The sequence below is a fragment of the Rhinoderma darwinii genome, chromosome 7 (genome assembly GCF_050947455.1).
Source record: "Rhinoderma darwinii isolate aRhiDar2 chromosome 7, aRhiDar2.hap1, whole genome shotgun sequence".
NCBI classification, from domain to species: Eukaryota; Metazoa; Chordata; class Amphibia; order Anura; family Rhinodermatidae; genus Rhinoderma; species Rhinoderma darwinii.
This window is the reverse complement of record NC_134693.1, coordinates 42616016-42688104: the sequence shown is the minus strand read 5'-3', so window position 1 is coordinate 42688104 and position 72089 is coordinate 42616016.

Here is a 72089-nt window from a genome sequence, read left to right as displayed (position 1 = left end):
TTTAGGTTTTGTTCCTAGTTTTGGCTTCAAAAATACATACAAAATCTGCTGCAAATCTGCACTGTGTGAACAAGGCCAAAGGCCTCATGGACACGTCAGAGGTGTTTACACAGTGCCCTCACGGCAGTGCACGAAGGCTGTACGGCCCTTTAGCACGGAGTCACACGGCCTCCCTGTACTGCCCCACAAGCTCCGTTGGGTGCAATATGTATATAGATATACTGCCCTATAATCAATGCTGTATATACAGCATCTAAGCATGCCACAATATTTTTTTTTTAATCGTATGATAACCTCCCAACTGTTCCGGATCCAGCGGGACAGTCCCGGGTTTCAGTCGTTGTCCCGCTGTCCCAGGTAAATCATAAAATTAAATTAGCTCTGTATTACGGACAGAAAGAAACAGATGGAATACTGATAAAATTAGGCTTGTGTGAAAGCAGCCTTAGGGTATGTGCACACACACTAATTACGTCCGTAATTGACGGACGTATTTCGGCCGCAAGTCCCGGACCGAACACAGTGCAGGGAGCCGGGCTCCTAGCATCATACTTATGTACGATGCTAGGAGTCCCTGCCTCGCTGCCGGACAACTGTCCCGTACTGTAATCATGTTTTCAGTACGTGACAGTTGTCCTGCAGCAAAGCAGGGACTCCTAGCATCGTACATAAGTATGATGCTTGGAGCCCGGCTCCCTGCACTGAGTTCGGTCTGGAACTTGCGGCCGAAATACGTCCGTAAATTACGGACGTAATTAGTGTGTGTGCACATACCCTTAGGGTATGTTCACACGCTTAGCAAAAAACATCTGAAAATATGGAGCTGTTTCAATGGAAAACAGCACAAAAAATGGCTCAAAACGTGCCATGCACTTCTTTTTCTCGGGCGTCGGAACAGATCGCCGTATTTCCCATTGAAATCAATGGGCAGATGTTTGGAGGCGTTCTGCTTCCGATTGTTCAGCCGTTTTTCGGCCATTTACGGCCTGAAAAACAGCCAAAATAAGCCGTGTGAACATAGCCTTAGGCTCCAAAAACAGCTCAAGAAGTGACATGCACTTCTTTTTCACAAGCGTTTTTTTACGCGCCCATTTTTAAAAACTGACGAGTAAAAAAACGCCGTCGGAACAGAACGCAATTGTTTCCCATTGTAATCAATGGGCAGATGTTTGGAGATATTCTGCTTTTGATTTTTCGTCCGTTTCTCGTCCGTTTACGGCCCGAAAAACGGCCGAAAATAAGCCATGTGAACATACCCTTAGGTCTCTATCACACTGTAATATTTTGGTCAGTATTTGGAAGCCAAAACCATGACGGTACAAGGGCGACAAGGGGCCATACAAACACTCTCCTATCTAATAAATACACATTGACACAGATAAGTAAAATTGGAAGGTGCTTGCCACAGCTTTATTAAATGTTCTCTTTTTCTTTTAACATAACCTGTAAGATATATAAAAACAAGTATAAATATAGTATAACATATTAACAATAAGTGGCTAAGTCCTTGACAACATCCACTATAAATAAAGCAATACCCTTAAACCACTAGCCGTTACCATATAAGCTACAGTGGCGTCACCACGGGTATGCTAAAACACCCCGCTTCCCAGGGTCCGCCCCTTAGAGAAGCTCAAATCCACCACTGTCATAACTTTTAAAATAATACCAATATATTGTGTCCAAGACAGCAATATATAAACATAACATACCGTTGCCAAGGACCCGCACACACCAATAAAACCAGAATAAAACAAAATAGTCCAAAATCTGCAAAACAAAATGCATGTACAGATGAAATAAAGTCATTCTAATTCTCCTCCACAGAAACCCGCACTTGTGAACCCTAATACAAAATAAGACTAAAGGGAGGGAGGGAGGGCCAAATTTTGTCTAGCCATAAAATGGCTTCCCTACCTACCACCTATATATATCCCCTAACTCCACCCCAATACTACCAACCCCTTAGAAACATTCCTAACTTAAACCCACCCACCAAGCTATAATTCCACTAACCCTCTAGTTGACCCCTTGCAGGCCCAGACCCGTCATGACCACCCTCTGCCCAGCTTTGCTTAGCTCTGGGCTCACAGGAGTGGAGAATAAACAGAGAAATGGTATAATGGAAAGATTTGTACCTCTTCCATGTTTTGGACCCACTCCTGGTTTAGCTTACAAATACAGATGCCAAAAACGGACTAAAATACTGCAGTGTGAATGAGGCCTATTTCTGTTTTTGGACATCAGGCAATGCTAATCAGCACTGCATCAGAAAGGAGGTCAGTGGAGGTAAATGATGTACCTAAATGGTTAAATATGTAAATGACAAAATTCTATTTGAATGTAAAAAGGTTTTTATTGACTAAATGAAAGGTGATCATTTAAAAAATCATCTCTAGCGTCATCCAACCTTTTCTAGATTTCTGCTAGATTTCTTTTAAGTATGTCTGCCCTTTGCAAGGCACAAATTGACACTAGTACACTTCAATTTAATGATTTGATAATATCTTCAAATGATGACTTCAGTCTGATTTGTATATATTTTTTTCAAAACAGGAGTTTATACGTGAATCATGATAATATCTTACCCTAAGGATAACTGGGATTTGCCTCCAAATATGGTATAATAATATCTTCTAGTGCCAAAGAGTAAGATGCATATTATCAGAATCTACTAAGAAAAATTAAATTAAGCGCTGGTACATTGCGTTCATAAACATAATGTAAAGGATCTGCCAGACACAGCTTCTGTGTCGACGCCCGTGGGTAATCAGTCTGCATCTGCTCCTATGTCTGTGAGACTGACTCCATCTTCCACCACTCAGGATGGCAGGCTTAGGAGTGGGAGAGCCTATCACAGCCTGACCAGACGGAGCTAGCTCCCGCCCACTGTCTATTTATACCTGCCTTTCCTGTTCCTCCTTTGCCTGTGACTCTGCTCTGCTTGTTTCCTGGCTCTGCTGCTGCTGCTTGAACTACTGATCCTCTGCTTGTTATTGACCTTGGCTTACTGACCACTCTCCTGCTCAGCGTTTTGTACCTCGTGCACTCCTGGTTTGACTCGACTCGTTCACTACTCTCGTTGCTCACGGTGTCTCCGTGGGCAGCTGCCCCGTTTCCCTAGCTTCTTTGTACCCTTGTCTGTTTGTCTGTCGTGCACTTACTGAGCCTAGGGACCGTCGCCCAGTTGTACCCCGTCGCCTAGGATGGGTTGTTGCAAGTAGGCAGGGACTGAGTGGCGGGTAGATTAGGGCTCATCTGTCTGTCTCCCTACCCCGTCATTACACATAATAATTATTCAGCACTTCATCACAGTGAATGGTGTATATTTTATAGGAAAAGTAGGAATTAAAAATAGTTAAATAATGACACTACTATGAAGTTCTATTATGTTAGACAAATGTAGGTATGAGAGCAGTTGACTGCAATATCCCTTTTCACAGGAGTCCAATCCAATAGAGATCAATCTATCTGTCCAACTGTTTGTTTAAAGGTAGACACCACTTAAATTAGAGTTTTGCTTGTACTCTGTAAGGGTGGATTCACTCATCATGTACTTGTAGTGGAATTTCGGTAGTGGAATTCGCACCAAAATTCCACAACAAAGTACAGTACAATATTAGTGAATGGGTTTGAACAGACCCCACGTAGTTACAGCATAATAGATCTTCCACGAATTCTAGGCATGCTGCAGATTTTAAAATCTGCATCATGTCCTACCTGTTGTGAAAATAATTGCTGATTTTCACCATGGACTTCATTCATTACAATGCAATGAGTGAAATTTGCAGCTACTGTAAATTCCACACCAAAATCAACAACGAAATTTCATTGCAAAGTTTGATATGGATTTTTAGGCCGGATCTATAGTATAATTTTTATGGAATATGCGAATCTAGCTAAAGGAATTAGGCCCCCTTCACATCACGTTAATTTGCCTACGTTTGACGTATACACCATGAAAAGCTCCCCCAGGTACACATTGAACGTCAGGTGTTATGGATGCCCTTCACAGTGGCATCCGTCACCATAGAGTATAATAGTTTATGTTACACTTGCACATCATGACCCTGTTCATGACGTATAAGTTAAACAGATACAATTAAAGTCTAGGGGTGATGGATCACTAATAGGCAACCGTCATAGGCATTCATCAACTTGACTATAGACCAATATGGTATCTATTTAATGTATACGTCATGAAAAGCCCATGACATATGCCTGTTACGTATGCCATACAGTTGCATATATTAAAAAAACTTATACCATGCAGTATACTTTTTTTTACGCGATCCAACGGGATGGAATAACATAGTCTACTACTGTATTCCATCCTAATGACATATACAAACCGGATTGAGGCCAAAAAGACAGTATTTTGACCTCCATCGAGCTAATGGAGCACTATGTACACATTTGGCACACACGTCTATGTACAGTCTAAACATACGGTGATGTGAAATGTCAAATGTGTCAGTCTCATACCTGTCTTTTCCCTGTACAGTGATATTACATGCTGTGGGAAGCTTCAGCTCCTCTATATTTTAGCCTATCTGCTCCACACAGTGTCCGCTATCAAAGTGATACTGATAGCGCAGTGATATAGAGCCAGCAAGCAGAAATGTTGCTGGTTCCACCTCCTCATGCAATGCTGTTGTGAGTAGGGTTTCCAACAGCCCATAAATTAAATTACAGTCCATCAAAAGAGGGGACTTTTAGGCCAGTGTCCAGAATTAAAAATATATGTGTCTGTAATGACGGGGTAGGGAGACAGATAGGTGAGCCCTAATCTACCCGCCCCTCAGTCCCTGCCTACTTGCACGATCCGTCCTATGTGACGGTGTACAACTGGGCGACTGTCCCTACGCTCAGTAGGTGCACGACAGACAAACAGACAAGGGTACATAGAAGCTAAGGGAAATAGGGCAGTTGCCCACGGCAACATCCCGAGCAACAAGAGTAGTAAACGAGCCGAGTCAAACCAGGAGTGTACGAGGTACCAAACGCAGAGCAGGAGCGTAGTCAGTAAAGCCAGGGTCAATATGAAGCAGAGGTCAATAGTAATAGCTGGAACAGCAGAGCCAGGAAACAAGAGAGAATCACAGGCAAAGACAAGAAGCAAATGAAGGTATACATAGACCGAGGGGGCGGGAGCTAGAATCGTCTGGCCAGGCTGTAATAGGTTCTCCCACTCCTCAGCCTACCAGCCTGAGTGGTAGCAGATCGAGTCACTCTATCAGACCTAGGAGCAGATACAGACTGATTAACCACGGGCGTCGACACAGAAGCTGTGTCTGGCAGATCCTTTACAGTGCCCTTGATTTTTTGAAGCTGTAGACTGCAGGCTGCTGGTTATTGTGATTGTAGTTATCATCATTTTGCAATTTACAGTTAATGCTACTCTTGTGTTTATATTGGTTTTATTAGTTAAAGATATATATTACTTTATGATTCATGTTTGGTTTTCATTATTGTCTGTACAATTTTAACTATCTGTGATTTTTGGCTACGTTGTCCCAAAAAATAAAATAGGAAATTGGCAACCATGGTTGTAAGACATCATAAGATCTGTAGCAAACGCTCCCTACAGGGCAGCAGGTAATCTGAAAACTGGTGGCCTCTGATCTGAAGCAGACGGTCTGATTGGTACCGGAGGAGTCAGTAAAATATACCTAAAGGATGTTCAGAGTTTGTTATACAATCAGGTGAGGATGCTATGATGGTGAGGATGAGGATGCTATGATTGTTTTTTAAGGTCCAAATTTCTTAAAGATTATTTACCTCTACTTGGGCGGTGAGCTGTGAAAGAAAAATGGAATTGGGGCCATTCAGTTCAGTATAGCTGCAGGTTTATAAAAGTTGCCTACCTGGCGGCATTATCCAGAGACTCCCCTGCAGAGACACCAGACACCACCCTTATTTGCAGTCCCCTTGAAAAACTTTTAATCCCACTTCTTGATATCACTTTGTGCACTTTGCTGCATTGACAAATCAGCACTGCTTTATCTGTAGATCACGTTTAGATGTTTCTCTCATAAGCCAGCAATACACAAGAGATTTTAGATAGCCTTGAAGGCTGATTTCAACCATTTACTACCAAAGCCCAACTCCATAGTTAAAGTAGTTGAGGTTCAAGAAAAGCAGATGGTGTGGAAGCAATACATAGAAAACAGAGCATCGAAAGGCTAAGGAAGAGAGAAAAATACCAACAGGACAGGGCAATTATAACCTTTCCATTTCTTGAATACACTCACTGTTGATGGTGGTCGTTGTAGAGCGTAGTCGGGCCCACTAACAAACTTATGTCTTATCTATGCTATTTGTTTAGTCCAAGTTTAATGGGTTCAATATTTTCAGCATTTTTTATATTTTGTTGACAAGTAAAGTATTAAAATGTAACATCTATTACAAGTGACATAGGAAGAGGCATGTATAATGTGCCATTTTATGTCCTGGAATGAGTAACTCCCTAGGCTTATCTATTAGCATCTATTTAATGTCAATACTAGTCCCATGAAAGTCAACTTACTCATTCCACTGTTACATTTTGTATTGACCTTAAGCATTTTGGAATATGTACATAACCTATACTTTTTTGCCCTACAGCTCCTCTTGCATTTAGTTTGGGAAATTTTCAAATTAAAAAATGGACTGTGAAAATGCTGTCATATGCCAAAATAATTTTGAGATTCTAGAGAAAACTGTTATCTAATTAAGCAATGCAACCTGACAAAACAGTCACCACTCTCCATTACCTGAGGCACATACAAAATGGCCACTGCAAAGAAGAAGATGCTAAAATGTCAGCTGCACTCAGGATAGAATTAAAATTGTACAAACCACTCAGTGTTTTTGTTTCTGATCAGTCAAACGCTCATTTATTTATTTGCACCATTTTTTCAAAAATGTTCAAGTGTACTTTATCTGTTTTTAATTAATTTGAAAGCATATTTCACTACAGACAGGAGCCAGAAAGAATTCTTAAAGATGTTAAGGCCTTAAGTTGCAATTAAAATTGTCCCTTGCGTCTCTAAGTACGGTAGTTGGAATAATTTTGCTGGATGTTATTAACCCACTATATGAGATATTAGTTAACATTCTAGATGCCAGAGATTTTAAAGTTGTCCACTTTGGACTACTCCCCTTGTGACTAGCTGGCCAAGTGGAGAGAATAATCCATTTTTAACAACATTTTAACTTCCACTGGTCCCTGGTAATCAGAATTGTGAATTTAATGTTGTGACTGAATAGAAAATTAAAGGAAATGTATTATCGGAAAATAACGTATTATTTAAATGAATTATTATTTTATGTAAGTATCCAGATAAAAAAAATCTTTAAATATTTCAGTATTTAGATTGGCCGCTGGAGCAGACATAATAGATTGATACTTCCTGTTTTTTTTTTGACAATCCATTGTCAGCTTTGCTGTGTAGAATGGGACTAGATCAGCAGAGTCATCTCATTATTATTAACTCTATTGTACTGCTGGAGGCCTTGATACGGCAAGATAGTAACACTATACATACAGATAAGGCCCAGTCTGCATCTTCCCATCATTCTCTGGTCTCGAGAGGAGAGACTTTCACCCCATCACTTTCTGTAGACTGTAATATTTGGATTCTGTTAGGGTTTCTGACAGGATTTCCTGTATCTTTGACAGCAAAAGTAGTCTAATTTGTAGCGCTATTCTTGCCATAAAAATATTTAATCAATTCGGACTGTCAGGATCTGCAGAAAAATGGATCAGTCACAGCAGTCATGTCTCTATTATAAATTGAAGCTCTGACGTTAGTGTGAAAAAAACCTTTTAAAAATATTCAACAATTTATGTACATTTAAACTGTGAATTGTTGTAAATATGTTTTCCAAAAGTTGTGCTTGTCTTAAGATATTAAAATAAATGGGTATCCAAGTAATGCATGGACACCAGCAGTTGTCCAGAGCTAAAGCTGCTGTTTGTAGTTACTCCCTTATCTGAGTAAAGGGTCAGTTCACACTTTTTTTGGTGCTGATTTTGACGTGGAAACCGCATTGCAATAAGCGCCAAAACCACAGCCCAAATAAGCGTTTTTTTTGTCTTCCTAAGCAACTTTTGGCTTTATTTTTAAATCAATGAGAGGCAGAAAAAAACCTGCAGAGCTCGTTTTGCCCTCGGTTTTTGCATTAGATTCAATGGCCACAGGCAAAAAATGTGAAAAAAAAAACGTTTAAGAACACGGACAATTAAAATTCTGCCTCAGAATTCTTGAAGGAAATTTGAGGCAGATTTGTTTTCTGCCTGTCCAAAAACTGTGTGTGAGCTAGGCCTAACAGAGGGGGTTACTGGTCAGAGGTACCCTCCTCTATAACCTTTATAAATTTTAAAAAAGCATATGGAAAGAGGTTTTCCATAGTGGACCAACCATTTAATAAAGAAAATAAATAAAAAGGAACTAAGTATATTATTATTATTATTATTCATAATAAACCCAATGCTACCAAGGATATTATTTTGAAACCCAATAGATAATATATTATTTTTTTTCATAAAAGTGTGGTAAATTGGGAGGTGCCATGTGTGGACATTAGTGACCGTTACTTTTGTAGAGTGAATTATGCATGATGGGTTCTCATCTTTCATGTAAATATTTTCAGCCCTCTTACTAATGTAGAATTAGAGGGCTTTCCCAATACATGCTATAAAAAAAAGTACCCTCCATACAATACCCATTGTCCTGAGCGCAGTGGGATCCACCCTGCTCTCACTGTCTGTGTAATGTACAAGATAGACATACATTGCACAGAAAGGGTGTCCACGGTGTGGTCGTATCGCAAACTGACAGTTTGTGACACGGTCACAGTGGGGAAAGACTGTGCAATGTATGGGTGTCTCACAGACAGTGAGAGTGGGTGGGAGGGCATGTATAGACCTGAACGCCGGTGGTCATTGTTAGGAGGGTGGGCAGATTTTTTAAAACATCTATTGGGAAAGAAGTGGGCCAAATAAGAAAAAAGAAAGCCTGGAAAACCCCTTTTAAGTACCATTTGTTTCATTCAACCATTATTGAACATATTTATATTAATTCTTCTCGTATTCTAGTTAAGATGCCTTCTAAAACATGCTAATAAACCTCTGTGATCAGAGAAAAAGATGGTATGAAATGATGGCTATGGGGCTATTACTGGACACTAGCAGTACTAAACTTCTGGGTTTTAATCCAACCAGGGCAACATTGGCACTCAGTTTCACTTAGGTTTTCTTCTGTTACTTTGGCTTTCCTGTAGACTCCAAGATTACTTCACTTCCCATGAAATTGACTCCAGAGAGTGTCTGCGCACTTGAGATAAGTAAATTAGATTGTATGCCCCACTGGGGACAAGGGCAGATGTGAGTAAATCCCTTGAAACTGTGGTACAGCTCTGCTGAGAATCTAATTATATATTATTAATGAATAATAATATTGGGTTCAGCTTACACAATTTTTCACAATTTACTGTATACTTACCAGAAAAGAACACTATTAAACATGAGTATTGCTTCTTAAAGCAAACTTGTTGAATATTATATGTAATTTGTATCTTAAAACTCTGCACCCCACAATCTGAAAATATAATAGCAAATACATAATAATAATAAAAATAATAATAATAAAAATAGTACTGTATGTGTATTCATAGTTGAAACAAATATAAGAAATAAATAAATTGTGATTAAAAAAGTACACATTTGCTTAAATAGTGCATTATATTTAGCATTACTGTAAAAGCCTTTTATATTAAAACCTTCACATCTCCAGGGCAATGTTATTTCCTCTATTCTTAATAAATTGTTGCAGGCAGAAATTTATATAAATACAAACATTAGGAGTAGATTTGAACAGTGACATTGAGGAAACTGTGTGAAAGTAATTGTTTTCCTGTTGCTTGCCCCTATCTCGTACTGTGACTGTAGCATAATTGTATAACACATTGCTGACCTGGCACAGGAGGGCACATCTCAAACCCATTATGTAGGGTGGAACATCAGCCATTTAAGAGTTTAACTGATAAGTGGTACATCAGGCAGGGTTCCTAGTATTTTATAGTCCAGAAACATGAGGGATGGAGGAATATAGCTAGAAATATTTGTGTTACTGGAAATAAAGAATATCAAATACCATTAGTATTACACGCCCAATAATTGTAATTGTATTATATAAAATTAACAACATGAGCTTTGACACTAGGGAACTAGTATGAATAATGGAATATTAATCATAATAAAGAAATATGTCTAGTGAAAATTAATCTTTTGGCCTCATTCACACAGCCATATTATGGAGCTGTGTTGTACGGGTCTGTCATACAGCACCACTAGAAATCTATGGTTCCATAATGTACCTACATATGCCTCTGACTTCATATAGAGGTATACAGTGTTTGTTTGTTTATTTTTTTTATCTGGGATTAATTTGAGAGAAAAAAAGTTTCATGGTCCATTACATACAATATAACAGAAGAATTCTCCCCTAACAGCAATATTTTAATATGATGCCATATGGAGGCACCATAAAGTGGCATACACAATGCCTACTATTAAATAATACAGAAGTGTATGAACTCTGTGCCTCTTTATAGCCTATGTAAAAGGCTGGGATGCCGAATACTGGCACCAGGCCTATAAGTTATTTCTGCAGAAAGCTTATTTTGTAGTAATAACATACAACAAACCCTAGGGGTGTTATAAAATAACCAGTTGAGCAAATCCCAGGGTGGAGTTTATGGAATTGCCAGGCGAGCGATTCCCCAAAGGCTGCTGTAAACTGTCAGGAATAAGCATGCAAATAAATCCGCAACCCCAAATCCAACACAAATCTGATCAATAGAATCTAAGGCTACTATATGGTTTTCGCCAGAGCCCACCGCAAGAGAGATTGGACTTTGCAGCATAGAACCCAGGTTGTTTTAACAGAGCTCGGTGTTGGATAAGAGGTACAATGCAAGCAATACCAGAGCAGATAACAAGACAGCCTGAGGGTAACAGAAAGTCCAAATCACAAAGGTAGCGAATATCAGGGATTCCAGAGGTCAAAACCAGTCGGGAGCAGAAAGTCCAAGTCAGTAAGCAAAGGGTAATCCAAAGAGAAGACGAGGTCCTGTTCCAAAAAGTGCAAATAGTCAAAGGTACAGGGTATAGTCAATAGCTTGATCAAACACATGGAAACAAGGAAAATCACAAGCAAAGAAAACAGAACCAACCCAGATTTAAATATTCCACCCTTAAATATGATAGGAAGAAAGATAGAGAAGTGGAATAGGCTCAACAACTAAAACCAGAACCGCCCAGAAGCTAGACTAGTAGTCCTGGTAATCTTAAAGGCACAGACGTTTCCTAACAAGGGGAAACTTATCAAAACTAGTACACGAATAAAGTGGAAGAGTTGGACAAAGCAACCAATCAGATTGCTGCTTTTTTTTTTTTTTATATTTTTTTTTTTTTTTAAATAGTTAATTTATTGATTAACTTTTATTAACTTTTTTTGGGGGGGAATAGAAAAAAACCTGCAATTTCGCCACACTTTTTTGCATTCTAAATTTACGCCGTTTACTGTGTGGTATGAATAACACAATAACTTTATTCAGTGGGTTGTTGCGATTGTAATGATACCAAATTTGTATAGTTTTTGTATGTTTTACTACTTTTACACAGTGAAAATACTTTCTTTTCAAAATTATTTGTTTTGGTGTCTCCATATTTGAAGAGCCATAACTTTTTTATTTTTTCACCGATGCAATTGTATGAGGTTTGTTTTTTTCGGGACGACTTGTCGTTTTTATTGCTACCATTTTGGAGTAGATGCGACTTTTTGATCACTTTTTATCCCATTCACAGAAAGCAGCAATTTTTGCATGTTTTTTTATTTTATTTTTTTATGACGTTCACCGTGCGGGTTAAATGATGTAATAGGTTTATAGTCGGGGTCGTTACGGACGCGGCAAAACCAAATATGTGTAACTTTTTTACTTTATTTTGTTTTTTAATAATAAAGCATTTTGTAAGGGGGGAAAAGGGGGTTTTTCATTTTTTTTTTTCATTTATAACACACTGCAATACTTCTGTATTATGCCTGTAAAATGGACAGGCATCTGTTAGGTCATGCTAGCAGGCATTTACTACAGGCAGACCTGGACTACAGGCATACCTTTATTAGGCCCCCGGCTGCCATCGGAGACACAGACACTCGGCAATTTTATCGCCGTGTCTCAGTGGGATGAGAGGGAGCTCCCTCACTCTCTCCAAACCAACTCAGATGCGGCGCTCGCTATTAAGCACCGCATCTGAAGGGTTAAACGGGTGAGATCGATACTAATATCGATCTCACCCGGTCGAGCAGGGATGCCCCCAGCCCTCAGCTACCTCTGGCAGCTGAGAGCAGGGAGATTTGGCAGCTCCCTGCTCTGTTTACTTATTCCGATGCAACGCCGTAGAAAATAAATTGAATCGGAATAAAGCCCGTTAGTGACCGACGTAAAAACACTATGGGGCGGTCACTAACGGTTTAAAGGTTTATTTCCAACTCAGACATTTATGGCATACCCAGAGGATAGATGTCATAAATGTCGGATAGATGCGGGTCCCAACTCTGGAACCCGCACTTATATGGAGAGCTCGGCTGTTTTTGTAACTGTCAGCAAAAAGTTCAATTGCTTAATTTTCTCCCCATCAGTAACTATCATAGAACATAGTGGAGAGAGACGCACACATGCGTGACCACCTGCCCAATTAGTCCCCACCTGGAATCGTCAGCCAGTGGCCGCCTCACCATGCAATGCAGGGGTCAGGTGAGCCCCGTTCTCGATATAGGTGCATATATGCTCGCATCCGCATCTTTTAGACATTTATGGCATATCTGTGGATGTACCAGAAATGTCTGAATTGTGAATAACCATTTAAAACTCATGTTTTAGTGATGTCAGTAGTTTCCAGTGACATCCCTTCATGCCAGGATATGGCTGTGTAGGTAGCAGACAATCTTTCATGGGCCTCAGTGCACAGATACTTTTTACTTTTGAACTTTTTCTTGCTTATAGAAAGAGCTTGAATTTGTGTTTCATCTTGTCCTTTAGGTTCATTTGCACATATTAGAGGATGACCCCGGACTTGAGAGTAAGTATATGCCTATCACAGTTAAGCCCTTCAAATGTCCTTAGAGTATCTCTGCCTGCCACAATTACACTAGAGCCATTAATGTGTTTAGCTGGCTTTAATGCACTTTGTAGAGTAGAAACCACTGTCAAGGCGCTCTCCGATGGCTGCCAGATGAACCAGATTAAATGATATTTGGCTTCTCTTGCTTTGGGATATCTATTCTTACTCTTAGCTGAAAGGCTAGATCTCTAACCCCACAAGATTAAATTGTCACTGCATATTGAAATGATTCAAATTTAGGAATCATTTCCAAAGCCTCAAAGTGGTGTTGCTGAATTAAGTACATCAAATGCATTCCTGGCCTATTAAAAATTAATGTTTTAACCAAAATGCAATTTACTTGTACTGATATTGTAGACAGGTCTTTGCCTTAGATGAAAGGGTTGTTTTAAGGGACAAAATGTTGAAGCACAGCTCCAAGCCTGGTGTCATAAGAGAGTTGTACAAATCACATTATGTCAAGCACTGACTATCTAGTGTAGAGGCATAAGTCTATTGTGTGAATTTAAGTGTTATTGCTCAGCAAATACATTTTCTATCACAGCTATATATTTCTACGTGGTATAAATAATGTCACTTTAATAGCACTTTAGAGTGACTTGTTGCACCTACTATGCCACTTAGTAAAGTTTACAATACAATTTTAAAATGTGTTTCAGTATGTGTCTTTTTTTACAGAACTTTACACAGTTATGACCAGATAACGTATCTGTAACGGCTGCGGTCGCGGACCGCTGCCTCTCCTTACCTCCCGACAGCCGCGACCACAGATGTCTATCTTCTTGCCGGCATCTCCCTTTGAGGAGACGCCAGCACTGCTCTCTGCTGACCCTTCGACAAGGAGATACCTCCGTGGGCAAGTATGCAATCCACTTCCGTACCCTGGCAGCAGAACTGGCCTGGAACAACGAGGCCTTGGTGGCTACCTTCTGGCAGGGACTGTCCTCTTGCATTAAAGATAAGCTTGCTGCTCGAGGTCTGCCACCTGCCCTGGATGCTCTCAGTCTTCTGGCCACCCGGGTTGACATGAGGATCCAGAAACTGGCCCAAGAGGCTTGCCGGGACAGAAGATTTTCTAGGCTGACTCCTACATTCCAGCGACCCTTGCTGTCTTCATCAGTTGTTCCACCAGAGGAACCGATGCAGGTGGACTGACACAAGTTGTCAGTCCAGGAGAAACAACGCAGGCGCACTTTGGGACTCTGTCTGTAATCCGACCTCAGGGGCCATTTTGTGCATTTGTGTCCCCAGAAGCCGGGAAAATCCAGCGCCTGGGATTGGTTAAAGAGACAACCCTATGTGGAACCAATAAATCCTCTGCCAAACTGTCCAATCCTGTGACCATAATGTCCGGCGAAAGAACACACTAGGTCTCTGCCTACCTGAACTCCGGGTCCGCGGCAAACTTTATCCAACAGGACCTAGTGGATCGTCTCCAGTTGCCCCTGGTCCACCTGGAGATTCCCCTGGCTGTTGTCTCAGTGAATGGACTTTGTCTGCCTGATCCTATCGCGTCTGAGACTAAGCCACTGAGGTTCCAAGTTGGAGCTCTTTACACTGAACAGATTGCTTTGCTTGTCCTGCCTAAAGCCATCAATCCTGTTTTGCTGGGCCTGCCTTGGTTCCGGCTGCATGCCCCTGTTCTTAACTGGAATTCTGGAGAAGTTCTGCAATGGGGCTCCAGGTGTTTCCACCGCTACCTGTCCCAGATCCGTCCTGTCCAGCCTCCTCTGCCCCAGTCATTAGCAGGACTACCCACTCACTATGCACAGTTTGCAGACATCTTCAGCAAGATGGAGGCTGAGATGCTTCCTCCTGAACGGTCTTAAGACTGTCCGATCGAGCTAGTCCTAGATGCCTCACCTCCCCATGGACGGGTATATCCTCTCTACTTGCCAGAGACCCAGGCTATGTTGGCCTATGTCAAGGAGAATCTTGAGAGGGGGCTTATATGAAAATCCTCCTACCCGGCCAGAGCCAGATTTTTCTTTGTTAAAAAAAAGACGGATCTCATCGACCCTGCATCGACTACTATGGTCTCAACCAGATCATGGTCAAGAAAAAATATCCATTGCCACTGATCCCCTAGTCATTTGACCATATACGAGGAGATTTTCTCTAAGCTGGACTTGCATGGGGCTTACAACTTGATCCAAATACGTCAGGGTGACGAGTGGAAGACGGCATTCAACACTCGAGATTGGCATTACGAATGGTGATGCCTTCGGTCTGTGTAACACTCCCTCGGCCTTCCAGGAATTTGTGAACGATATCTTCCAAGATCTCCTCTATGTCTGCGTGGTGGTCAATTTAGATGATATCTTGATCTTCTCTCCAGACGTGACGACACATTGGAGGCATGTCCGTCAAGTCCTGTTGCGATTAAGGCGGAATCGCATGTATGCCAAGCTGGAGAAATGCATTTTTCAGAGAAGTTCTCTGCCCTTCCTGGGCTATATCATCTCTGATCAAGGCCTCAAGATGGATCCTGAGAAAGTGAAGTCTGTCTTGGAGTAGCCACGTCCTCAGGGCCTGCAGTCCATACAGCTTTTTCTCGGATTCGCTAACTTCTACCGGCAGTTTATCCCAAATTTCTCGTCGCTGATGGCTCCCATCTCTACCCTTACCAAGAAAGGTGTAAACGCCAAGGTGTGGACTCCGGAAGCAGAATCAGCATTTAATAGCCTCAAGAGTACCTTCACTTCAGCCTTCATCCTCCATCATCCAGATGTATCTCAAACAGTTCTCTTTGGAGGTGGACGCTTATTCTGTTGATACAGGTGCACTTCTATTCCAGAGAAGCTTCAAGAGAAAGGCAGTAGTGAGTGGCTTTTACTCAAGACTTTTTTCTTCTGTAGAATTATTAACAATTACTCTATTAGGGATCGGGAGTTACTGGCCATCTAGCTGGCACTGGAGGAGTGGAGACATCTGCTAGAGGGCGCAGTTCATTCCATCCTGATATACACCAACCACAAGAATCTCACCTATCTCCAGTCGGCTCAACGGCTAAACGCCTGTCAAGCCAGGTGGTCACTGTTTTTCACCCGTCTCCAGTTCAGACCTGTCCAGGTCATTTGAAACGGAGGACACCGTGGAGATCCCTCAATGTATCATAGACCCGTCCTGTATTATTGTTGCTAATCCCCTGCAAGTTAGAGACATCTCTCCAGGGAGGTCTTTCGTTCGTCTGGCAGACAGGAAGAGAATTCTTCACTTGGTACACAATTCCAAACTGGCTGGGCACGCTGGTGTCCATAAGAACCGAGACTTGATAGCTCGTCATTTCTGGTGGCCCACGCTGGCCAAAGATATTGTGGACTATGTCTCCTCCTGCACAGTCTGTGCTTCTAATAAAGTTACCCACTCCAGACCTGCTGGCCTGCTTCAACCTCTACCTGTGCCCAACGCTCCCAGGCACTGGACTTTGTCACAGACCTTCCTTCCTCAGCAGGATGCAATACTGTCTGGTTGATGGTGGATCGGTTCTCCAAGATGGCAAATTTTAGTCCGCTAGCCGGTCCACCTTCTGGTGAACCTCTTCATTCAACATATCTTTTGCCTGCGTGGCTTGCCTTCATATAGTTTCTGATCGAGGGGTCCAGTTCACTTCAAAATTCTGGAGAGCCCTCAGTAAACTCCCCGATGTGAGATTGGACTTTTCCCTTGGCCTACCATCTGTAACGTCCGTGACCGCGGTCCGTCGTACCTACTCACCCTTCGACGGCCGCAACCGCAGACTGCCAAGTTTGGGCTGGCATCTCCCTCCTAGGAGACGCCGGCACTATGTTCCGCTACATCCGGCAGTGTTCTCTAGGGTGTGCACTTGAAAAATATTACAAATTAGCCCCTGATCACTCTGGACTATAAAAAGGGCTCTCTGCCTTTTCACTCCTTGCCTGAGCGTTGTTGTGTATGCCCATGTTAGTCTTAGTAAATGGTCCCTTAGTGTTATCCTGTTACCAGTGTTCCTGTACCCTGCTTCCTGTATTCTGTATCCCTTGCTGTGTTTGTTCCTGATCCTTATCTAGTATTGGAGTCGTGTTGTGCCACCTGTCACGCCTGCTGTCATACACCATGTTTGATGTCTTCTGCCATGCCTGATATCATCCGCCACGTGTGGCATCATCTACCTTCAAGTTTAATCTGTGCCTAAGCCTCTGCTACTGTCTGGATTATTACAGGTACTCTTGTGCTAGGACTTTCTATAGACTGTTGTTTGGCCAGCTGCTACTCCGCTATGGCGGTACCGCCTAGTGGGTCCACATACCCATGGATCGTGACACCATCCTTAGTCTAATGGTCAAGTCGAGAGGATTATCCAAATCTTGGAGAGTTATCTTTGTCACTTTATCTCAATGCAGCATGACGACGGTACAGCTTCTTCCATGGGCCGAATTCTCCTATAACAACCACACAAGTGAGTGCACTACTTCCACGCCATTCTACATCGTCTACGGCCAACATTCACAAGTTACTGCTACATCTGAGGTACCCGCAGCTGACTCTGCTTTTACGGACTTTCTACACATTTGGCAGCAGACCAGGTCCCCTATTCTACTGGCAGGTGATCATATGAAGCGAAAGGCTGATACACGAAGAAGAGAGCTGCCTCAGTTTCTTCCTGGAACCAAAGTCTGCCTGTCCTCGAGGAATATTAGTTTGAAGGTGCCCTTGTCCCTCCATCCTTTTGAGATCCTGCGACAGATTAACCCTGTCTCCTATAAGCTTCAGCTGCCTCCTACCCTCAGAATCCCCAACTCCTTTCATGTGTCCCTCCCAAAACCTGTGGTTCTGAACCGCGATAGTACAGCTCCTAGTCCTGCAGTTGTTCCCAGCGGTTCTTCTGATGTGTTCAAGATGAAGGAGATCCTCGACTACAAGAGAGTAGGAGGAAGGACTTTCTATGTAGTGGACTGGAGAGGGTTTGGTCCTGAGGAGAGGTCCTGGGAGTCACAAGAGAACCCTAATGCCCCTACCCTCATAAAAAATTCCTCTTACGCTCTGGACCAAAGAAAAGGGGGCGTAAGGGGGTTTACTGTAAAGGCCACGGTCGTAGATCGCCACCTCTCCTTACTTCCCGACGGCCGCGACTGCAGACCTCTATCTTCTTGCTGGCATCTCCCTCACAGGAGACGCCAGCACATGCGGCCGCACAGCTTTGTTGTTTCCTCTAAGGTCCGCGCACGCTTGTCCCCGCACTTAAAGAGCCAGCGCGCGCACATGCATCTGATTACCCAATTATCCCCAGATCAACCTGGACTATAAAAAGGGCTCTGCCCTTCCACTCCTTGCCTGAGCATTGTTGTTGTATTCCCATGTTAGTCCTTACTGTCTAGACTCTTACAGGTACTCTTGTGCTTAGGACTTTGCATAGACTTTTTAAACTGTTGTTTGGCCAGCTCTACTCTGCTACAGTGGTGGGGCCTAGTGGGTCCACATACCCCCAGATCGTGACAGTATCATTTAAGAACGATACTTATATATAACAACCAGGGGCGTAACTAGGAAAGACTGGGCCCCATAGCAAACTTTTGACTGGGGCCGGGGGGGCCCTGGGTATCACACAACCCCCGCTTGTAGATAGTGCCTCCCTATAGATTCCGCCACTCAGCGCCCCTTATAGATAGCACCATACAGCCACCCTGTAGATAACATCATTCAGCCCCCCTGTTGATAACGTCATACAACCCTCCCCCTGTAGATAACGCCAGACAGCCCCCCCTGTAGATAACACTATACAGCCCTCCCCTGTAGATAACGCCATACAGCCCCCCTGTAGATAACGACATACAGTCCTCCCCCTGTAGATAACGCCATACAGCCCCCCTGTAGATAACGACATACAGTCCCCCTGTAGATAACGCCATACAGTCCCCCTGTAGATAACGTCATACAGCCCCCCTGTAAATAATGCCATACAGCCCTCCTCCTGTAGATAACACCATACAGCCCCAAACCCCCTGTTGATAATGCCATACAGCCCCCCTGTAGATAACGCCTGACAACCCCCGCCTGTAGATAACACCATACAGCCCCAAACCCCCCTGTAGATAACGCCAGACAGCCCCCCCTGTAGATAAAGCCATGCAGCCCCCAACCCCCCCCCCCAAAAAAAACGGCCTATAGTTTGTCCTACAATAGAGATGTATCCCCTCTCCACAGGATAGGGGATTCATGTGTGATCGCTGGCAGTGATAAGGAGAACGGGGGACCAAAAGTCCCCCAAAGTTCTCCATGACAAACCTCGGACTTCTGGGATCTGCGCAGTTCAATAAAAATGAAAGGAGCGCTGGTCACGCATGCGCAAAAGCACGACCGATGCACAATTCATTTCTATGGAGCTGCCGACAGACCCTGGAAGTCCGAGGTTTGTCATGGAGAACTTTGGGAGACTTTCGGTCCCCCGTTCTCCTTATCGCTGTGCATCCCAGCGATCTCACATGTATCCCCTATCCTGTGGATAGGGGATGCATGTCTTTTGTAGGAACAACCCCTTCAGTGGCATCACCCTGTAGCAGCCATAGCGGCTGCTAGCGGAGCCTCCGGCAATGGGGGGGCCGTGCCGACGGGCGGCAGAGGCCCCTCATGCTGCGGGCCCCGTAGCAGCCGCTACGGCTGCTACAGCGGTAGTTATACCACTGATAACAAGGGTTTAAATAAATAATAATCAGTAATATTCTCATGATTAGGTTACGTTATTGAGCTAGAATTAATAAAGGTATAATTTAATTAAACGATCCGTTACAACATTCTTTATGGTTGATTAAAATAATCATTAAAATGTGGACAAGTATCTATAAGTGAAGAAATACACATGAATCATAGAAAGATTCATGCATAAATTAACACATAGTAATACATATCACTAAGTACTTTTTCCTATGGATTAAAAGTTATAGGAAAATTCCAAGGAAAAACTGTGCTTGTTATTAAGGGCTCATGTACACAGCAATATCTATAGGCACTTATTGTACCCCCGTGTGACTACAATAACATACTTCGATTTGTAATCGGATGCTTTCACAAAAGTAAACTTTTGATCATTGATCTGCACCCCTTACACAGTGGTGCACTTTAAAATGTTCTCCTGTTGCTGTGCACGTGTGCTATTGATACCGCAGTTGACTCGACTGTCATGTTGAGTTGTGCCATGTTCTAACATGTTTTTGTTCACGGGTGTTGTACCTTTAAGAAAGCTTGTGATGTTTGCTCCGTTTGCAGGCGGGCACATTGGGCTAGTGAGGTCTCTGGTCAGGTGTGCAACGGTGAAGCCAGAATTTAAAGGAGGTGTATTGGTACGCCTCATGGTCAGAATGTCCAGTGTGATTAATGAGCGTATAGAGAGAGTCGGAGTGGAGTAACATACATGACTGCCAGTGTGGCATTCGCCATACATGACTGACAGTGTGGCAGAGAACCAAATGAGGTCTGCATTCATCACTAAAGAGGAAATCCTTGAATGCCCTGTTGAGTGTGTACCCTAGCCAGACTGTTGTATAACTTGAGTCTACAAGAGAGAGACCCAACCTGCAAGTGGTTTTGGAACACTTCCAGTGTTTATCCTGTAGGGCAGGTGAAAGCCTAGTCTCCTCTGCCTCAAGTGTAACCAAGGACCAGAGACTGTAACCGCCAAGTTCTTCAGAGACTGTAGCCACCAAACTGTGTGCCAACCATATAACCGTTATGCTGTTGTAACCATTACATTTTTGTGCCCTAGCTGGATTGCAAGACTAGTAAACGATTTTCATACTTACCGGCCGTTGTCTTGGTGACGCGTCCCTCTTTCGGCATCCAGCCCGACCTCCCTGGATGACGCGCCAGTCCATGTGACCGCTGCAGCCTGTGCTTGGCCTGTGATTGGCTGCAGCCGTCACTTAGACTGAAACGTCATCCTGGGAAGCCAGACTGGAGACAGAAGCAGGGAGTTCTCGGTAAGTATGAACTTATATTTTTTTGACAGGTTGCTCTATATTGTGATCGGTAGTCACTGTCCCGGGTGCAGAAACAGTTACTGCCGATCGCTTAACTCTTTCAGCACCCTGGACAGTGACTATTTACAGACGTCTCCTAGCAACGCTCCCGTCATTACGGGAGCCCCATTGACTTCCTCAGTCTGGCTGTAGACCTAGAAATACATAGGTCCAGCCAGAATGAAGAAATGTCAAGTTAAAAAAGCAAGACGCATCCGCAGCACACATAACATGTGCATGACAGCTGCGGACTTCATTGCGGAAATTAGAATCTCCATTGAAGTCAATGGAGAAATTCCGCCATGAGTCCGCCACTGCTCCGCAACAGACAGAGCATGCTGCGGACACCAAATTCCGCTCCGCAGCCTATGCTCCGCAGCGGAATTGTACGCATCGTCTAAACGAACACTGCTAAATTAAAGTGAAAGTCAATGGACAAACGGCTCCGCTGCGGATTAACGCTGCGGAGTGTCCGCAGCGGAATTTAAGTGAAATTCCGCCACGTGTGAACCCAGCCTAATGCATAAAGATAGTTTGGTATAATAGTTAAGTGACGAAATTCAAACTTGCAACACAAATTATATATTACATTTATAATCAAAGATAGTGTGTTAATATTAGATTTTTCATTTAATTTGTATACCCATCTATTAATTGACATTAATATCAATTGCCATGGCAGAGATTGTTAGCAATTAAAAATTATCACTTCGGATCATTTACATGTACCGATGGTTGCCAGTTATCAGTGGAAAATACAATGCGTATGCCCAGCCTTACATTCACTTACACTACTACTTTATGTTTATATGTGAACACTGATCTAATATTGTAAGAACAGCCTCACATGCATGATATCTCTTGGCACACAGTAATTAAGTATTTTATGCTGGAAAAACAATTATGACACAGTGATACAGTGTTTCATCATAAGAAGTTTACCAAGGATAAACCAATAAGAATATCCTATTTAAGATGACTAAACCTACCATAGTCAACTGGGATTTCTAATAGTGGTGTTTTCATTCTAACAGTAAGCTCAAACTGACTCAGGGTTTCAATTAAAATGTAATCTCGAAAGAAAACTCCCCAATGGCCAATCTCTATAAAATAAATAAAAGGAAAAAAAATACTTGCATCAGCTATAGAGCAGGTCTTTATCTGCTTGTATAGACCAGAAGATTGTGAGATTTTACTACTACAGATGATCAGATGATTGCCCCCTGGCTAGCATGTTAGCTAATTTTAAAGCTGTACTCAATACCATATTTACATCTCTGCTGCCTATGCAAACAATATGCTGTGTATAATCCCCTCTGATTAATAAACCCACACAAAACAAATGCTTTATATCATCAAACTAAAATTTTCACCAGTATAGTAATAATAATCTACACGTAGAGCTAAATCATGTGCATGTAAGTAAACAGAAGCAACTTCCAATGCATCAACCAGGGCTGCACCGTCCATGAGCCAAGATGAGCTTCCCTGCCTGAGGAGGCGGCGGCGGCAGCGCCACTGAAACCAGCCGCCACCACCCCCTCCTGCACTAATTGTACCTGCGTCTATAGGACGCAGATACAATTATATGCATAGTATACTAGAATACAAATTGGGATGTACTCCTCTATGGTATGGTGTGGTGCTAGTTGGGTTGGGAAGAAATCCCTAAATATGTAGACATGGAACCCCAGTACACACATTGTGTGCTGGGGTTCCATGTCTACAATTACATGCATAAGCGCTGAATGGCCGGGCAAGTTCCATGCCCAACCATTCAGCACCTTACAATGACACTGATTGGCAGGGCAGAATTACTTGCCCCGCCAATCAGCGCCTTTCAACGATGCTACCGTTGTTGAAAGGCGAGTTATTCTGCCCTGCCTGCCAATCAGCGCCTTACAACGACTCTAGCGGCACAATGACGTCATTGCGCCGCTTCCATTGTTGAAAGGCGCTGATTGACGGGGCAAGTCATTCTGCCCTGCCAATCAGCACCTTTCAACGACCCAAGCGGCGCGATAACGTTATCACGCCGCTTGCGTCGTTCAGCCCCTGCAGACCTGCTCAGATGAGAGCAGGCCTGCATTGACACAGGACGGTGCGGGAGTATGTCAAGTTTTTTTTTCCGTTTAAAAGTGTGAGTGGCATTATCTACAGGGGGGGCTATATGTAGGGCACTATATACAGGGGGGCTATATGTGGTGCACAATCTATAGGGGAGGCTGTATGTGGGATACTATCTACAGGGGGGCTATATGTGGGCACTATATACAGGGGGCGCTATATGTGGGGCACAATCTACAGGGGAGGCTGTGTGTGGGACACTATATACAGGGGGCACTTTATGTGGTGCACAATCTATAGGGTAGGCTATATGTGGGACACTACAAGGGTGCTATATATGGTGAGCTGTCTACAGGGGTGGGCTATATGTGGGCACTATCTACAAGGGGGCTATATGTGGGGCACTATATACAGGGGGCTATATGTGGGACACTATATACAGGGGGCGCTATATGTGGGGTAAAATCTATAGGGAAGGCTGTATGTGGGACACTATCTACAGGGGCTATATGTGAGGCACTATACACAGGGGCGCTATATGTGGGGCACAATCTACAGGGGAGGCTGTATGTGGGACACTATCTACAGGGGGCTATATGTGGGGCACTATATACAGGGGGCACTATATGTGGGGCACAATCTATAGAGGAGGCTATATGTGGGACACTACAGGGGGGCTACATATGGTGAGCTATCTACAGGGGTGGGCTATATGTTGGGTACTATCTACAGGGGGTTCTAGATGTGGGGAGCTATCTACAGGGGTGGGCTATATGTATTTTAACCAGGAAAAGAAAAAGCAAGTCCCATAATCAATAACAATGATGATATACCACAAACAGAAAGAATACCAATAAATGTATATCATATACACAAATATAAGTCCAAAGTATTGAATACAATAAATCTTTATTGGATAGAAGAATAAGAAATCGGACAGAAGGCTGTCACCGTAAAAACATTAAAATCACTAAAACCATTGAGGTGGGGGTCAACAATCCTAATATTTGTTTGTCTCAACAGATAATAGATGCAATACATAGATCAATAGGGGAGGCTGCATGTGGGATACTATCTACAGGGGGCTTATATGTGGGGCACTATAAACAAGTGCATGATATACAAGGATTATTATATAATAAATAACAACGATATATATTCATAAAATCTAATACATAATATATGATATTAATAAAGTGCAGATGTGCAAAAATACAAATCATAATATTCATAATCAGTCAATTATTATACTAATTGTGAAAAAAACGAAAAAATTAAAAAAGTTCCCCATAAATACATATGGGTGAGAAGTTTCAAAGTGAAAAAATTGATAATTGAAGAAAATGTGTATATATATATATATATATATATATATATATATATATATATATATATATATATATATATATATATATATATATGAATAAATAGAATAAAAAGTATATATATTAAAATACATATATACTGTGTATATATATTTATATATGTATACATTATATAAATCACCCCAACAAAAAATATATACAAAAAAGAATGAAATGCTGCCGTCAGATGTCAATGTGATGGAAATTCATATTCAAAAGTCCAAACCCATCGCCCAGATTATAATCTGAAGAAAAGAAAACACAGGAGTGAAAACTCGCTATACAGGGTCCACACAGGCTTTAAAATCCCAAACTGTAACATATTAAGGTCCAACCACATTGGGTACAGTAAAGCAAAACCACAACATACAACATTGTGTGTATATGTAAATCATAAAAAAAGAGACACCATCAAGAATACCCAGAGCCACATAATAATAATTATTATAAAAAGGACACGAAAGACACCTTTTCATTGAGGCCAAATAGGTCATGAGTGCGAAGTTTTACAATCCAACGATATTCAATCTGTTCTAAGCGTTTGAACAAATTACCACCATGGGAACCAAGTGAGAACTTGTCAATTCCACGGATTTTTAGATCCTGCCATCTTCCATTATGTTTTTCTCGGAAATGTCTCGGTATTGGCTTAAGTTTCACAAATTTATCTGTGTTCGAAGGATCGAGTCTCATAGCAGCTCTAATATCTTTAGTGTGTTCCTGAATCAGGATTCTTAGATCACGTGTGGTCTTACCCACATAGGTGAGGCCACAAGGTCTGGTGGCATGATAGATAACACCAGTCGTGCTTAATAAAATGAACGATTTTAAATTTCATTTTTACCAGAGGAGTCCAAGAAAGTGTCAGTTCGCACTATCAAATTACAAATGGAACAATGTCCACATGAGGAGGAGCCCCATCTTGGTCCATTTGACCCAAAAGGTCTAGGGAATGGGGGAATATAATGACTTCTAACAAGTAAGTCATTAAGTGTCTTGCTCCTTTTGGCAACCATCAGAGGTCTTTGAGACAAAATTCCTCTTAGGGATCCTGTTGTAGTATAGGCCAGAATTGGGACAGAATACTATTTAATTTGCCCCACTGTGTATTGTGTTCGGTAATAAATCTCACCCTGTTATCCTTGGTTTTTCTTACCTTTTAGGTTAACAAAGTGTCTCTCTTGGTGCTCTTCGCTCGTTGATACCCATTTTTGACGTCAGAGATACTGTAGCCACGTTGATTAAATCTTCCTTTTAGTTCAGAAGCCTGTTTTTCAAAACTGATCTGAGAGTCACACACTCGTTTGACCCTCAAGAATTGGCTTGAAGGGATAGAACGTACTATATGAGGGGGATGAAATGAGGAAGAATGCAATAGTGAATTCACTGCCGTTTTCTTACAAATAATGGACGTTGCTAAACGTCTGTCCTTCATGACCATCATGTTGCTATCAAGGAATTCCGTGGATTGATTACTGATTACATGAGTCAATCTAATGTTTTCTTGATTTTCATTCAGCAAAGTCATAAAACTATCTAGCTCTACACGAGATCCCTGCCATACAAACAAGATAGTGATCTACAGGGGGTGCTATATGTGGGGCACTATATACAGGGGGTGCTATATGTGGGGCACTATATACAGGGGGTGCTATATGTGGGGCACTATCTACAGGGGGGGCTGTATGTGGGCCACTATCTACAGGGGGAGCTATATGTAGAGCGCTATCTACAGGGGGGGCTTTTTGTAGAGCGCTATCTAATGAGGGCTATATGTGGAGTGCTATCTACAGGGGGCTATATATGTGGGGCACTATCTACAGGGGGCTGTATGTGGGCCACTATCTACAGGGGGATCTATGTTGGGCTCTATCTACAGGGGGCTCTATGGTTGGCAATATATACAGGGAGCACTGTGTGTGTGTGGGATACAGTGTATGGTGCTATTATAATCTGGGACACCGTGTATGGTGCTGTTATAATTAAAGATACATTGAACTATTATATTTAGGGGTGTCGTGTGTGGCACCATGAGAATTTTATCTTCGTTTATAGGTGCAGAAATGTTTGAAAAGTGAGAAGCTGAAGACATCTGAGCAGCAAACTGCAGAAATGGGCTGTGGCCCGGAGAAGTCATCATAGAGGTCTGGACCAGATGGAGAAGAAAAGACAAAAAGAACTACTAGAATCTGAGATAGTCACCAGTGAGTCACTAAATGTAAATGTTTATTCTGCCTCTAATCAGTACTGTAGTCAATGCATGATCTGCAGCGAGATGATGGGTGGTATGATTTTTTTTTTTTTTGAAACAACAACTCCCATCCTATCCTTACCATTGTTCGGGCCATGCTGGGAGCTGTAGCTGTAGCTGGGAGCTGTAGTACAAACCTATACGGCAGGGGTTGCACTAAATTGAGCTGTACTTGTGTTGGTGTTGTATTTATGTACAGAGCTTGGTTCTGGTGCTGTATATATGTACTGGGGTTTGTTCTGGTGCTGTATATATGTACTGAACTGAGCCGTATATGTCAGAGCTTGGTTCGGGGAGCTGTATTTATATAGGATCTATTTATAATGACAAAATTGCAGGGCAGATGGAGTTGTTTTCCATTTGTTGTATATTTAATGGGAACCTGTCTGGTAGTTTTAACCCCTTGAACCGCCACCATGCAGTAATACATGATCTCACAATATTTCCAAACATTCCCCTGTATGTTTTTTTTTTCAGATGCAGCTAATTACTCTATAAGGGGTGACAGGGCACTGCTGCTATCCTGAAGAGTCACATTGTCTTGCCTCCAAACCCAACTTTCGATGTTTGATTGACATCCCCCTGGCTGATGTACATCACTACCAGTCTCCTCCAACTTTCTCGGATGTGCCATTGCCTTGCACTGTATGGGCACACACCATGCAGCGAGGTGTACTCGCCCGGCTGCACCGCGCATGCCAGGGGAGTACAAGGCAACTGTGCATCCGCAAGAGCTGGAGGAGGCTGCTAGTGATGTAAAACAGCCATTTGGGATGTCAATCAAAATCATGGGTGCGCCATTTCAATTTTTGCCTCAGGCAGCAGAAAAGCTAGAATCGGCCCTGGAATCAACTATAACCCACATGTAACCCTAAGCAGGAAGTGCCCGTCCTGCGGGGCTGCTGAGAGCCATATGCACCTTGGGCCTAACTGAGAATCCAAGACTAGATTTATTCCTGTCAAATTCTGTCATTTCTAGTTTGCGTGCAGTAAGAAACACAATATCCGGCACACACCAGTAATATTTATTAAAATCCATGAGGACAATATTTTGTCTCCTCTTTTGCCTTGTATTCATATTGGAATTTACTTGTTTCTATGTCAGAAGCAATCCCATAGAGCAAGAAGGTCATTGGTCAACTGCTCACCAGTGTAAGGACCCCCCAGACAACACCATAGCTCTCAGCTTCCTGGACCCTGTGACCTCAGTCACATTTGCATTTTCAGTTTTTTAATTGAATTATCACTAGGCAGTTTCAGTGACAACTTTCTACCTTGTACAGCCCATTGCAAGAGTATTGTACGAGTCAAATTTTTATGCAATTTGAGTCATGTAGCTTTAGTTTGTGGAAATATTGCATGGTACTGTTGAGGCCCTTTTACACAGGCCAATGATCGGGCAAACGAGTGTTCATAGGAACGCTCGTTCCCGATCATTGCCCTGTGCAAATGTTCATTTATCAGATGATTGTATGGTTTATGCAGCACAAAATATTATCATTGTCGGCAGCACATCTCCCTGGGTAAACAGGGAGAAGTGCTGCGACATGATGGAAATGCATGGGGACGAGCGTTCGTAGTAACTATCATCCCATACATTACTGATCATAGCTCCTTGTGAAAGGAGCAAACGAGTGCCGATCAACAAACTATTCGGAAATTTTTGTGACTTTAATTCATCTGAATGGGGCTTGCAGAAATCCATGTGCATGCTGCAGAAAAAAATACTTTGACGTGCACGGAATGGACTTTTTCAGTCACAGAAATTTCTGTAACAAATCTGCCACGTGTGAACATACCCTTATACATTGCTACAGTAGTTCAACAGCCTCGCAGTCGTGCTAATAAATTACCCAGTTTTTAATAGAAGCCATATTGCAGATGCATTATATCACACTTTTTGAAATAATCAATGCTTTGATATGTCTATCCAATGGCTTTTTTCATGTACCAATGCACTGAAAAGGTTATTGTTTAGCTTATGTACATTGGGAATTTTTTTGTTATATAAGACAACTGTATCTTACGCTTACCATACATTACAGATAGATGACGGCTAAAAGCTTGTTTGGCCCACAGCCAGACCCTTCCATCCGCCAACACCTTCCATTGGGATGGGTTAAAGTCTGGAGACCGTCATACACATTAGATGGGCAGTCGGTCCAGCCGAAATCTGCGGGTACGGCTGAAGAACATCTCATGTCTATAGGCACCTTTAAAAGAATAGGTTCAACATATACCAGGTACAAACACTTTGTACCCCCAAGATTACAAACTATATCTAACAGGTAAATACGACCATGTTTTAAAATGTCTTAAAAAGTTAGCATCTGCCGCCATTCTATTAAAGTTGTATACTTTGGACATCCCTTTTTAAAAATGTGGGGCCCTACTTATAAAATCCCTTCTCTTATCTGTAGAAGAACTGCTTTCTAAGTGTTTATTTTCCTGCATCAGATACTAAGCATTAATGGGATGGCTGAATTTAACTAACCAAGCAAAATCTTGAGAAGGCACCCCCTTCTTTAATCTTAACATGTCCTAATAGGACATATATAAAGGTGTTGTCTGATCTAGGGCATTGCTATAATGTTCCCTCTAAAACTAGCTATGCATAAAGGGATTTCATTTTATCAGTCCCTGTAAAATGAATCATTGCAAGTAAACTTTTCGAACAATCCAAAAATCTGTACATTTACTGTAAATGACAACTGACTGACAGATGAGCTTAAACAATACAAGATCTAAAATCTGTCTCCCTGGAAAACCATGTGATAAAGGATTGGATAAGTCAGGAGACATGTGTCTAGTGATGTGAAATCATCTGAATAATAGCCATATAATTGACCTTTCATCATATTGGATGAAGAATAACTGTTGGCATCCCTGTTATATGATGAGCAATCTGAAAAGGTCTGTCTTCTGAGGACTTTATTCTGAATTTCTGAATTCAAAATCTGCTGCATTTTCCTTTTGAATGCAATTGCACTTGCAACTAGACTTCAGTGTTGTACAATCTACAGTAGGTACGGATTGTGCAGTAATGTAGTGGCCAGAACAGCAGTTTCTTAAAGCAGATCTGTTAGGCATCATATAGTACCCTATCAAAAATCAGCATAGGATAGAGGGGGAGATGCTGAGCCATGGGATATACATTTTTTATTTTATTATTTCCATGTAAAAAGACATTGATGGCATATTGCTAGGAGATCAATGTCTGATCAGTGGGAGTCTGATCATTATGACCACTAAGTATCACAAGTTACTGCGGTGCTAGGAACGCATGCACTCTTTGCCTCCCGTTGGCTCCACTCAGCTCTGCTCCGTTATGGCCAATTGCCGACCATATGGTCTTGAAAAAAAGGCTAATGTAGCTGTCAAGAGCCAAGGAGACACACACTTTCCTAGCACCTCTGCCATTGATGGACATTGATCTCCTACTTATATGCCATCAATGTGTTCAGTGGGAAAACCCCTTCGGCTCCTGTTGCCTCTGCTCAGCTTTTTCAGAAGCTGCAATTCACTATAAGGGAGCGGAGATGAAGGGACATAGTGCCATACTTGTTTTAGTGCTACCTTTCTCTATTCATTGGCAGAGCTTATAGAGATATGACCCACTTTGAATGGACACTAAAGGCATATACCTTCCATATGCTATCTCCGCCAATCCCATATACAGTGAATGGAGTGGTGGCCACGCATGCGCACTGTAAAGTCTATGGCCGCGGCCAGTCGTTCTGACTTACCCTCTGACGGCCGCGGCCATGGACATGTGAGTTCTCAGCGGCATCTCCCTCCTGTGAGACGCCGGCACTCACTTCCTGGTTCAGAGACTGACTCCCGCAGGGAGCGCGTGCACGGCCTCAAAGGGACAGTGCGTGCACTATTGCAGGTAATCTGCAATCAGTCCAGAATGCCCTTTTGATCAGTGCCTGAGCGTTGTTGTGTTCCTAAAGTTTGTCTTGCAAATGGTCTCCTAGTGTCTTCCAGTTCCCAGTGTTACCCATTCCTGCTTCCTGTACCCTGTATCCCGTGCTACTGTGCTACCGTGCCTCTGTGCCGTCTAGAGTTGAAGTCCAGTTGTGTCGTCTGCTGCATCTACTGTGTCACACCCCGCCGGGTGTCTGTCTACTACCGGAGCCTCATCTTCAGCCTGAATCACCGCTACTGTCTCTATTGCCTCATGTACGCTTTCTGGACTATAGATTTAGTATTGTACCTGTTTGGCCAGCTGCTATCCCGCTATGCGGTACGTCCCAGTGGGTCCACACCCCGCGCTGTGACATGCACTACTGCTCCATTACCACAGAATATTCAGGAATCCAGCAATCGGACCCTTAGTGATCAGACTTTTATCACCTATCATGTGGATAGGTGATAAATGTTTTTTTTTATGGGAAAACCTTTGTAAATGCCCAGAATTATCGGGAAAGCTCTATTTTCTGTTTGCTCCTGACCGAGGAATTGACAGCTGTCCCAGTTCACAGACTCATACAGGATTTAAGAAACAATAGGGACTCTCACTCTTTTCCTCATAGTAAGAAAATACAACAGAGATCCTTGCTGAGTGGAATGCTAGCCAAGGCTAAGACCAATTTGAATTTGGCAATTTCCTTGTCAAATTAAATCAGGGTCCCAGTTCAGGACTTGATTTCTGATCCCGAAAAATATGAGAACAGCTTTGATGGGCATTTTAATGGGCCCTAATGCTGAAATGTATATGGATGCTGATAGGGTGAAAATGCCTGTGAAATTTCAAACTTAACACTTGTATTCCCAGACTACTCAGCATTCAGAGAATGGCTAGAGAGAATTTGTAATTTGCAGCAAGTCATTAAATAAACTATTGTGTCTCCTACACACACTTCCTGGAATCCTAAAATTACAAGTTTGTTTTAATGCGATAGCGTTCAGTACTTACTAGTTCCCAGTACACTACAATTTACATTATATCCAAATCTTTCATATTCTGTTCTCTTTATCCTATGTCATTATTTTGCAGGTAAAATCTACTTACAATGTCAGAGGCTTTATAATCATCCTGCCTTCCATTTATATAATCATCTGCATTTATACTTTCTGCAAACAGCTGCCGCACATTAGTGTCACTATTATAGATATAGTTGAAAAAACTAACTGTTGAAGCACAGGCCTGATAAATTGCTGAAAATCAAATATTCCACATTCTGTGCACCAAAATATGTCATGTTAAATTGAACCTGCTCGCTTGTACAGTCATATCTGCATGTAGAATATTTTAAAATCTTCTTCCATTGTCAACTGCAACAACTTTCTCCATCTCTTAATTTTTAAACATCAGAGAATCTGGGTTTGTAGGCAGCATTATTTGCCTATTGTGTTATTGTCGCAAAGAACAACAAATGATTCAGATGGAAAAGACATCTTAAAAAGGAATCCTGTATCTGAGTGTTATTCTGACAGGGGGAGCCCAATTTTGCTACTTTGTCTCTACATTATTTAAAACCTGTAGAAATATTTTGCATCACTCTAGATTGTCTACCTTGTTTCCCCAAGATTAAGACAAGCTTCTTTCTTGTGCTGTTTGGAACACAGAGGAGACAGCGTTGGCACTCTGCTCCTAGTGATATAACCTTGTTAGTGCTTCCTATAAGTGCATGTAACCACTCAGCATGACATTCTTTTCCATTTTCCTTTATGAATAATTTTGTTATACCTCATCCATTTTCAAGTGCTCTTTATTACAACATGCTCCTACTACACTTATTAGAGTTCCCATCAGAGAATTTGTATCCTTGTTATCCATAATAGTGCCATGTACTGCCCTCTTTTGACTGTAAACCTGGCACGGATCAAAGAACGTTATTAGTTTATAACCTTTCTATTTTGCCTCGATGCCAAGAACTTTGCTACTTGAAATGCCACCTATGTCATAAACAGATCTCCAAGAAAAGAAATTTGTATGTATGAATTAACGCTCAGCATAATAACATCTCGGTAGTTTTTTTCTTGGCTTGCACGGAGAAATCTTGTTTTTCCTCTTGTTGTTATTATTATTATTGTTGTTCGTTATATGATCATTTCTAGTAATAATTATAATGATAACACTATGAGGATGACCCTGAATACACAATTAAAGGGGTTGTCCCACAATTGAGAAATAAAATAATTAGCTTAATGATATTTTAATGAAATAAATTAAATTAGGACACAACAGATGGCGACGTACACTGCAATACTGCAGCTCTGCTTCTATTCACTTGAATAGGAGCAGAGTTGCAGTACTGCAGTACGGCCGCTATACTGTGACCAGAGCATCTGCTTCCGTCACAAACATCTGGTGCCCAGAGGCAGCCAGAACAACTGATCGGTGCAGGGTTCGGGTGTTGGATCCCGACCACTGAAAAATGCCCCCTGTCCGGACAACCCCTTTAACTATTGAGCTACAGCTGCAGTGCAAATTAATACAGGACTGCAGCTGTCACTCAAGAGTTAAAATCAATCAGTAGCACTACCAAAAGTCTAGGTGTAACCCTGGCCTAACAAGACATTTGCTGAAAATACATGGTGCACTTAGAATGCTTTCTATAAAACCCAATTGTATTTTTGGTTTGGCAAGCACTACTGGGTATTTTTGAACATGTGTGATGAGCATTCATGCTCAGGGGCGTAGCTAAAGGCTCATGGGCCTGGTGCAAAAGTTCTTCTTGGGCCCCTCTGAACTTTTCTTCATGGCTGCACCCCACTCATACCATTCATTTGCATGACTAGGTCACAGCACTGGCAGCCAGGGGCATTGCTAGTGTCTTAAAAGATCAGGGGCATAAACCCCAAGACATATGTTTTGCCCTCCGCCATACGTAATGTTGTGTGCGCTGCCCATACAACGTTCTGACGCTGGACATCATCAGAACCCAGCGCCATGGCTGGCCTTAGGTTGGATTGCGCCCTGTGCAGGATTCCCTATTGCTGCCCTCCACAAACCAAATGTTAACCACAAATATAGGCACGCACATACTGGTACATATATACTGTACATACATAGAGACAGATATTTAGACATTCAACATTGTGAGAAACTAGACATGGACCGCACATCCACAATATATACGTTGATCTGAGCCGCTAGGCATAATTTAGAAACATGAACATGAGGTTCTTTGTAAACATTTTGATCAAACTGTACAAGCCCACTTGCCACTTCACGGCGACCTCTTTAAAGTGGGTCCCTACTCTATCGGCTGCAGCACCACATGGCGGCCCCCCCCCCACCGCAGCACCGCTCCCGCAGAGGGAGCAACCCAGTGGTCCAAAAGCACCCATGCTATCAGACCGTGCCAAGCTTCCTTGACTCTGGGCCACGTCCCCCCACAAGTGCATCACTACAGCAACAGACACCGCCATACAGTACCACAACATGTGAACAGATGGAATGAGCTCACCTTACCATGCGCAGTGGCCAACTGAGAACACAAGCAAGAGCAGGAACACTTATGAGGTCATTCCTGAATTAAAATCAGCTGGGTATTTTTTCAAATGTGTGGAGTGCTGGTGACAAGTAGAACAAAAGAACTGAGGAGGATAGACTATAGAATTTCAACATTGTGAGATATTTAGACATACAGGCAATATATATATACAGTCCAAACACAATTGAACACAGCACTCCACCACAACTAAATATAAGGCCATGTGCACATTACCAGAGGATGAATCACATCCCCAACGAATTTGTAGAGAAAGCCATAGGACAAAGGAACGGCACCAGGCTGGAGACAATGTCCCCCAAAGGATTAAATATAGAATATCCATATGGTCCACATATCTAGAACAGTGGGGGGTAACTTACATTAGTCCTGAAGATTATGGTCTGTATCTGATCGTTGTAGTATAGTTAGTTTATATACATGTAGGCATTTGAGTCTTAAATTGACTTTTTTCCAGGTGTATTTTTATGGTATATCCTTTATGTATTCATCCATCAATTTTGTGGGTTAATCACTTGTCTTTTTTATCTATTTTTTCACAGATATTCGCTTACTGTGAAGCAAATTGGACGTTTGTGGCAAGGGAGCAGAGGCCGTTGATTTCTTTGTATGGTATTGTCCAAAAAGTGTGGCATTAAGTCAATCTCCATTTTTTTCACTTCCCCTTTTCTTAAATTATGAGGACACATGTTTATTTATCACTAGGACATATAATTGCTGTGCATTGAAAGGTTTATTTCCTTGAACATGTATATGTGGCAACAAGAAACAGGAGAAATGATCCAGCGCTTGTAGAAGATTGTAAAAATCTGCTATGAATATGGTGGATCCATCTCTCATCACTCTCTGGAACGGATTCAGAACATACTACTTGTGATGTCATAGTCTACATTTTAGACATGGAGCATCTGTACACACTTCCTGTGTTTACATCATCTAGATTGTGGGTGTGGTCTATTTACACATCCTCCCTGTGCTATCATGACATAGTGTTAACATATTATGACATCATCAGGCCTATAAGTATGTCTCACACCTTGACAGTCTTATCTCAGTCTTATCTCTTCACTGTACAATTGCTTTCTATTCCTAGATCATTGTTAACATCTGCTGCCCGGGCCCGTTACCATCGATAGAGGTAAGCGCTTTGCAGTAAATATATTTTCATAACAGAAAATATAAACTTTTGTGAAAAATAAACTTACTTTCATTTTTAAGTTAGGGGCAGTCTTTAGAAGAACAACAGTGGTAACATCTAAAACATCTATAATAACATCAGGATTTACAACATTAATACCATCTATAATAACAATCTTTAATACTGTCTATAATATCATCATCTATAACACCTTCTCGTCTGAGCACTAACTAAGCAAGATATTATATAACTATACCAAGTGCCTTCCTACCAGGCACTGGACACAAAGTAACACAGGTCTTTACTCACATAGAATACAGGCTACTCCAGACTTAGTAGTCTCCAGTCTGAGTCAGGGGTGAGACTCACACACACTGTGTCTGCACCTTTTTATGCACAGGCTGCAGGTGCAACTAATTGAGCAGCAGCCTTGTCCTACAAACAGAGATGGACTAGGGATTGGGGAACCCGCCCTGCTCTTCCCCAATCCAACTCCAGGCCCTTTTTCCGGCTTTTCCTTAAGCCGAGATTGGAAAGCTAGAGCTTTCTATTGCCAAAAATACTCATTCCCTGGAGCCTAGGATACATATGACAGGATTCTAAGGGAAATGTACCTTCCCTCAATGACTTTACCTGTCACTGTCTCACATACCCTCTTCCTCTGTTCGAGCCCGTGGGATCGGACACATTTAGCTACAAGGCAGTGTGTCCTAGACAAAGCGTCAGCATTGCCCTGCAGTTTTCCTGCTCTGTGTTCCACAGTATATTTGAAGTTCTGCAAAGTAAGAAACCACCGTGTAACTCTTGAATTTCTCTCTTTAGCTTGACACATCCACGTAAGAGGAGAGTGGTCTGTAACCAACCTAAACCGACGACCCAATAAATAATATCTCAGGGACTCAAGTGCCCACTTAATGGCCAAGCACTCCCGTTCAACTATGCTATAGTATTTCTCAGCCGGGGTAAGCTTTCTGCTCAAATAGGTCACAGGATGTTCCTCACCACCCACCTCTTGTGACGGAACTGCTCCGAGCCCCACATCAGAAGCATCAGTTTGGACAACAAACTCCTTTTTGAAGTCAGGAGTGACTAAGGCTGGTTGGTTATACAGGGCCAGTTTCAACTCTTGAAAGGCGCTTTCAGCCTTCGTGTCCCACTTGACCATGACAGACTTACTTCCCTTGGTAAGATCTGTCAGGGGCGCTGCTGTGCTGGCAAAGTTTGGAATGAACCTGCGGTAATAACCTACAATTCCAAGAAAAGCTCTGAGCTGCTTTTTGGTTGAGGGCTGGGGCCAGTTTTGCATAGCCTCAACTTTGTTGACCTGTGGCTTTATCACCCCTCTCCCAATTATGTACCCCAGATACCGTGCTTACTCCAAGCCTAAGGAACATTTCTTTGGGTTTGCTGTTAACCCCCCGGCTCTGAGGGAGTTTAGTACTGCTTGTACTTTTGGTAAGTGGCTTTCCCAGTCATCACTAAAGATTATAATGTCGTCCAGATATGCCGAAGCATACCGACGATGGGGTTTGAGGACTATGTCCATTAACCTTTGAAAGGTCGCTGGAGCCCCATGTAGCCCAAATGGTAAACAAATATATTGAAACAGACCATCCGGGGTGATGAACGCAGTTTTCTCTTTGGCGCCCTCCGTGAGGGGTACTTGCCAATAGCCTTTGGTTAAATCAAGTGTTGAAAAATACCTTGAATGGCCCAGTCTCTCTATTAACTCGTCAACTCTTGGCATTGGGTATGCGTCAAACTTTGACATCTCATTTAACTTGCGGAAGTTGTTACAGAAACGTAATGACCCATCTGGTTTCGGAATCAATACAATGGGACTTGACCATTCACTTTTTGACTCTTCAATAATCCCAAGGTCTAGCATTTTCTTGACCTCCTCAGATATGGCTTGTCAAGCACCACTCTCTCCACGATCTGCGCAGGGGTTGATTCCTCTGGCTGTAGCCATTTCCTTGCAAGATGGACAAGATCATACATTTGTGATCGGGCAGGTAGGTATTCCACAAAAGTCCAGTTGTGCACCCGTCGAGCACGCACATTCATATTAACACCCAGACGGGCAAGGATCTCACCCTTCAGCTTGGAGTAATCCTTGGCATCCTGCTCATTGAGATCAAAGTACGCCTTTTGTGGCTCTCCGGTTAGGAAAGGTGCCACCACTGCTGCCCACTAATCTGAAGGTAACTTCTCTCGTTCTGCCACTCGCTCAAACACCATGAGATAGGCCTCAACGTCGTCGGTGGATGTCATCTTCTGCAGAGATGTCTGTACCGCTGCACGAGTGGTTTGGCGCAAACCATGAGGCCCCGCTGACCTCTCCACTGAGGCCTGAATTTGGTCTTGCAAATAGCGATTAATTTGCTGCTGTTCTTTTAAGGCCAGTCTGTGGGCTTCACCCAGCAGAATATTGGTTTCAGCCTGTGCACGCATGGCTTCCTCATGCACCATTCGCTGAGTCGCGCTGGCTTCTTGCAGAGCTGTGCTTATCTTCCCCTGGTTGATATTAGCCTGAATCAGCTGTTTAAGTATTTCATCCATTTTAACAGTCTCTTTTTCTAGCCCTGTTGCCGCCTTCACCCAAGACATACACTTCCAAGCACTCTCGGGGAGAAAAAAAATTGTGTTGTTGCCCCTAGCAACGATTTTCCGCTTGGAGCAGCAAAAGTCCTTTTAAATAGGTGTATGTCTCTTTAAGACCGTGCCCGCATCGGCCACCATATGTGAGGGTTTAGCATCAGGAGAGGTTGGTACAGCGGTTTCTTAGTAGCCAGAGACAGGGACACCGTGCATTAAAGTTCATAACAGGGCTTTGCCTGTGTTTTATTCTTGTCAAAGAAACAGCCTCTTGTACAACAAGGCAAAATACAAAATAAATCCTGCTCGTCTGAGCACTAACTAAACAAGATATTATCTAACTATACCAAATGCCTTCCTACCAGGCACTGGACACAAAGTAACACAGGCACTGGCGTAGCTATAGGGGTCGCAGCGGTCGCAATTGCGACCGGGCCCCGAAGCCAGGGGGCCCACGGCCCCCCGCACTACATCAATAAAAAGTTACTATAGTAACTCGGGCCGCGGGCCCCTGTTACTATAGTAACATACTTTACTTACCTTCCTGGTTCCGGATGGCAGCGGAGGTCCTGACGTAAAGCGCTGTGCGCAGCGCATGACGTCACCACGCTATGCGCCGCGCACAGCATCGAGACGACAGAACTCCCGCCGCGGCCGAAGAGGAAGGTAAGGTTAGCCCTGACTGGCGGGGTCCGACTCCCGGGACCCGCCAATCAGCTGTTTTGAAGGGGCCGCAGCACTCGTACGAGAGCTGCTCCCCTTCATTCCTGTCACTTCATTCCGGTCACACTGTGAATCCGTGTTGGCGATTCACAGTGTGGGCGAGTAGTGAAATGAAGGGGAAGCAGCTCTCGTACGAGTGCTGCGGCCCCTTCAAAACAGCTGATTGGCGGGTCCCGGGAGACACATCAGCTATTGATGGCCTATCCTGAGGATAGGCCATCAATGTTTAGGGACTGCACAACCCCTAAGCCTACGATGTAGCAGGCTTAGGGGGCCCATGAGACAGGATCACAGATTGTGTGATCCTGTCTGCTGGGCCCTGTATCTAAGCCAATCACATGGTAGGCTTAGATACATGGCCCATGCGTGATCCTGTCTGCTGGGCCCTGTATCTAAGCCAATCACATGGTAGGCTTAGATACATGGCCCATGTGTGATCCTGTCTGATGGGCCCTGTATATAAGCCAATCACATGGTAGGCTTAGATACATGGCCCATGCGTGATCCTGTCTGATGGGCCCTGTATATAAGCCTACCACACTGTAGGTTTAGATACAGGGCCCCAGCACACAGTAATCTTATACTGTATAAGATTACTGTCTGCTGGACCCTGAATCTAAGCCTACGTTGTGGTAGGCTTAGATACAGGGTCCCACAGACAGTATCACACATGGGCCCTGTATCTAAGCCTAACACACGTGTTACTAATCATTTTGTGTGTGTTTTCTTACAGGTTCGGTAGTTGGACTACGGCGGATTCCAGGACTACTTCGATGATAGCTTTTTTTTTTATTAATAAAATGGTTAATGAGGGCTGTGTGGGGGATTTTTTTATTTCAATAAAATATTTTTTCTATGTCTTTGTTTTTTTTTAAACTATATTACTACCGCCTTAGTAATGGCCGCCGGCTGAATGACAGCATCCATTGCTAAGGCGGGGCTTAGTGTTAGCCGATGCACAGGCTAACACTAACCCCCTTTATTACCCCGGTACCCACCGCCACCAGGGGTGCTGGGAAGAGCCGGGTACGATCCAGTACCTGACCATTTGTAGTGATGGTCGGCCACTGGGGTGGCCGCAGGCTGGTATTATCAGGAGGGGAAAGGCCAAAAACAGTGGCCCTTCCCACCCTGGTGATGCTAGGCTGCTGCTGCTTTATTGTATCTGGCTGGTTATGAAAAATGGGGGGGGACCCCACGTTATTTAAAAAAAATAAAAATTGGAAAGAACGATGTGGGGTCCCCCCCAATTTTCATAACCAGCCAGATACAACACAGCAGCAGCAGGCAGCATTACAAGGGTGGGAAGGGCCACTGTTTTTGGCCTTCCCCAGCCTAATACTACCAGCCTGCGGCCACCCCGGTGCCTGCCTGTCGCTACAGATGGTCGGGTACTGGTTCGTACCCGGCTCTTCCCAGTACTCTTGGTGACGGTGGGTACCGGGGTAATAACGGGGGTTAGTGTAGCCTCTGCACCGGCTAACATTAAGCACCGCCTTAGTAATGGAGCTTGTCAATCAGCCAGCGGCCATTACTAAGGCGGTGATAATAAAGTTTAAAAAGATACAAGCACATAGAAAAACTATTTTATTGAAATAAAAAAACACAACCCTCATTAACCATTTTATTGAGAATAAAAAAAACGCCGTCATTGAAGTCCTCGAATCCGAAGTCCAACAACCAAACCTGTAAAAAAACACAAACACACCAAAATAATCAGTAACACATAAAGAAGCAAAATTATTATTCTTACCTATCCTGGGTCCAGCGCTGGAGCCGCAATGTCAGCGAGCTGGGCCCTGTATCTAATCCAATCATGTGTGATACTGTCTGCTGGGCCACTGTATCTAATCCTATCATGTGTGATACTGCCTTCTGAGCCACTGTATCTAATCCTATCATGTGTGGTACTGTCTGCTGAGCCACTGTATCTAATCCTATCATGTGTGGTACTGTCTGCTGAGCCACTGTATCTAATCCTATCATGTGTGATACTGTCTGCTCAGCCACTGTATCTAATCCTATCATGTGTGATACAGTCTGCTGAGCCACTGTATCTAATCCTATCATGTGTGGTACTGTCTGCTGAGCCACTGTATCTAATCCTATCATGTGTGATACTGTCTGCTGAGCCACTGTATCTAATCCTCTCATGTGTGGTACTGTCTGCTGAGCCACTGTATCTAATCCTATCATGTGTGATACTGTCTGCTGAGCCACTGTATCTAATCCTCTCATGTGTGATACTGTCTACTGAGCCACTGTATCTAATCCTATCATGTGTGATACTGTCTGCTGGGCCACTGTATCTAATCCTATTATGTGTGATACTGCCTTCTGAGCCACTGTATCTAATCCTATCATGTGTGATACTGTCTGCTGAGCCACTGTATCTAATCCTATCCATAGTTTATAGGGTCGTAGTGCTATAGATATGCTATGCGGTCTCATATACACACTTTTTTTTGGGCGGACACATATGTATTGGGGCTATTTCCCTGACATTTTAAGTCCTGAGGGTATGTTCACACGGCAGCGTCTGTTACGGCTGAAATTACGGTGCTGTTTTCAGGAGAAAACAGCACCGTAATTTCACCCGTAATGGCATGTGCAGGCGTCTTTCGCTGCGTCCATTACGGACGTAATTGGAGCTGTTTTTCTATGGAGTCCATGGAAAACGGCTCCATTTACGTCTGAAGAAGTGACAGGCACTTCTTTGACGCGGGCGTCTTTTTTACGCTCCGCCTTTTGACAGCGGCGCGTAAAAAAAAATGACCGTCGGCACAGAACATCGTAAGACCCATTCAAATGAATGGGCAGATGTTTGCCTATGCTATTGAGCCGCATTTTCGGACGTAATTCAATGCTAAAACGCCCGAATTACGTCCGTAAATAGGGTGTGTGAACCCAGCCTTAGTGACGCCCCTGGCTGCTAGTGCTGCATTGTTGGGTCACTTAGGAGACCCAGCGATGCAGCTGAAAGCTCAGGACCGTCGGCCATGAGAAGTTTGCGGGGGGGGGGCCCAGTAAGAATTTTTGCATCGGAGCCCATGAGCCTTTAGCTATGCCCCTGAACACAGGTCTTTACTCACATAGAATACAGGCTACTCCAGACTTAGTAGTCTCCAGTCTGAGTCAGGGGTGAGACTCACACACACTGTGTCTGCACCTTTTTATACACAGGCTGCAGGTGCAGCTAATTGAGCAGCAGCCTTGTCCTACAAACAGAGATGGACTAGGGATTGGGGAACCCGCCCTGCTCTTCCCCAATCCAACTCCAGGCCCTTTTTCCGGCTTTTCCTTAAGCCGAGATTGGAAAGCTAGAGCTTTCTATTGCCAAAAATACTCATTCCCTGGAGCCTAGGATACATATGACAGGATTCTAGGGGAAATGTACCTTCCCTCAATGACTTTACCTGTCACTGTCTCACAATATATAGAAGCTGCAGCAGTATGGGGGACATTATACAGAAGTAATGAATGTAGCTGAGAATCCAGCACTGTAGTAACATAGATAACTTACCAGCACATCTCTGTGTCTTTCTCACTTTGATCCTGTTCACCCCTTCCCTCTCCATAGACTTGTATGCAACATGTCTGTCTCTCTGTCTGCTCCCTCCTCCTGCTCCCCCCTGCCTTCTCCATAGACTTGTATAGACAGGCAGTGAAGAGACACATCCCCACCTTCTGCAGCTATAACAAGGGAAGTACTTTTTACTTGACAACAGGGAGTAGACAGCAGATTACAGGACGAAAGACACCTAGTGACAGTAAAGCTATTACACCAGCTAATTTTGGCGGTTGCAGCGAGCGCCGATCAATGAGCTGTCTCGTTGATCAGCGCTCACTGCAACCGCCAAAATTACAGCAGAGTAGATGCTGACCAAACAGAAGATAGGCCGATACAGGCAGATGGTACCTTGGTGGTAGTAGGCAGTAAACAGACTACTGTAAGCAGGCTGATGCCGGATTACTGGAAGTATGCTGGTGCCGGATTAATGGAATCACATTGGTGTCGGATTGCTGGAAGCACGCTGGTGCCGGATTGCTGGAAGCATTCTGGTGCTGGATTGCTGGAAGCATGCTGTTGTCGGATTGCTGGAACCACCCAAAGGGCATGGGGATACCGCCAGGTAACCAACTCTGGATTCAGGATACCAGTAGGTAACAGACTCAGAATACAGGATACGGAACCTTCACAGGATAACACTAGGTTTGTCCAACTTTCCTCAGGCACTGGGGAAAGGGCTAGGGTCACTTATAAGGGCCAGGATGAACAAGGATAGGTTGGGGCCATTCTTACCTGTGCGTGCACTAGTCTTTTAAGAGCTAGCACTAGCGCAGGCCTGAACCCTGTGGATACAGTCCAGTGGAGGAGGAGGCAGAGATCAGAGTGTGCTGACGTTCCTGGGAAGGGAGACACCGGCTGGGGGTGCACAGTCCTGCGGTTGCAGCTGCTGGTAAGAGGGGGGATGCCGGCGGTCAGCGACCGCGGGCATAATGGTTACTTTATTTGGTTCAGCATACACTTTACTTGTCCTTTTTTGCTCTTGCATATTTAGGGTTCCTCTGTCTTCATTTATCCATAAGCATTGGCAGTAAATCACCCTGCTAAATGTCTGCTAACGATAGTCAATCTACTCAATGAAACAAGCATATTAGACAAGCCTGAGCATATCAATTGCTAAACTATCCGAATTGAAAAACGGTTTATAAAATCACGAATTTTGTTCTGTGCGCCCATGATACTACTCCTAAAGGTGTCCCCCCCCCCCATTATAAAGCTACAGGCAGTGCAGTAATTACATTTGAAGGTACCTCTTTATCATTGTCCAAGCCATGTACCATGTACTTGGTTGCAAGGCTACAATCAGACGAGCGTGTACGATATGCGTGCGTAAAAAACGCAGCATTTTTCCTACATTTCATATCCGTGTGCATTGAGTATTGGCATCAGTGTGCTTTGCGTGTGGCATGCATTTTCACGTCCGTGCAAGCACTACATTTAAAAAAATATATAATTTCTCTGCTTTTCTATGTAACTGATGCGTGAAACACAGACAGCACACAAATGTCGTCCGTGTGCTATCCGTGGTTTTCACGTACCCATATACTTCAATGGGCAACTAGGTATGCAAAAACACACCAATATAAGACATGCATTGAGTTTCATGCCACGGACACTCACTGCGTGAAAACACATGTCTGAATAGCCCCATTGAAATTAATGGGTCTGTGTGATGAGAGTTATCTCCACACACAGCACACGGACGAGTATTACGCTCGTCTGAATCAACCCTGAGGCCTCGTGCACACTTCCATGACCGTTTTCACGGCCGTTTTTGACGGATCCGTGTGCCGTGTGATTTCCGTGTGCACTCCCATGTGCACTCCGTGTTTCCGTTCTGAGCGCCGAGCATGGTACTGTCCAGGGTGCTGAAAGAGCAGGGTTGTTCAGCGCTAGTCACTTCACAGGGTGCTGAAAGATTTAATGGGCTGCACTGATCGGCGGTAACTCTTTCAGCACCCTGGACAGTGACTAGCGCTGAAGAATGACCATGCTCGGCGCTCGCAAAATACAATTTTAATGAAATTAAAAATAAAAAAATCAGTTCATACATACCCAGAACTCCCTGCATTTTCCTCCTGTCCGGCCTCCTGGGATGACATTTCATCCCATGCCACCGCTGCAGCCAATCACAGGCTGTAGTGGCGGTCACACAAGTCTGGATGACTTCAGAAGGCCGGCCTCCAGGGATGACGCTTCATCCCATGTGACTGCCTCTGCAGCCAATCACAGACTGCCGCGTCATACATAAAGGTCGGACTGGAGGAAGAAGAGGGACTCGTCACCAAGACAACGACCGGGGTACGTATGAACTGCTTTTTATTTTATTTTTATCAGCAGCCTCTTCTCTCTATCAGTGATTGATAGAGACAAGTGGCTGCCGATTAGTGTAATATATCTGTAATGTACTTCTGCCCGCCCGGCCGTTGCTAGGCAACGGCTCCGTCACACACGGATGGCATACGGATGCCTTCCGTGTGCCTTGAGTTTTTTTGACGGCCCCATTGACTTGCATGGGCCTCACGGTCACAGATTCTCGGACCAAAGTAGGGCATGCTCTACGTTCGTCGGAACGGAGCAACGGGACCATCACAAAACTGCATGGCCCCATTGAAATGAATGGGTCAGGGTGCTAGCCGTCACAAAAACGGCTAGCACCCTGAAGAAAAAGACTGAAGAGTGCACGAGGCCTTAGTGATTGGTAACTCTTGACCAAATTATCTTTCAGATTTTTATTTTTTTGTATGGAAACCTCAGGCAGAGCATCAGTTATATCTTTGTCAACCTTGAGACTCCTCCAGAACAGGGAGACAACTTCCCGTACACCCCTGTGCTAAATTACGCCAGCTCTGAGTATTGGTGGTGACAAAATTGTCAGGCTGCGACAGGCCAAGCCCCCTTCTGTAAAGCCACGCCCACTTTTGGAAAAGTGACGTAAATGCATGGGGGGGTTACAAATCTTTGCGCAAGTTATGACTTTTGATGCATTTGCGACTTTCCTACGTAGGAAACTGACATAGAGGAGTTGATAAATTCCCCGCAATATCCATTACACTATCTTCTGGAATACACTTACTTCTGGAAGTTCTGAGGTTAGGAACCAAACTATATACATATTTATGCAGGCAGTAGTATAGGATTAGCCATGATCCGCATGCACCTTCCTGTGCAAACACAGTGTAAACTGATAAAAGAGTGAAGTTCAGTCTCTCCAGGGAAGTAGAAGTCTAATAGAGCAAGTCTGAGCTCAATAGTGAGGAGCCAGTGATGAGTACAATAGAGCCATATTCTCAGTTTTGTAGATATAAAGCAGTGTTGATACGTTCCTATGGAAACACAGAGGAGAGCTCACCATGCCCACACAGATAGCCGATGATGCTTAGTGATGTTAGTGTGATGCGCTGACTGCTCATTGGACAATAGTGATGGCAGGAGGAAGAGAGGGAGGAGTTAGCCCTATATGAATCACAGATTTTCCAAGTAAAGCTGTTTGGCTGCTATCACTGCCAGCAATGCCACTATGCTTTGTTATGCATCTGGCACTTAGATGCATATTCTGTCTAACTGACCCTTGAAGATTAGGGCAGATGAAACGCATCGGGTAAACAAAATAATCAAGTAAAGAGGGGGTTAATTTGGAGTGAGATAGTAACCAAGTCAAGACAGATTCTGCAGTGCACCAGGATCAGAATCAGGATGTTATGCTATTTCTTTATTCTATCCACTCTATTACGCACTAAGTTTGACACATTCAAATCAAAATCTGTTTTCTGAACTAACAGAATTATTGTTAAAGGACATATTGCTAGTTTTTTTTAAAGCAGATCAATTAAAAGTTCGAGTTTTAGCAAACTTTATTATTTGTAAAGTCCATGAGCTCTCTAAACCTATGCCAAAAAACTGTCTGGACTCCCCCTTCTGAAAAGGAAGCCACCCAAAAGATTAGATGATTGCACAGGTCTGGGTACCTAGTGGCTGAAGGAGTCCAGAGCTCCCCTGCCACATAAGAAGACAACAGTCTTATAAATGGCTAATGGTTGGAGAGGTGGCCCAGTTCCAAATTTTGCATTGGGACCCCGGAGCTTGATGTTATGCCTCACGTTGTCACACATTTTGAGCGGGCCATGCAATGGAGGATCATCATATGGACATTTTGGGTGGCAGCCCGGAGCCCGAGGCTCACAGGGGGCCCAAGGCCACCCAAAGTACATTGCAGTTTTGTTGCATTTTTGCCGCGAATCACAGCAAAAACCACCACAAAACTGCATTATGTATGTCCTGCAAAAGGACCTGCAGACATAAGGTCACATGACCTTATTTCTGCAGTTCTTGTTACAGCTTAGAGACCGCAGGTCCTAGAACAGAAGCAAGACTCCAGAGAGAAGACTGTGAAGTGAGCTGCTATGTAAATATAGGGATACATTTGTTTAAGGGGTCCCAGGTCTGTATTTAGGGGCTCTGGTCTGGGGTCTGTATTAGTTTAAGGGGTCTGGGGGTCTGTATTTAGGGGGTCTGATCTGGGGTCAGTATTAGTTTAGCGGTCTGTATTTAGGGGGTCTGGGGTCTGTTTTAGTTTATGGAGTCTGGTTTGTTGTCTGTATTTAGGGGTCTGTTATTTGTATTAGTTTAGGTAGTCAGGTCTGGGGTCATTATTTAGGGGTCTGGTCCGAGGTCTATATTTAGGGGGTCTGGTCTAGGGTCTATATTTATTTAGCTTGTTTTGGGGTCTGTATTTATTTTTGGGTGCTTGTTCTGGGGTCTGTATTTGTTTAGGGGGTCTGGTCTGGGGACTGCAATAGTTTAGAATGTCGGAGGTCTGTATGTCTTCTAGGATCTGGTCGGGGGTCGGAATTTATTAGTATGAGTGAAAGGGGTTGTCCTGCCACTTGGCTAGGCCATCAGTATGAAAAACCATTCCGTGCTTGGACAACCCTTGGGTCTTGATGTCTGAATTTGAGTGTTTTCTATAGAGGCAGGAAATGGCTGCAGAAGCGAGGGGCAAAGATGTCTCATCAGGAGAAGTTGCCATAATGGTCTGTTGTCAGATGGAGAAGAAAAGAGAACAACTCAAATCAGAGAAAACATCACTAGTGAGTCACTGGATCTATAGAGGATCTGTCCCCTCTCCTGACATGTCTGTTGTAGGAAATCCTTGTATTCCACATAAAGTCTTCGTGTACCCATGACTAATAGACAAATGTGTGTTACCATTCCCATTGTCAGGAGGATGTGTCCCTACCCAGTATGATACTGTCAGTGATGGTTGGAGGCTATCATTATGTAGGGACGCAGTCCTTTAACAAGGGGAATTGTAACACCCATTTGTCAATGCTCGCACAGAAATGTGGTGTTCACTATAGACATGGCAGAGCGGCGGTGGGGAAGGGCGGCTCAAGTTTGGGAAACAGCCCATGGCTTATGGTTTACTGAATCCGCCACTGGGGCCATGCCCCACAATAATGTCCATAATCCCTAACAGTCCACTTGGGACAAACCCTTTAAGAAAATTATGTAAGAAATTTGAAAACTGTATTATGTGTTTACCCAGGTTCCTATTGTCTATTATTAGATTTTAATTGAAAGGACAGGTGTCGCGAAAAAAAATAATTTTATATATAAAGTTGCTTTTAGTGTGTTATTAAAATAAATTTTATTTATTTGTGTTTTTGTGTTTTACTTTTTTATTTTTTCTTACTTTTACTTCACTATGGGGGCTGCCATTTTTTTTTTCATCTCTGTATGTGTCGATTAACGACACATACAGAGATGGAATACGGAACATACATCCCCATAGTGAATGCGAACGGGAGCCGTTCCATTCACTATAGTGTACGCCGTCTGTGTGGGAACGGCGCATGCCACACAGTCCAAAAGGAAGGTCTTTGGCAGAGCGACATCCGGCGCCATTTTCATGTGGACCGGAAGCTGCGGCCGGACAGTAAGATGACTACTTCCGGTCGCGGCTTCCGGACATATGTTCAGAAGCAAGGACTAGGAGCGGAGGGAGCGGAGGGAGCGGCGGCGGCAGGAGCAGGTGAGTTATGTTTGTGTATGTTCGCATTTTACTGTGTGATTACCACTGTATGTAAGCCTACTACACTGTGCATTCGCTCAAGAAATGGCGGCACACAGTGTAGTAGGTTTGAACATTCAACCCCCTCCTTTCTCCTGGCACTAGCCAGGAGAAAGGAGGGGGGATTGTTTGAGCACACTGGAGCGAGTGTGTCTTCTCCAATTTTGCAGCATAAAGCAATGAGGTTGCTTTACCACATAATGCTGCAATTTTGGGAATTGCTCCCTCTAGTGACCAGCATATGGAAATGCTATAAATTAGAATCTAAAAAAAAATTCTAGCGACACATTCCCTTTAAGACCCAAAACTGATAAGTGTGATCTGATAAGTATGAAATATTAGGGCAATCTGAGTGGGCATGTTCTTTTTAACAGCATTGTAGACACCATTTTAAAATATACAAAACAATAAATGACAGAAATTTTTAGAATGCACAATTTATATTGAAATTCTTTTTCTATGAAGCAAAGCTATGCGTTTATCTCTTGCTGTGCAAAATCATGTTTCATTAAGTTCTTGATCTCTCGGGTCTTATGGCTAATGAGGGAGTGTGTAGGCTACATAAGTCAAGTACAAGAAGATACAGAAAATTATTTTGTTCCATGCTGAAAGCATTTCAGAAGGTTTTTCTGACTAACAGGGAGAAATAGTTGAAAGACGATATGTTTAGTATTTTCAACCTATGACTATATGTTATATGTCCCAGTCTGTTATTAAGAGAGAAGGGAGATGAGAAAGTATTTTAAAGTGTGATCTCCTTTGATTTGTTTCAAATCTCACATGGGCCTGATGGGTCCATGTGCATATTACAACAGAATATGTTGGTGCTATACAAATAACAAGGTATGAATAAATAAATTAATAATTCTGCCATTAACATTATATATAAGTAAATTCTGCTCTTTAAATAATAGTTAAAAAATGTTCTGTGTAAAACAGTTAGTTGCTGGATAGGGAAGGATTTAACATTCCAGTTTTTATAGGCTTCAATTACAATGCCCAAAATACTGATTTGTGTATTTTTGTAGCATTCTCTTGGAGCCATCCATTTTTTATGCATCTTCTGGGTACTCTTGCATGACCTCCAGTAGAGCTTAGGTCAGGTTAATATACCCTCATTATATGGTGGCTATCAATAAATGTATCACCCATGAGCAGACATTTGGTTTATTACGTATAGTATGTTCCAATAATATATGCTGCATAACTTTTTTCTTTTCCTCAATTTCACCTACCATCCAAGATATTCCATGCCTTTTTCCCTATATTTGGGTATGTTTACCTTTGAGCTCCATTTATCAGTTTATATATAATCTATATATATATATAGTTCATTAACTTTGCATTATACCCCAGAGCTGCATTCACAGTTCTTCTCGTCTATATTGGGAAAAGTCGACAAACTTGTCATCAGGCAGATTCAGCACAGCTCAGCTGAGCTCCTATAATGAAGTAGAACTGTTCGTTTCTCCTGCATCACATTAGGGTATGTTCACACGCTAAGGGTATGTTCACACGCTTAGCAAAAAACGTCTGAATATACGGAGCTGTTTTCAAGGGAAAACAGCTCCTGATTTTCAGACTTTTTTTTTAGCAAATCGTGTTTTTTACGGCCGTTGTTGGAGCTGTTTTCCTATAGAGTCAATGAAAACAGCTCCAAAAACAGCTGAAGAAATGACATGCACTTCTTTTTAAAAAATGACGCGTAAAAAACCGCCCCGTCGGAACTGCTTCCGTTTTTTCAGCCGTTTCTCGAGGCGTAAACGCCCCGAAATATGCCTGAAAACACTACTTGTGCATATACCCTTAACAAAAAATGGCTGATTTTCAGCCGTTTTTTTTATCAAACCAGCGTTTTTAGTGGCGTTTTTTACGGCCGTTTTTAGAGCTGTTTTTCTATTGAGTCAATGAAAAACGGCTCCAAAAACGGCTTAAGAAGTGACATGCACTTCTTTTTACGGGGCGTCTTTTTTTGCGCCGTTTTTTGAAAATTAGGCATAAAAAAACCGCCCTGTCGGAACAGAACAACGTATTTCCTATTGAAATCAATGGGCAGATGTTTTCAGGCGTTCTGCTTCCGATATGTCAGCCGGTTTTCGGGACGTTTTCGGCCCGAAAAACGGCTGAAAATAGCCTGTGTGAACATACCCTTACTGCTAGGTTGTATGTACTATTTTTGACCAGTAGGTAAGTGGGCCCACTGTCCCTTTAAAAGCTGCTTCTGAGGGTATGTTCACATGCAGTGACCAAAAACGTCTGAAAATATGGAGCTGTTTTCAGGCAAAAACAGCTCCTGATTTTCAGAAGTTTTTTTAACAACTCGCGTTTATCGCAGCGTTTTTTACAGCCGTTTTTGGAGCTGTTTTTCAATGGAGTCAATGAAAAAAGCCTCCAAAAACGTCCCAAGTAGTGTCCTGCACTTCTTTTGACGAGTCGTCATTTTACGCGCCGTATTTTGACAGTGACGCGTAAAATAAAGGCTTGTGGGAACAGAACATCGTAATTCCCATTGAAAGCAATGGGCAGATGTTTGTAGGCGTATTAGGGGCGTTTTTTCCAGGCGTAATTCGAGGCGTAAAATGCCTGAATTACATCTGAAACCACTGCGTGTGAACATACCCTTACCGTCTATTAGATTATATGTAAGGGACTGAGATAATGAATTTCATGGCTCTCGATAAATAGTTGATTGTTTAAGAGATCTAAAGAAGATCTATTGCCAGCACTTTCTCACAACTAATTAAGAAGAGTATTAAAAAAAACCCTAAAGCCTTCTTCACCTGGCGCAAAAAAAAACATCCGTAAAAGTGTCAATTAAGCTAGCGTTTTTGTGTAGCGATTTTTAAAATACAGGTGTTTTTAACGCGTTTTCGCTGTGGTTCTTTTACGCGTTTTGTGCGTGTTTTCTGCACATTTTTTAGGCCCCTAATTAGAACTTTTATTGACTATGGGAATTAGGTGCGTTTTTGGTGCGTTTTATGCGCCAAAGAATTGTTTATTTGCGCATAGCGGTTTTTAAATAAGCTTGTATAAAAACGTGTTGTATGCACTAACGGTGCACTTTCCCTTTGATTTCAATGGGAAGCTTAAATCATACGTGTTTTGACGTGTATTTTGGCACATTTTATGATACACGCCGTGTGAACAGGGCTTAAATGCTATATTGGTCACTTCTATATTATATAAATTACCCAACTCTCCACAGGAGTCTGGTCCAAACTTCCTGTCAGAGAGTTCCCATCATGCCCAGCATCTTCCTCTATACTACCCACCAAGCATACATTGTAAAGCTGCAAGATTTAGCAATAACTAGCACTGACTTAGTTCTCTGACTAAAGAATTTGTGCTATCTATAGCATTTACATAGCAGTTATTGATTAAAATGTTTTACTTCCGGGCTATGGAATATCATGTGCTTTTTACTCATCTGTTATATATATATATATATATATATATTTAATTTTTTTTCATATACGTATATATATATATATATATATATATATATATATATATATATATTTGTGTGTGTGTGTGTATATATATATATATATATATATATATATATATATATATATACTGACGTTTCTAATCTCTTAATAAAAATAGAATTTAATAGTATAAAAACAATAATCTTTAAATTACAACAGCTTTATAATGACGGATCCTTTGGGGATTATAGTCCCTTGTTTTACTCTGAATGAAGACCTTCCAATATCCATTTTTCTAACCATAGCTGTTACAATCCTTTTATACTTGCGCTCCAATTTACATTATAATGCAAGCTCTTTAATTCAGGTCATTCATTCCCTTTACTATTGTTGAAAGGTACTAAGAATATCGCACATTGGATTGATTTAGGAACATGGTACAAAGCTTAATCATATGTTGTAATGCATAAAATACAATCATATATCACTTTTAAGTACATTATAGGTCTACTAATGGATACTCACATTTGATTTGGTGCCATGTTTTTAATTGCAAAAATATACAAATTTCATGGGTAGTAGTAGAGCTTAGTTTATCGGTGTAGTACTACTAAGTTTGTCATTTAGCTCACCATTGTATCACAATGTTGTATCTGTGATTTTACAAGTGACTGAAAGTAAGGGCTCATACGCACTGCAGATCCCTATGTATGGATCCTATATGACAGTGTATGTAGGCTGTACTGCAATACATCTAGGGGAGAACAGATCCATAAATACTGTACGTCATCTGGCGGAGCATGCCACGATTTTGTTTATCAGATTCATACGATATTTGACCGAAAACATCTTTTGTCTTTGTCAAATAGACATCTATTACAGCCCTATTACGGTTTTTTACAGTATGGCCCTGTTCATGAGCCCTAAATCTGGTGAGTAATCTTAAATAAATGCCACTTTCAGCTGCGTGAACAGAACCGGTATAAGTTACACACAGAGTCTCTGTGATTCTGTACTTAAAGAGGCTCTGTCACCAGATTGTAAATTCCCAATCTCCTACATAATGTGATTGGCGCTGTAATGTAGATAACAGCAGTGGTATTTATTTTGAAAAACTATAAATTTTGACGGAGTTATGACCTATGTTAGATTTATGCTAATGACTTTCTTAATAGCCAACTGGGCGTGTTTTCGCTTTTGACCAACTGGGCGTTGTAAAGAGAAGTGTATGACGCTGACCAATCAGTGACCAACACTTCTCATCATTCCCGCCCAGGTTCTTTCACTGCACACAGCGTAATCTCGCGAGATCACACTGTAACGTCACTTCCTTCCACAGGTCCTTCTCCGCCGCATCGGAAGAGAGAAGACACATCGTCTCCAGGCGTCCGAGAGGGTAGAGTTGAATCTGCAGCAGCATCACAGTGTGCAGGTAAGCATAGTGAACTCCCTAGAGACTCTACCCTCTCGGATGCCTGGAAACGATGCCCATGACCTCCTGACGGCCGCAGCCGTGGATCTGTGAGCGCTGGCCCCAGCCTCCTCCTCAGGAGATGCCTGCGATCACTTCCGCTTACCACGGCCGGGTCTGTAGGGTGCGCACGCACGCTCATGCCCGCTCTTAAATGGCCAGCGCGCGTACCTGAGTTAATGTCTAAATAAACCCACGAGCACCCTGGACTATAAGAGGGGCCCAGCCCCATCCTGCCTTGCCTGAGCGTTGTTGTCTTACCTTAAGTTTGCCTTAGCAAATGGTCTCCTAGTGTTTCCCAGTTCCCAGTGTTTCCCGTTCCTGCTATGTGTAACCTGTGTCCCATGCTATCCTGGTCAAGTGCTGTGTTGAGCTGAAGTCGAGCTGTGCTGTATACCATACCTGGCGCCTGCCTGCTGCCTAGTCCCAGCCGAGCCTGTCTTACTACTGTCCGAGCTACCACAGGTACACTATACGAACTATAGATTGTGACCTGTGCCCTGTTGGTCAGCTGCCATACCGCCAAGGCGGTACGGCCCAGTGGGTCCATGTACCCAACGTGACAATTACCATGACTACTAGTGTAACTTCTGGGCGGTTCTGGTTTTAGTTGTTGAGCCTATTCCACTTCTCTGTCTTTCTTCCTATAGATTGAAGTGTGGAGTATTTAAATCTGAGTTGGTTCTGTTTTCTTTACTTGTGATTTTCCTTTTTTCATGTGTTTGATCAAGCTGCTGACTATACCCAGTTTTTGGAACTGGACCTCGGCTTGTCTCTGGATTACCCTTTGCTTACTGATTTAGACTTTCTGCTCCTGTCTGGTTTTGAACTCTGCAATCCCTGATCTCCACTAGATTTGTGATTTGGACTTTCTGTTTACCCTCGGGCTGTCTTGTTATCTCTTCTGGTATTTGCCTGCATTGCACCATTTATCCAACACCGAACTCTGTTAAAACAAACTGGGATCTCTGCTGCGAAGTCCAACCTGCCTTGCGTTGGGCTCTGGCAAAAACCATAGAGTAGCCTTACATTCTGTTGATCAGAGTAGTGACAGATTTGGTGTTGCAGATTTATTTGCACGCTCATTCCTGACCGTCTCCAGCAGCCTTTGGGGTATCACTCACCTAGCAATTCCATAAACTTCCACCATGGGAATTTCTCAACTGGCAATTCCATGACATTCTAATGTGTTTGAGAATAGTCCCTCTGCCCCATGACGTGTGCCGTTGAGAGAAAAAGGTTCAATGTTTTTAATATGACCAATTATGAAACTAGAAATTAAGTGTTGTCAGATGAATCTTGCCACTTTTATTCCTCCCTCTTCCTATACTCAACCACCAGTGGCGTATCTATAGGGGTCACAGCGATCGCAATTGCGACTGGGCCCTGAAGCCCGCGGTCCCCCACACCATGTCTATTAAAAGTTACTATAGTAAGTGGGGCCCATATAATAAACTACATGGGCTCCTGTTACTATAGTAACATTATGCTTTCCCTACTCGCTCCCGAGCGCAGCGGAGCTCCTGATGTCTTTAACGTCTTTGACGTCATGATGCTGTGCGCCGCACACAACGTCATGACGCTGAATGGCGTCAGGACCTCCACTGCGCCCAGAGCTGAGGAGGAGGGTAACTATAACATTACTGTCTGTTGGTGCCCTTTATCTAAGCCTACCATGTGGTAGGCTTAGATACAGGGCCCATTAGACAGGATCACACGTGATCCTGTCTGCTGGGCTCTGTATCTAAGCCTACCGCATGGTAGGCTTAGATACATGACCCATGTGTGATTCTATCCGATGGGCCCTTTATCTAAGCCTACCACATAGTAGGCTATGTACAGGGCCCCAGCAGACAGTAAGCTTATACTGTAAAAGATTACTGTCTGCTGGGGACCTGTATCTAAGCCTACCATGCGGTAGACTTAGATACAGGGCCCATCAGACAGGATCACACATGGTGTGATCCTCTCTGCTGAGCCCTGTATCTAAGCCTACCAGATAGTAGGCTTAGATACATGGCCCATGTGTGATCCTGTCTGATAGGCCCTGTATCTAAGCCCACCACATGGTTGTCTTAGATACATGGCCCCAAGAGACAGTAATCTTATACTGAAAAAGATTACTGTCTGCTGGGGCCCGGTATCTAAGTCTACCATGTGCTAGGTGTAGCGGCCCCCAACGCACCTCTCACTCTTCCACTCATACTCACCTCTTTAAGGTACTGCTCCATTCACTCCAGTCTGCGGTCTGGCCTCCGTCGACACACCTGCTGTCCTTTGCTCTGGAGTAGCAGCATGCACTAATTGGTCATCTCCAGCACCTGTTGCTTTTCTATATAAGCTTTTACTCTCAGTTTGACTTTGCCAGAGCAATAAGGTTTCTCCCTTTTAAAGCCTGGTTCTGTGTCTGCTGCTTTTAATCTATCGGACTGTATCATCGATTATTCTTGTTTGCCGGCAACCTACTAACCCTGGAATGTCACCCCTACAATTCTTCAGTTCCACTGCCTACAACTACCGCTATGGATCCGAACTCGAGACTGTACACCTAAATAGTAAGTGCGCCATTTGTCACGTGTATTCCGTTGGTTATTTATCGGCTGTTGTATCATGAGACTATTAGGGGGTTCAGCGATCAGGGGATTCCTTGCCTTGAAGACCAAGACCCTATACAATATGATTACTACGCTGTTTTGGACCTTGTGGTAGGCTTAGATACAGGGTCCAATAGACAGTATCACACATGGGCCCTGTATCTAAGCCTACCACAAGTGTTACTAATGGGATTTTTTTTGTGTTTGTCCTTTTTTTTTACAGATTTGGTTGTTGGACTATGTCGGATTCGAGGACTACTTCGTTCACGGCTTTTTTTATTTTCAATAAATGGTTAACGGGGGTTGTGTGCGGGTCTTGTATTTCAATAAAATATTGTAATGTCAGGATAGGGAGACAGACAGGTGAGCCCTAATCTACCCGCCACTCAGTCCCTGCCTACTTGCACAGCCCATCCTAGGCGACGGCGTACAACTGGGCGACGGTCCCTACGCTCAATATGTGCACGACAGACAAACAAGACAAGGGAACACAAAAGCAAAGGAATGTGGGGCAGTTGCCCACGGCGACACCGTGAGCTACAGAGTAGTGGACGAGCCGAGTCAAACTAGGAGTGTACGAGGTAACAAATTCTGAGCAGGAGAATAGTCAGTCAAGCCAGGGTCAATATGAAGCAGAGGTCAATGGTAACAGCAGGAACAGCAGAGCCAGGAAACAAGAGAATCACAGGCAAAGGACAAGCAGCAAATGAAGGTATAAGTAGACCAAGGGTGGGAGCTAGAACCATCTGGCCAGTCTGCGATAGGCTCTCCCACTCCTCAGCCTACCAGCCTGAGTGGTAGCAGATCGAGTCACTCTGGCAGAGCTAAGAACAGATGGAGGCTGATTTACCACGGGCGTCGACACAGAAGCTGTGTCAGGCAAATCCTTCACAAATATTTTGTCTATGTCTGTATTTTTGTTAAACTTTATTACTACTGCGTTAGTAATGGCTGCAGGCTGATTGCCAGCATCCATTACTAAGGCGGGGCTTAGTGTTAGCTGATACAGAGGCTAACACTAACTCCCATTATTACCCCAGTGCCCACCGCCACCAGGGGTACCGGGAAGAGGCGGGTGCGATCCAGTACCCTACCATCTGTAGAGACGGTCGTGCACTTGGGCGGCCGCAGGCTGGTATTATCAGGCTGGGAAAGCCCAAAAACAGTGGGCCTTCCCACAAATGTAATGCTAGCCTGCTGTTATGTATCTAGCTGGTTATGAAAAAATTGTTGGTCCCCCCCATTTTTCATAACCAGCCACTCTATCTAATCTTATCCATGGCTATAGGGTCGTAGTGCTATAGATATGCTGTCTCCCCTGACGGTTTAAGACCTTAGTGACGCCCCTGGCTGCTAGTGCTGCATCGTTGGGTCACTTAGGAGAGCCAGCGATGCAGCTGAAAGCTGCGGGCCATGGACCATGAGAAGAAGCTGGGGGGGCGGTCCAATTAGGACTTTTGCACCGAGGCCCATGAGCCTTTAGCTACGCCCCTGTGAACCATTGGATTTCTTATACAGTGGAGGAAATAAGTATTTGATCCCTTGCTGATTTTGTAAGTTTGCCCACTGTCAAAGTCATGAACAGTCTAGAATTTTTAGGCTAGGTTAATTTTACCAGTGAGAGATAGATTATATAAAAAAAAAAAAAGAAAATCACATTGTCAAAATTATATATATTTATTTGCATTGTGCACAGAGAAATAAGTATTTGATCCCCTACCAACCATTAAGAGTTCAGCCTCCTCCAGACCAGTTACATGCTCCAAATCAACTTGGTGCCTGCATTAAAGACAGCTGTCTTACATGGTCACCTGTATAAAAGACTCCTGTCCACAGACTCAATTAATCAGTCTGACTCTAACCTCTACAACATGGGCAAGACCAAAGAGCTTTCTAAGGATGTCAGGGACAAGATCATAGACCTGCACAAGGCTGGAATGGGCTACAAAACCATAAGTAAGACGTTGGGTGAGAAGGAGACAACTGTTGGTGCAATAGTAAGAAAATGGAAGACATACAAAATGACTGTCAAACGACATCGATCTGGGGCTCCATGCAAAATCTCACCTCGTGGGGTATCCTTGATCCTGTGGAAGGTGAGAGCTCAGCTGAAAACTACACGGGGGGAACTTGTTAATGATCTCAAGGCAGCTGGGACCACAGTCACCAAGAAAACCATTGGTAAACACATTACGCCGTAATGGATTAAAATCCTGCAGTGCCCGCAAGGTCCCCCTGCTCAAGAAGGCACATGTACAGGCCCGTCTGAAGTTTGCAAATGAACATCTGGATAATTCTGAGAGTGATTGGGAGAAGGTGCTGTGGTCAGATGAGACTAAAATTGAGCTCTTTGGCATTAACTCAACTCTCCGTTTTTGGAGGAAGAGAAATGCTGCCTATGATCCAAAGAACACCATCCCCACTGTCAAGCATGGAGGTGGAAACATTATGTTTTGGAGGTGTTTCTCTGCTAAGGGCACAGGACTACTTCACCGCATCAATGGGAGAATGGATGGAGCCATGTACCGTCAAATCCTGAGTGACAACCTCCTTCCCTCCACCAGGACATTAAAAATGGCTCGTGGCTGGGTCTTCCAGCACGACAATTACCCGAAACATACAGCCAAGGCAACAAAGGAGTGGCTCAAAAAGAAGCACATTAAGGTCATGGAGTGGCCTAGCCAGTCTCCAGACCTTAATCCCATCGAAAACTTATGGAGGGAGCTGAAGATCCGAGTTGCCAAGCGACAGCCTCGAAATCGTAATGATTTACAGATGATCTGCAAAGAGGAGTGGGCCAAAATTCCATCTAACATGTGTGCAAACCTCATCATCAACTACTAAAAATGTCTGACTGCTGTGCTTGCCAACAAGGGTTTTGCCACCAAGAATTAAGTCTTGTTTGTCAAAGGGATCAAATACTTATTTCTCTGTGCATAATGCAAATAAATATATATAATTTTGACAATGTGATTTTTATTTTATTTTTTTATAGAATCTATCTCTCACTGGTAAAATTAACCTAGCCTAAAAATTCTAGACTGTTCATGACTTTGACAGTGGGTAAACTTACAAAATCAGCAAGGGATCAAACACTTATTTCCTTCACTGTAGTTAGCAGCACAGACAGGAAAATGGAGCTCTTATCTCTAGTAACATATATGAGCAAAATCTGTATAATCACTTCTTCTGCCACTTACTCATACGTTCATGTTGTTGGAAATACATTTTAAATCTTTTCAAAGTTTCATGTCTGAAGAAGGGTTGCAAGGACTGCAGAGGACCTAGGTGGGGTAGGTCCCTTGGTGGTGGAGGACCCCCTCTCCATATAATCTGTCCCTGGTTGCACTACTTTTGAAGTCATGCGAAAACATGTCTATGTGTAGCCTTTGCCTAAATGTGCCTCTATTTTAAATAAATACATTAAATTGTATTTAAGGGGGCTTTCCTATGAGAGACATTTATGACATATCCACAGGATATGTCATAAATGTCAGATAGATGCGTGTCCCACTTCTGGGACCCGCATCAACCTCCAGAATGTGGCTCCTTAAACCCCGTTCAGCCGCTCTGTGTTGCGGCTGAACCAGGTAAATTCCGACCATAAAAAAGGCAATATGGTCGTGAGTTATGAAAGTAGCGTAGCTCGCTGACCTATGCTGTTTCAGTTACTCCCATAGAACTGAATGGTAGTTACGGAAATGACATAGATCGCATGCTATACTTCTTTCGTAACTGCCATTCACTACTATGGGAGTTACGGAAACAGCATTGTTCAGACAGCTACGCTGTTTCCGTAACTCCGGACCATATAACCAGGAAGTGGCCGGGAGGCAGCTAGAGCACACAGTGGCAGAACGGGGTTTAGGGGGCCCCATTCTAGAGATGGGTGCGAGTCCCAGAGGTGGGACCCGCATTTATCTGACATTTATGACATATCCTGTGGATCTGTCATAAATGTCCTTCATGGGAAAACCCCTTTAAATGGAAAACACACACAACTGTACACACAAACAATATATCGTGTATGTATGTCAATAGTCAAATATGAGTCAAGGGTGAAATTCAGGTCAATGAAGGTTTAGTTGATTTTACAGCAAGTCTGACTGCCTGTCTTTCAGTTTATGGATTTATCATTTCATATACTGTATGTCTATTTTCATTAGCAAGTATCTTAGAAAGTAAAACATTGAAAGTTTACTGTGGTATTCCAACAAAACAGCAGATGCTTATCTGTAAAAAACAAAACAAAGAAAACCTTTGAGTAGGCATACAAATTCCTGCTGCTTATTCTCTGTATTCTATACAACATTGACATCACTGAGTTTTTACAAGAAACTTCCCGTCCATTTTTTTACATAGTGTCTTTAAATAAGAATTAAAAAATAGCCAAAAACTTCTTGGTGAAGAGATTCCTCTGCGCCACAACACATAAAGGGCAGATCCATAAATAACACAGTCTGACTCTTTGCTTAATGTCCAGGATGAGTGGAACAGATTGTATCATGAACAGCTCTCCCTTTGGCTAATTAAATAGCAGTCTCACTTACCATAAAGCATATTCTTATTAAAACAAGTATGTAAAGTCACTCTTGTGGATGAATTATTCTCAAGTAAGTGCCATAAAGCCCATTACGTTGCTTATCTTAGAAGTGGATCTGATCCAAACGGACAATCAAGGAATTTCTCTTGGATTATTCTAGATTAGAAAAACATAAATGTAACTCAGAAAGTTACTTTGATAAATTTAAACTGGGCAAATTATTCACTGTGTTTACAAAAAGTAGTACCGAGAAGAAATTTTCGATTATGTTTAAAGGAAAGTACGTACAGTGAAATTCCTTTAACCTGGCATTTAATTATCCAGAAAATGTTATAATCTGGCACGTTTCCAGCAGAAGTCTACAATTTAGTAAAATTACTTTAATCCAGTATCCACTAATCCGATATGTGTTTCCAGCAACAAAAAAAAATTATCTTAATATAGAATTATACAAGATAAGAAGCAGAAGACTGCGCAGAGAAAAAAAAGTTATAGATGCAGATTTGGTGTTAACACTCTTAGGGCAAATTCAGACGTGGCAGAATTTTTCCGCTGCAAATGTTGGTGCAGATTTGGGGCAATTACGCAATGAATCTGCACCAACATTTGCATATTTGACAGGTAATTCAGACGTTGCAGAAAACACAGTGGACTTGCCACAGATTTCAGTTTTTGCATTGCAAAGGCTGAAATACGCAGTGAAATTCCGCTTCTTCTCCGCAACAGACAGTGCCTGCTGCGGAGGGAAAATTCCGCACCGCAGCCTATGGTCCGCAGCGTCTGAACTAACTTGCCTAAAAATGTATTGAAACAGATGTAAAAAAAGACCGCTGGAGAATTCCACTGCGGACTGTCCACGGCAGAATTCCACAGCAATTCCGCCACGTCTGAATGTGCCCCTAGGCTGAGTTTACATGGGGAGGATACACTGAGTAAAGTTACACTGCATATCCGCCCTGGTGGCCGCAGGGAATTCCGGACGAAAAACCGCAAAAAACAGTTTTTCGCCCAGGAAGTCAGTTGTGGAAAACTACAGCACTTAGCCGGCCTGCTGGCAAGCCAGCTTCCTGGGATGATGTTTCATCCCAGGAGACCACTGCAGCCTGTTATTGACTGCAGCGGAGGTCAAATGGGTTGAAACGTCATCCCAGGAGGCCGGCCTGGAGAAAGAAACACAGACTACTGGGTAAGAGTTTTTCCACCGCAAAATTGCAACAACTGCTATTTGTCGCAGGTTTTACCTCCCATTGAATTAAATGGGGAAAGCCTGCAACAAATAAGCAGCGTTTACGCAAATACAATTGACATGCTACGGAATAAAATTCTGCATATAAATTTCTGAGCATTTCTTCCACTCAGTATTTACACAGCGTGGGGATGTGATTTTTTCTATCTCGTTCACTCTGCTGTTACTGTATTATGCTGTGGATTTTCTGCAACGAAGATCCACAGTATTTACACAATGTGAGAAATACCTTTACAAGTAAATTTTCATATACTTTTATATGACCATCCGATAATCTAGAATATTCAAAAATCCGGGACCTATCAGACCCCATTAATGTCAGATTCAAGAAATCTTATTGTAGGTTTGATATTAAAAGAACCAGCAATGTTTGCTTGCATTGAACATCCACTAAACAAAAATAGGAGAGTGTATTCTACCAATGAATTTCAGATTAAGGCCGACCCTCCAATTCTCTCTTTAATGGGTGGGAGTGAGCCACAGCTTTAGTTGGCAAACACATGTGGTAAAAACCTTAGTACCAATTAAACAACTGCACCCAGAATCCAATGCCCATACCTGGTTATCTGTCCATTTGTGGATGCCCAGTGGCCCAACATCCGCATATTTTCATTGCAAAAGTAATTCCTATGTAAAGAGGACAGGAGGCCGAGTACATCCATTACTGAGTCCAAACCTACCCACCTAAAGGACAACAAGCCCTATAACTGCTACCCCAGCCCAAAGCCCGACTCCACTCCAGCTCAAAGCATTTAAGCCATCCCTTTCCTCACAGGTTTAACCCCTTTTTCCCTAGCCTATCCAGTGCTGATCATATTTGCTGAAGTGCAGGTAGGGAAGCTATGGAACATGTCAAATTCCCTGCAGTCCCTAATGCTATTTTTGGAAGGCTTCAGAGGATAATGGAAGCAATGCACCAATTCTCTCTTTTCCATCCTAATTTTGTTTTTTGTTGTGATTTAGGAAAAATACATCAGTTCTCTATGAAATTACACAAGTGAATCTACTATTAGGTATAAATATTTGAAAGGTGACCTAATATTTTCATATAGTAGGAAATATCTCAAGCATCATCATTCCTAATTTTCTATCTGGCTTGGCACTTGGGAGATTTTTTTGAAGAGTCAACAGACTCCTATATATAGTTGGAGGCTATTAAGAGATGTAAGTGACAATATTGTTTAGTAAATTTAGTTTGTACACTTGTTTTTTTTTTCTAAGAACATTAGGTTGCATTTGAAAAAGGATTCTTCACTGTTTTGAGGTGTGTTTGGCTACATGCCGACTGAAAATTACCTATTGTGGTTGTAATCCATTTATGTAAATGGTAAAAATTATCAGATCCGTAATAGGAAAAAGCTCTAACCTAATTAAACATTTTCCAGTCTGATTGCTGTTTGTATCATTCTATGTTATGGGGGATAGTTTTGCTACTATGGAAAAATAATTCTGCTTTCGACATAAGAACCTCCCCACCCACAAGTCATTGACAAGTTTCTCTGCATAAATGTGGACTTGCAATGCATTGATATGTCTAGCACATGAGTATTTCCAGGTTTAAATGTGCCCCCAGAATAATTAGAACCACAGTCAGCCCTAAAAGTGCCAGCTACAACAGTTCCAGTGCAACAAAAACCGTAATAGCAACAATACACAACAATAATAACAGTACCATACAGAGGGCGCTTGTAACCAACCATACCTGCTACAGTGCCCCATTATAATACCAGTCTCTTCCCCATAACACAGCCAGAGTGGCTCATAACACATTCAGCAACAGGATCTATTAGCAGTAATATCCACAAAGCTCCCATAATGATTGCTAATCTCAAAGACAACATAGGTATAGGACAATTTTTTATGTGTGTATGAATATAGCTGTAAATTATACTGTCATAAAGTTTCTAAATAATACCACTATCCCCTATACAATTCACAAATATCCCCATAGTGTTACTAAACAAAACCCAGTATACAAAGGTCAATATTACCAATAATACAATTATACAAGAAACCAATAATACCACTCCATTATGACCACATATTACTATTACACAGTGACTAAATAATACCACCATACTGTTACTTAATAATATCCCCCACACCATGGCTACGTATTACCACCACATAGTGACTGAATAATACCACCATACTGTTACTGAATAATACCACCACACCATGACCACTTATTACAACAACATAGTGACTGAATAATACCAACGTACTATTACTGAATTTTTATCAGCAGACTAAGTGACTGAATAATACCCTCATACTTTTACTGAATAATACCACCACACCATAACCCCATAGTGACTGAATAATACCACCATAATGTTACTGAATAATACCTCCACACCATAACCACATAGTGACTGAATAATACCACTCCATTATGACCACATATTACTATTACACAGTGACTAAATAATACCACCATACTGTTACTTAATAATATCCCCCACACCATGGCTACGTATTACCACCACATAGTGACTGAATAATACCACCATACTGTTACTGAATAATACCACCACACCATGACCACTTATTACAACAACACAGTGACTGAATAATACCAACGTACTATTACTGAATTTTTATCAGCAGACTAAGTGACTGAATAATACCCTCATACTTTTACTGAATAATACCACCACACCATAACCCCATAGTGACTGAATAATACCACCATAATGTTACTGAATAATACCTCCACACCATAACCACATAGTGACTGAATAATACCAACATACTGTTACTGAATAATATCACCACACTATGAGTATGACCACATAGTGACTGAATAATACACCCATACTGTTACTGAATAATACTGCCACAGCATAACCACATAGTGACTGAATAATACCACCATACTGTTACTGAATAATACAGCCACACCATGACCACATTGTGACTGACTAATACCCCCATACTGTTACTGAATAATACATCCACACCATGACCACATATTACTACCACATAGGGACTGAATAATACCACCATACTGTTACTGAATAATACCATGGCACCATGACCACATATTATTATTACATAATAACTGAATAATACGTCCATACAATTACTGAATAATACCACCACAATGTTACTGAATAATACTTCCACACTATGACCACATATTACCACCACATAGTGATTGAATTATAGCACCATACTGTTACTGAATAATACCACACCACACCATGACCACATATTAGCATTACATAATGACTGAATAATACGTCCATACTATTACTGAATAATACCACCACACCATGGCCACATATTACTATTACATAATGACTGAATAATACGTCCATACAATTACTGAATAATACCACCACACCATGACCACATATTACTATTACATAATGACTGAATAATACGTCCATACAATTACTGAATACTACCACCACACCATGATCACATATTACCACTACATAGTGACTAAATAATGCCACCATACTATTACTGAATAACACCGCCACACCATAACCACATATTACCACCACATTTTGACTGAATAATACGTCCATACTATTACTGAATAGTGTGCTGAATGTTATTGAACATGATACCATTGTGTGATACATGGATTTTTATTTTTTTTGTAGGACTTGCACTTGTATGCTTGTAATATGGCCCGTACTGTTCCACAAATATTGAACTAAGTGTTTCTGAACTAAGGTTCATGAGTCTCTGATGTTGACACACCACAATTTTAATTTAATAGATCAATGGCAAACAATGATTACATGGACATATTGCTACAGATCTATTATTTGTTCATTATCATTGCTTTCTACAGAAGAAAGTTTTAATGGGTACAATTTCAGTTTCTAACCTCTAAATCTTACAGAACCTGTCAGAAACATTAGAAATCAAGCTAAATATATTACAAGAACTTACAGGCCTGCTCTTACACATTTTACCTAGACTGTTTTCCAGAACATTATTTTAATACAAAATCATATTATTTTAAAAAGTTTGTTCAAACACGAAGTAATGTAAAAGAAAGAAAGAAAAACATTCAGTTTATAAGGATAACTGGATATGGAATGTGAACAGGTTTTTAAGCTTCTATTGTGTACACTCATTATCCTTGGGGCACCATTTTGAAGATTTAAGACAGTTATGTGCCCTGCGAGATGAAAAGGAAACAGCACTGCCAAGTTCAAGGAAAATATGCTGACAATGAACAGGTGTTTACATCTTCAACATGCTACGTGTCTATTCCAACAAAGTTTTAAATGACGCTGGCTTAAATTAACAGCAGCTCCGCCGTAGAGTGAGTGATAATTCAACAAGTGAGTTTTGATATCTCTTTAAAGTGCTTTGTTGGCTTTCATGCATCCTTGCTTGGGCTCGTTCAGACCAGCATCCTTCTTGTGTTTAACATTAATGTACTCATTCAGGGTTTAAAAGCTGCAAATATGGCTCAGACATAGGGATCATGCTCTAATGCTCATCGCTGATCTAAAAACATAAATGTGTAGGCTGTTTAAAAAGAGTAACTGACCACAATGCATTAGGATATAACATTAGTTAGTTAACCCAATGCTGGCAGCTCTATTCATAGAAACAGCGGAAGCATAGAAGTTTAGAATAAGGGTATGTTCACACGGCCTGTTTACGGACGTAATTCGGGCGTTTTAACCCCCCGAATTACGTCCGAAATTACGGCTTGAAAGCGTTGACAAACATCTGCCCATTGAAAGCAATGGGCTGACGTTTGTCTGTGCACACGAGGCGTATATTTACGCGTCGCTGTCAAAAGGCGGCGCGTAAATAGACGCCCGCGCCAAAGAAGTGTCATGTCACTTCTTCAGACGTAAATGGAGCCGTTTTCCATGGACTCCATGGAAAACCAGCTCCAGTTACGTCCGTAATGGACGCGGCGTTCAAGCGCCTGCACATGCCGTTACGGCTGAAATGACGGGGCTGTTTTCTCCTGGAGACAGCCCTGTAATTTCGCCCGTTACGGACGCTGCCGTGTGAACATACCCTATGGCTTGGTAAACAAGGACATGATATGGTGCAACACAATTTCAGAGATTTTGAAGGATAGTCAATAGACTTGCTCGGCAGCAGGAGTATGGATCAAAAGTCCATATCTACTAGCATAACCTACAAAAACCTGTGACCACACATAGTGTAGTATTGTACATCTAGGATAATAAAATATCAAAATGCTAAGATTGTGCTGACAATTAGGTAGAATTGTTCAGGCTTATCTCCCCAAAAATGTTGGGGTATGATGCCATGTTGGATGGACATTTTATCTATGGAGCAATGTATATTTACATAATGCCAAGGACTAGAAAGCCACATGGGCTAAAAAAAAAAAAAAAGCCTCAAACCAGCACCTTAAAAGAGATTCAAGCAAAACTATTGGTAAAAACATTCAGAAACAAATAAAAAAGAGCTAAACGCTGCGTGCCAGGAAAGATATGGAAAGGTGGGAAAACTTCGATCAGACTTGACTGGTTTGGACCACAAGATTTCACCTTTTAGATCCATTGGCGAAGTGCTGAGGGTCCAACCTGTCCCAATCAGTTTTTTGAGGGGGAAACTGCACCGTTAATAATAGCTTTGAGCTGCAAGGATGCTCAAGCATAATAGGGATGATCACTGAAGTCCAAGTCATTGATTTTATTCATGCAGCGTCCAGAAGCATCGGAGATTGTGCCAGGGTTGCCAACCGTCCACATAATCACAGACAGAGCATAATAATAAGACGCTTTTGGGCAGCGTTCGTAAAAAAACAAAATAGAAGCAACGGTGGTTTTTAGGCTGGAGGAGATTTAGCAGATTATTGCAGTTATCATCATTTTGCAGTTTACAGTAAATGCAGCTAATGTGTTAATATTAGTATTTGAGCTATATTACTTATAATCTGTATGGTTTATTTTTGTTTTACCAATTTGTCTGTAAAAAGTTTTCCTGTCTATCATTTTGACAAACGTTGTCCATAAAAAGTTGGCAACCCGCCACGGTACTCACGGTGAGTTTAGCCAATATTGGTGAGTTAGTTGGATTGGGATTCCTTGGGCCCACCAGAGGAAATAATTATAAGGGCTCACGTCAACTTTTAATTGCATCCTAAACTTTGTTGTTATCATTGCACACGCAGGACATATCATCAGTAAGGTTAAATAGATTATTTGTGAATTAACCTATAAGGAATCGACCGTAGCGGCAAGTGATTGGCTCCAAGTCAACTGCAAAAGTTATCTTCTAATGGACCTTTTGGACTCATTATTGTCTTAGTCTGCGATCACCAGGCATTCTGATGGGTCACCAGGAAAATCCCAGAACCCACCAGTACCCTCCAGTGTTTTGAGAGGCCAGTGCCACCCTGGTCTCAAGTGAGTGAGTGGTTGTACACCCACGCTGACTAAACTTGCCAAACTTGGGCAAATAGAATGTCAGAAAGTAGAGAATTTGAAACCACTTTTAATAAAATAGTCATTGATATAATGTCGTTACTAGAATGCTGCCATTTAATTGTAAGCAAGAACTTGTATGTGCTGTAAATATACATGCCTAAATAGATGGAGCTATGAACAAAGCGACCACATGGGTACATCACATAACCTCCATTTATTCGATGTGGCGTGGATAAGAATTAGTACATCACTAAGTGTTTACAGATAGCGTATATATAAATCTTTATGCAGCATAGCCCTGTACATACGACAACGATGGAGCACGTTACGGTGACAGACAGTTCCCTACAGCTTCATAGTACCTCATAGTAGTCCCTGCTCCTTGTACCACTGTACTACGCCCTGTACACAGCTCTGCAGCAATTAGGGTGGAGCAGATTTTTCTCATGAACTTTGAATCAGTTTGGACAATTGGCACTAATTCCTATGAAGTCACTTCAGAATTTGGTGACACTGCTGGTTATAATGCAGCACGACAAAAAGCAGGCTAGAATCTACACCTTCCAAAATGGAGCACCTTGCGGAAATCAAAATGTTCTCACATCAATGTCAAAATGTTATTTAAAAAATACTTGTAGGTGTGATCGTTATATAAAGAAAATCATCAATCATAGAGAAGTAAACATGTCACTGTTTCTGGTTCACTTTGGTTCTAGATGGGAATTCACCATTAAACTAATGCATAGACATAACTACTTGTTGTCATGGGTACTAAAATCACCCTTCACTAGAGGAAAAGAACCATATAAAGCTGCCAGAGTTATAAATTGACTTCAGCAAATTGAAAGTGTTTGTGAATTGTGTGAAGTGATGATGGAGAGCCTTTAAAAACTACAATGAATAGATTTCAGCACAGTATAAAACAGTAGCCAGGAAATCTATGTGTAAAAGGCACGGTGTCCGCAGACTGTCTGTGTTACTCTCAGTACAACTAGCCATGATCGTACTACTTCTGGATCAACAAGCAGACGCCAGCCTGGACTGATGGAAATTAATAAGGGTACATCTTACGTCCAAATAGAGCATAAACTAATTATAGTAATGCACTTAGTTATGGAGATTTGGAAAATGTATAAATCAAGTATATTAAAATAGCAGTGTGAGATTTTCTCCTTCTTCAGGAAATCCATTACACTTAGTAAACACTTGGAGAATTTTATTAAATACGGCTGTAAAAGTTAAAACAACAGTTCAAATATCTTTAAAATTACAGAAATTAAAGAAGCTTTTTCTATGTATAGAGGCAAAGCCAGAAAATACAAAAAATACTGGTTCATCCACATCCTGGAGGCTTAAAACAGCTTGTGATTTTAAGTTTTTTTTTTTTTCGATTTTATAGAGTTGTCTGAGTTGCAAAGTGGTTGCCTATTACAATTTACTTTGCGTTCTAAAACTATGCACACACCGATTGTTGCATATCCTATGCCAGTTCTTAGTTTACTGTTTCTACATGACAACCAGATTGGCGGTCATTACACCTCCCATAGAGGTTGACATTAGTTTGGATAAGGGGTTCTTACATTATGATCCAGCATTGCCGATGTATAATATTAATTATAGCAACCACTCTTCAGTTCATAAAAATAACTATAAAAGTGTTATGGACCCATCAATTTAACATTATTTAAAGACAGGGACTGCATTAGCGGGTAGCAAATTAGACTAATTCATCAAGGTCCCCGCTTCCTGGGAGATTCCTGAGGATGGAATCCAGAGCTGCAACCTGACAGTGAAGCAGGAAATAATTCTACTCCATTTTCACCTCTTCATGACCATAGAAAACTTTGCATCTGTTAAAGCACATCCGCACTATCGATGATCTATGCAGAGAAGGAAGAGGAGGCTGAATGCAATGAGCCTAATACTTGCTACCCTCCTTCAGATTCCTATTACAGCAGAACATTGCTAGTGCATGGATACCAGTGCTGCTTGCAATAAACATAAAACAGACACTGTAAAAACTTGATAAAACTCAAGATCTGACAAATCATGATTTTTTTGGTGATTGGTACTCAGATTTTTAAGCTAACATTCGTAGTCACGGGTTCATAAAATATCATAAATCATCAAAATACATTCTAGTTGTATGTTTCCCCTTCAGTTTCACTGTTAATTAACTTGCAATCAATTAAATAATTGATGTTAAAAGACCTGGTCTACATAAGAGACTGGCATATCCCAGTTGACATAAGAAGATTGACATTTTTCTGCATATTAATTTAATTTACCATAAAATCCCCTTCTTAACTTCCAGAAAAATATTGGATATATGAACCTTGTTTTAGGTAGATCTCACTAGACATCCATTTAACTCTTCTGTTCCTTATTTCCACTGATATTTTCAGTCCAGACTTTTTTCAACATATTTGTCAATTGGCATCTTACTCATATAAGCAGCTTAATGTTGTCTGCATACCATACTTGGCTGAATAGTATTAATTTTGGTCCAAGCAAAGCATTTTTGATGTCATCAAAAAAATCATTGATATTTGTTTTTAAAATAGTTTATTATTTCAGATTACCACATTTTTAGGTTTAATTTAGCAGCTGCTTCTCATATCTCCTATTAATTTCAGTGAAGAGAGAAGAAATAAAGATGGTCACTTCTCAGGTCAATTATGAGAACCAGGTCGATCTCATTCTCAGAATTGGTGACGTTTTTTGGACATCGTTGTACTAGTAGTCCTAGGCTAATTTACATTCACACTTTTTTTTTTATCCTTTTTTATTCATTTGTTAATAATCCTGCAGCCTATAACATAGTTATTTTGGATTACCTAGTTAAATCCCCAAAAATAAAGCTATAGCAGGTCCTTGGTATTCCTGGATCATGTGCTCACTTTTATGGAAGAGGCCTTCATGAGAGTCTTGCCCCTATAGAGAAGAAAGGGAAAGAGACTATAATCTGAAAGAGTCATTGGGTCAGATTTACTAATGCTGTCTTATGGGTGAACTAAACGTCAATGATTCCAACATACGCTTAACGTGGAAGGTAAACCGTATGGCCATTGATTTTCTGGACATACTTATTAAGCGTGATGATGTTGGTTGTGTTCAGACTGATGTACACCGGAAAGACACATCGGTCAACTCATACCTACATGCTTCCTCTTCACATCCTAGACACATGATCAACTCGATTCCAGTTGGCCAATTCCTAAGGATCAGGAGATTATGTTCCTCTAGGGATGATTTTGAGAAACAGGCATCTGACCTCAAACAACGGTTTCTGGATAGAGGCTACACCAAAAGATGCATTAACAAGGCATACGAGAGGGCATGTAGGTCCACGCGGATTCAATTACTCCACCCTGCCAGCAAGAAATCAGATGATCTTAAAATCAGGTATGTAACTACATACCACGATAGATGGGGGGAAATGCGCAAGTGTTTGTCCAAACACTGGTCTGTCTTACAAACGGACGGCATTCTATCCGAAATTTTGCCTCCGAGACCTCCAGTAGCATCAAGGAGAGCAAGAAATCTCCGGGACACACTAGTTCACAGCCACCACCAACCACAATTGCCCAAACCAATTTTTGGGGCATCAAAACCACGATGGGGTTGTCGCCCATGTGGTCGATGCATAGCGTGTCCAAACATTGTTAGTGGAGATGATTTTGTGGACTCTTTGGGTGAGAAAACGTATAAGATTACCTGGCCCATCAATTGCAACACGAAGGGAGTAATTTATTATGCATGCTGCCCCTGTCCAAAAATCTACATAGGCCTCACAACAAGAGAACTCAAATTAAGAACGAGGGAACACGTCAATAGCATTGAGGCAGCCAGGGGGACGTCTCCTGACAACATTGATCTCCTGAAAACTCTGCCACGACATTTCTTCCTGTACCATAATTGTGCATCCAAAGACCTCAAAATTAAAGGCATTGACCATGTTGAGCTTAACTTGAGAGGTGGTTCGTTAATGCAAAAATTGTTGCGAGTAGAATCCAAGTGGAT